Source organism: Sorex fumeus, unplaced genomic scaffold (assembly GCF_029834395.1).
Source record: "Sorex fumeus unplaced genomic scaffold, SorFum_2.1 ptg000122l, whole genome shotgun sequence".
NCBI classification, from domain to species: Eukaryota; Metazoa; Chordata; class Mammalia; order Eulipotyphla; family Soricidae; genus Sorex; species Sorex fumeus.
Genome location: NW_026606179.1, coordinates 55,223,196 through 55,284,143, shown reverse-complemented (window position 1 = coordinate 55,284,143; position 60,948 = coordinate 55,223,196). Strand labels below are relative to the sequence as shown.

Genomic DNA, 60,948 nt, shown 5'->3' with positions numbered 1-60,948 from the left:
AGTGGGGCCCCCGAAGAACAAACAAGTGTTATTGGGAAGACAGAGGATGAGGCTGGGGTTGACCCCCAGGGGGGCGTGTCCTCTAGCACTCACCCATCACAGGCAGGCCAGACCGACTATAAAAAGTTTTTTAAACGTTCCTTCTAAAAATGCATACTTGAACGCGTTTGCCAAGTGCAATAAGCCAGACACGAAAGCCCAGACATGGACGCTTGGTCTGATGGCGCTCACAAGGCACCCAGAGTCAGATCCTCAGAGGCAGAGGGCAGAGGGCCAGTGACCAGGCATGGGAGGAGAAAAGGGAATTCATATTTGACGAGGACACAGATTCTTTGGGGTGACAAGAAAACACCAGAAATGGACAATGGTGGCAGATGTACACGGCAGGGCTTCCCAGCCCCGAATGCTGCCCCCAGAGTAGTTTACATGGGGAGCGTCACGTGTGTGTTTCACCACAGTGAGGAAATGTTTTTGTTAAAAATCATGTGAGTGGGTTGAGTTTCCCTCCCCACCCCAAGCAGAGCCCTGGCAGCTGAAGACCTCCAGTTCTAGCCACAGCCATGCTTAAGACCACTCTGCACACATTCAGACAAACCTCACACATGAAGGAACCAGCAGAGGAACCCAGGTGTGCAGGACCCGGGGTGTAGATCTCCAAGCCTGCTTGGATTGGGACTGGGGCCTCCTCCACCCAGATCCCCCATCTTCCAGTACGTAGGTATTACACCCACCAACTGCCCATCGCCGTGTAATCCCATCAACGGCCAAGACCCAGGGACTATAAAACCCAGCTCCTGAAAGCGCGCGGCCGCATTTGTGGCCGCACAACATCTTATTATCTAGTTCTCACTCTGGAGAACTTGGCAGGCTACCAAAAGTATCCTACCCACACAACAGAGTCTGGCAAACTCCCCGTGGTGTATTCAATATGCCAAAAACCAGTAACAATGATGGGTCTCATTCTCCTGACCCTGAAAGAGCCTTGAATGTGGCACTTTCTAAAATTTCAGGGCTAGGACGAAGGAGACGTTACTGGTACCTGCTCAAGGAAATTGATGAACAACAGGATGACAGTGATACAGAAAAATTATGTAGAAATCAGGGGTTGGCTTAGTGGTTAGAGCTGATGCCTGCCATGTGCCCAGCCTGGGTTCAATTCCTGGCACTACCTGATCCCTCAAGCACCACTGGAGTGTCCCAGGTAATATTCAACACTGTAGGGGTCCAAGCAACTCCCAATCTGCAGACCTTCATGTTGAACAGTCAGCCCAATTGGCTGAATATTGCTGCTGGGGCCCCGAGCTTCTGAGCACATCTTAGGAACACACCCCACAATCAAAAAAATATATATTTTACTTAAAACTTTTAGAATGTTAGGGGCTGGAGTGATAGCACAGCAGGTAGGGCGTTTGCCTTGCACACGGCCGACCAGGGTTCGATTCCTAGCATCCCATATGGTCCCCTGAGCACCACCAGGTGTAACTCCTGAGTGCAGAGCCAGGAGTAACCCCTGAGCATCTCCAGATGTGACCCAAAAATTAAAAAAAAAAAAACTTCTAGAATGTTATAATGCAATGTTACTTCCGTTAGGGTTTGGGGGTGCTGCCTGTCATCAGGGATAGTCTCAGTGATACTTCATCAATTGGGCCTTGTGGCGCAATGCCAAGGTCCAAGGATACAGTGCTACTTAGGCCCGAAAGTGTTGGGGATCACTAGAGCCAAACCCTGTTGGGCAAAAGGAGCTTCTAGGTCTATACTTGCTGGAACTAGGGCAGGACATATGGTGTTGAGTTTTAGGGGGTATTTTGGGGGAGGGGCAAACCCAGCAGTGCTCAGGGGTCACTCCTGGCTCTATGCTCCCAGGTCATTTTTGGCAGTGCTCAGAGGACCATACAGGGTGCTGGGGATGAAACCTGGGTTAGCCGCGTGTAAGGCAAGCGCCCTCCCCACTGTGCCATTGCTCCTTGGTGCCAGGGTTAGAAGTGCATCCCAGCCCATGCAGAGCGTGCGCCTGGCCTGAGCCATCTCTCTGACTCTGTTACTTCACTATTTTTTTTTTTTAAAGACATCCGGGTAAAGGAGATGACTCTAAGGGTCAAATTCACGCTTGTCATGCAGGAGACCTGGGTTCCAGCCCTGGCACTCTGTGGTCCTCTAGACACCAGTGGGGATGACCCTGGAGCACAAAGCTGGGAATAGCCCTGACCCGCACTGGGTGTGGGCCCTCCCACCAAAAAGAGAGAGAGAGAGAGAGAGAGAGAGAGAGAGAGAGAGAGAGAGAGAGAGAAATAATGAAAAACAAGAAAGAAAAGAAAGAAAGAGAGAAATCATCGGATTAGGGAGGGAAAAATCACACAAGTAATGAGTAGCTGAGAAACATTAGAAAATAGAGAAAATAAATTGATTAAAACTCAAGTCGCTGGAGCAATAGTACAGCGGGTAGGGCGTTTGCCTTGCACACGGCTGACCCAGGTTCAATTCCCAGCATCCCATATGGTCCCCCAAGCACTGCCAGGGGTGATTCCTGAGTGCAGAGCCAGGAGTAAACCCAGAGCATAGGCTGGGTGTGACCCAAAAAGCCAACAAACAAACTAAAGTCCCTCTTCATTCCAAGCTCTAAACACAGAGATGCAGGAATGAGTCTCCTCAGAAGACTGAAGCCTGGAAAAGGAAAGATTCATTGCTGCAGAGCAATGCCCAGGAGCGGCCTCTAGTGCGGACGATGCCTCCGTCTGGGGCCCCAGAGCTGCTGGAGGCCATGTGCCTCGCCAGCCGCCTGGGTGCTAGGCAACGCCTCAAGCCCTGCGGAAAAGACCCCGCGGGCGGGACCCCTCAGCAGCGGGGAGGGCACTTTCCCACGGGGTCACGCCACTGGGGGCCCCCAGGGTGAATGTCCCACAGAGGCCTTTCACCCATGCCTGCTGTGAAATGGGTAGCCCGTTTTCCAGAGCCGTAGCAGAGCTGCAAAGAATGTCCTGACACAGATATCTTTAGCTGCTCCAGAGGACATTTTTAAGGAGAAATTCCCGGAATTGCTTGCTGGGTCAAGGTCCGTGGGCCTGTCAGGGGCTTTGCCTCATCTTGCCTGACAGCCCCTGGCGTGATTCCCACAGCCGGCTGGCAGGCTGGGGGGGAGGGGGTCAAGGGAGCTGCAGAGGGGGGTGGTCTCAGGCCCAGGCGTCCCAGGACGAAGCAGCCTGATGTCAGTGTCTCCCCGCACACACCAGAATCCTCGTCTGTGACCAGGCCACCTGGCAAGGCAAAAGGTGCTGGGCAGGTGTCCCTAAGTGAAGGCGCTTGAGGCGGATGTTGCTCTGAACCATCCGTGGGGTCCCCGATGAACGGGTCAGGCTGGAGGAGATGAGAGACTGTGGGAGGCGGGTGCTGCAGAAAGGCTGAAAGGCCAGCGACTGTTCTCTGAATCACCAGAGGAATGCAGCCCCAATAACATTCTGGCCTCTGGAATTGGAGAATTAAAAAAAAAAAAAACAAGCAGCTGATCCGGGTTCGATCCCCAACATCCTATATGGTCCCCTGAGCACCACCAGGAGTAATTCCTGAGTGCAGAGCCAGGAGTAACCCCTGTACATCGCCAGATGTGACCCATAATAATAATAATAATAATAATAATAATAATAATAAATGCATGGTGGGGGTGTCGAAATGATAGTTCAGTGAATAAGGCATTTGTTTTGCACCCAGGTTTGATCTCTGGCACCACCGATGATCCCTGAGCACAGAGCCAGGAGTTAACCCTGAGCACCGCAGGTGTGGCCCAAAACCTAACAAAAAAAACTCCACACAGGGGCTATGGTGCCGCCAGCAGGTCAACCTGTACCTGCGGAGCAAGTACATCAGCAGCCTGATGGTGCCTTCAGGTTTCCTGATACCCCAAAATTGCCGCTGTATCTATGGCCAGACCCCAAAAGCATGGGACCAAGTTCACCAAGAAATTAAACGGCCAAAAATTAGGTATGTGGGAGCCACACCCACAAACCACCTCCGACTCAGCTATACAAGCTCATTTACTGGCCTTGTTTCAGAGACCCACAGATAAATCTCGAAAGAGATCAAAAGCCAAAGTTAATCCCGGACCCGCACATGGCTGAACAGACTGGGGTAAATTGGAGGGGGCGGGTTGGCCTGGTGGTCTGCCCAAGCAGAGCCCCCAGCAGCTGCTTGCTTCCACAATCCAAAATCGCCACCGTATCCCTGGCCTGACTCCACTGTCTCAGGGCAGACCTCACCAAGATATAATCTGCTGAAAATTCGGGTATGCGGGTTTTGTGACTAAAATCTCAAGGCTTTCTCAGAGTTGAGATGGGCTACCTCCCCCCACTTCCCAATACATGTAGAAACACTGGCAGTCACCCCCATGAACCAATTCCAGAGCCACCCTTGTAAGCTCTACTGACGGCCTTGCTTCAGAGACCCCTAAATAAATCTCGAAAGAGATCAAAAGCCACAGAAAAGCTCGGACACATGCATGGCTGAACAGACCAGGGTAAATTGGAAGGGGGAGGGTTGGCCCGTGCCCACCCAAGCAGAGCCCCCAGCAGCCACTTGCTTCCACAATCCAAAATTGCCGCCACACCCCCAGCCTGACTCCACCATCTCAGGATGGAATTCACCAAGATATAATCTGCTGAAAATTCTGTAATGTAGACCTTAGCGCACCAACAGCCCTGACCTAGAGACACAGCAGCAAGTCCTGGAAGACACCACAGCACTGGAGATCTCTCTGGGTCCCATACTGATCCAATTTCACCAGAGCAGCCCAGATGGTGCAGGTGCAGTCTCCCCACCTACTCCAGATGGAATCCCGGTGACCAAGAGCTTCCACAAGCAAAGCCCAGGTATGCGGGTTTCAAGCCTGAATCTGCCACATGGAAGTAAAGGACCTGGGCTGTCCCTCCCTGGGTCCTGACTGCCCAGCAGACTGGCTGTCACACCCACAATTTACCTCCGGGTGCCATCTTAGCGCACCAAAATCCCTGGCCTAAAGACACAGCAACAAGTCCCACAAGACACCACAGCACCGGAGATCTCTCCGGGCCCCATACCGAGCCAATATCACTGGGACACCCCAGATGGAGCAGGTGCAGTCTCCCCACCTACTCCAGATGGAATCCCAGTGACCAAACAAGCTCCCCACCCCCAGTATGCATGTTCCAGGACTAAATCTCCAGGCCACATGGTGGCAGAGGACCTGGGCATCCCCTTCCAGTGTCCCCCCCACCCCAACCCAGCAGACTGGCTATCATGCCCACAACTTGCCTCTGGGCGCCATCTTAGCGCATCAACAGCCCTGGCCCAGAGACTCCCGATTTAATCCCAAAATAGATTAGTGCCATACAGAGATGTCTCTGGAACCCAACCATTTACAATCTAGAAATTTACATTTATAATCGCGGCTGTGCAAGCTCTCTTGATATTCAAAATGATCAATAGAAAATAAATTATCTTGCGTCTGCCCCTGGCAAGTAGACTTAAATGGTGGTGGGAAATTTTGAGCAAAACATAATGCCCAAAACGAGAGAGAGAGTATTGGGGAAATTGTCTGCCACAGAGGCAGGGTGAGGATGGGGATGTGGGTGGTGGAAGGTGTGCACTGGTGGGGGGATGGGTGTTTCATCATTGTATGGCTGAATCTCAAACATGAAAGCTTTGTAACTCTATCTCGCGGTGATACAATTAGAAAAAGAAAAAGTAAAAACAAAAACAAAAAACCCACACATGCAAAAAACAAAACCAAAAGAAAGTATGCTGGGGCCAGAGAGTACAGGGGTTAAGATTCTTGTCTTGTATGCGCCTTGCCCTGGTTCAATCCCCAACACCCCATAGTATCATCTGAACCCTGCCAGGAGTGATCCCTGAGCACAGAGCCAGAAGTAAGCCCTGAGCACTGCTTACTGTGGCCCCAAAACAAAAAACAACAACAAAACCCCACAAAGAGAGCCAGGCCTAGGGGGTGTGGCTCACAGCAGAACAGGGTTTACATGTGTGACAACCTGGGTTCAACCCCCAATACCACACATACACACACACATACACACACACACACAAACACATACAAACAAGCATGGTATCACTGTATCACTGTCATCCTGTTGTTCATCGATTTCCTCAAGCAGGCACCAGTAAAGTCTCCATTCGTCCTAGCCCTGAGATTTTAGCAAGAGCCACATTGGAGGCTCCTTCAGGGTGAGGAGAATGAGACCTATCATTATTACTGGGTTTTGGCATATCTAATATGCCACAGGGAGCTTGCTAGACTCTTCCATGTGGGCAGGATACATTTGGTAGCCTGTTGGATTCTCCAAGAGTGAGAACTAGACAATAAGAGGTCTACATTTGTGGCCGCATGCTTCCAGGAGCTGGGTTTTATAGTCCCTGGGTCTTGGCCATTGATGGGACAACACAGCACCGGGGGCAGTTGGTGGGTGTAACACCTAGCTACTGGAAGATGAAGGATCTGGGTGGAGGAGGCACAGTCCCGATCCGAGCAGGCTTGGAGATCTCAGCCCCGGGTTCTGCACACCTGGGTTCCTCTGCCGGTTCCTTCATGTATGAGGCTCGTCCAAACATGTGGTGAGTGGTCTAAAGCATGGCTGTGGCTGGTTTCGGAGGTCTTCAGCTGCCGGGGCTCTGCTCAGGGCGGAGAGAGAAATTCAACCCGCCCTCCTCCAAGGGGCCCTGGTGAGGACAGCCAGGTGCGGGGGCAGGAGACTCTGCTGTTCTCTTCCGGGAGCTGGGTTTTATAGTCCCTGAATCTTGACTGTTGATGGGAAAGCATGGCTCCAGGACAGTTGGTGGGTGTAATGCCTCCCCACTGGAAGATGGGGGATCTGGGTGGAGGAGGCCCCGTCCTGGTTCGAGCAGCCTTGGAGATTTCAGCCCCGAGTCCCGGGTCCTGGGAAATGGTTGTAGCCCAAATGGGTCCAAGGGACCCATGAGGATTAATGTATGGCCTCAGGGAGTGGCTCAAGGGGCCAAGTGCACCCTGTCCACCACAGGATCCCCAGCACTGCCTGCAGTGACCTCCAGGCACCTCGCCAGGAGTATCCCTGAGTGCCTCTGCATGTGATCCCCTCAAAAACCAAGAGAAGTGAAGTGAGATCCTGAATGGGGGCTGGGAACAGGAAGAGGACTGTAGGGAAAGAGTGAGGGTGGGGTGCTGGACCCTAAGTGGGAGCAACATGGCATCATCCACGGGACAGTGAGCCCCGGTCCTGGGGGAGGGGACAATGAAGGCCTATCCCCCAGGCCATTTCCCTAGATGTGGCTGGGTCCCAAGGACAGAGGTGGGTGTCCTGAGCTGGGGGAGAAAATCCATCTCTGTCCAGACTGAGTCTGGCTGACCTTCGGGTCAGGGACACTCCTGGCGGCTCCTGGTCAGCCCTCCAGGGGTGTCCTACCTGCCCATCAGTCCACTTCTGGTCGGAACTGCTGGGGTGTGGGACCGAGAGAGGAGAGGGGGTGGGGCAGAGTGATCGTAGGACAGGTGGGGTGTTGTTGGTCCTGCATGTACGTGAGCTGCTGGGGTTCGATCCCCGGCACCCCATAGGGTCCCCTGAGCACCACCAGGAACGATTCCCGAGTGCAGAGCCAGGAGTCACCCCTGAACATCGCTGGGTTTGCCCCCGCCCCCCCCCAAAAAAAAGGAAAAAAAGAGAGAGGGAAAGAGGACAATGGGAAAGAAAGAGGGGTTGGGGGGAGAGAGCAGGGGAGATACAGGGAGGAGGGTCCCACAGAAGATAGGGGTTACATCATGTCAGGGAGCACTTGGAGGGTTTCAAGACAAGACACCTGGTGGTGTGGAGCCGCGCGGTGCCCGTTGGGGTTCTCCGGCCGTGCCCAGTCCCTGCTGCCTTGCCAGCGGCTGAGTCACTGCTCCGTCTGCCCTGAGTCAGCAGCAGGTGGTCTTGGGGGACAGTGGGTCAGCACGGTTGGCAGCACCCCTCCCCTGGGCGCCCGCTTCCTTTCTTGGGGGTCTGCCCGGGCTCACCCAGGGCACCTGGAGGAGACGACGGGGGCAGAGGGGGAGTGGCGGACAGCGGCCGCGCAGGGCACGGGGGCAGCTGGGCCTGGCATGGGGACAGGCGGGTTGGCAGTGGGCGTGTGTGGCCCGGAGCCCGGGCACTGGGCAGAGCTGCTGCTCCCAGCCCCACGGCCCTGGTGCCAGCCGGCCGCGGGCGGGTGGGCACGGGCAGGGCAGGCGGCCAGGCGCACACAGAGCGGCCTTTGAGGAGGTGCAGCTGTTGGCGCAGTCCCCTCTCCTTGCTGTGGCCTGGCCTGCCCCCGCAGAGGGGCCCTGTGAGCACTGGGCTGTGACAGCCGAGGGCACGAGGGGGGACTCTGCTCAGGGACCCAGGGGTGACCAGGTGTGGGAGCCAAACTGGGATGCCTGTCAGTCTCCCTGCTCCTGCCATTGCAGGTGGTCACTGCTGGTCCGTCCTGGAGAATGGCCAAGGTGACCCCACAGGCTACCACCGCGACTTGAGGCAGGGGACTGGCTGGGGTTCTGGAGAAAGCGTCTGTCACCTGAGCTCTGGCTCCCAACTCCCCAACCCTGACAGAGGATCCCCTGAACCTGGGGGCTGGAATATTCTGTTTGTCCTGGGATCCCCCAAGATTCTCGGCTGCCGGCCAGCCTGTAACAGGCCGTTTCTGCCGTTGGCAGGGCTGACTCTGGAGAACTGGCCCCACCTCTGGGCCTGGCACCTGGTGGGCTGAGGCTGTCTCCACCTTTCCTGTCCTTTGCCCCAGAAGCGCCCAGCTGTTGGCGCAGTCCCCTCTCCTTGCTGTGGCCTAGGGGCGGGGATCAAGCCCGGGTTCTGCCTGGCACTGATGGGCCCCACTGGGACGGGGAACTCCAGTCCAGAAAGGACAGTGCTCGGTCACCATGTCAGCCGGACAGTCAGGCACCTGAGAAACTGGGGGTGCTCACGTTGGTATCTGAGCTGCCGCTGGCAGACACTCTGAGAAGGGCTTTGGGAGTCAGAATTCCGGCCCCCCACCCATGCTAGTCTGGTTCCAAGTGTCCCAGTCGGGTTCCCAGGCTGGTCGGTCGATGCCCTTCTGGGGTGGGCAGTGGGGGGCTGCAGAAGCAGGCTGCAGAGCCCTGGGCACGGGTGAGCGGCGCGGAGGGTGCTCTCTGAGCTTCCAGCGGGGGCCCGGGGAGTTCAGGACCCCCCTCCAAAAGCCTCTAATGGCCTTCAGCGGGGGTCGGGACCCCTGGGCAGGCCCCCCCTTCCCCCACTCCCGTCTCCCCTCCACCCAGCACGCAGGCGGGGCAATGCGGGGTGCGGCTCTGGCCTGCAGCACCGGGCTGGGGGTGGGGGGTGGGGGTGCGCCCGCAGCAGCGCACGCGGCCACCGGACGTGTGTCCACCACCCTCCCCGCCCCCCGCAGGGCGGCCCGGGAGCTCGGCCACCCGCCGCGTTGGGCCGACAGAAAACGGCGGGGTCCGGGGTCCTCGCCTTTAACGGGCCGCGGCGGGCGCGGGCGGGGCGGCGGCGGCGCATGCGCGGCGGCGCGGGCGGCCGGACAGTCCGGCGGCGGCGGCGGCGGCGGCGGCGGCGGCGGCGGCGGCGGCGCCGGGAGCAGGAGCCGCGGGAGCCCCGAGAAGCCCCCGCGCGCCCGGCCGGGGCGCCGCGGCCACCATGTCCGTGCCGGTGAGTCCGCGCCGGGGGCGGGCCGGGGCGCGCGGGGCCGGGGGCCGCGGGGGGCCGGGGGTCGCGGGCGTCCCCATCGCCGCCCCCCCGGCCCGGCTCTGTCCTCCCTGCTGCCCCCGAGGGCCGGGTCGGGCCGGACGCCGGGCCGGCTCCTTGGGGGACCCCCCGGATCCCCCGCAGACCCCCGCCGGGAGCTGGGGTTGGCGCGGGGACGGGGCTTTGTTGGCTCGGGACACTCCGGGGACAGCTGGGCCTGGGAGGAGTCGCCGCCGTCCCCCCCCCCGGCCCTCCTCCCCCACCAGGACGGCCAGGCCCGACGCTGGCCGGGGCAGCGGGGCGCCCTGGGATGCCCCCAAGACCCCCGGGTGGCCGGGCCTGGGGCGGGGGGCTGCGCCTCCCATCCGGCCCCCTCCCCCTGGACGCTGGCGGGCTGGGTGGGCATCCCGCGCCCGCCCCTCCAGGAGGGCTGATGGCCCGGGACGTTTGCCTGGGCCGCTGGACCCCGGGTGGCCGCTGCCCCGCGTCCCCCCCACCCCCCAGTGCCGGGGCGGGGTCCTCTGCGCTCGGGACCACCCCCCTGGACTCGGCCAGCACCCCGGGGCCGCACGCTGCCAGCAGCCGGCTCCTGCGTGCCCCCGAGGGCGGCTAGCGGCCGGCTGACCGCTCCGCAGCCCACTTCGCAGATGGACACACTGAGAGGGGGTGTCGGGGCCGCCCCCTGCAGGCGGCGGAGCCCAGGCCGTGGCCATTGTCCCTCCGCCGGAGCGAGGAGGCCCCCCCTGCCCGGTGACCGGAAGGGACGGCGGCGCCCGGCCTCGGCGGGGACCCCCCAGCCGCCCGCGCCCCCGCGGCCCCCTAAGGACGCGCCGGCCCCGAGACGCTGTGTCAGGGCTGAGCGTGGTGATTATGGAATTAGAGCTCGCGGCTCGCGCCCGCCCCCAGAAGCCCTAATGCCGAGTTACAGATGGAAAAATTAGGGCTTGCGGGCCCTGCTGGTGCGAGCCGCGCCCCCCGCCCGCCCGGGTTCCGCGCGTAATTGCCTCATCTTCAGAGGGAAGCCGGGGGATGCGTGCCAAGCCCTCCTCCTCCCCCTGCTCGCCCGGACACCCAGCGCCGGGGGTCCTGCGCCTGCCGCCAGGGTGGGGCGTGGCACGGAGCCCTGGGCCCTGAGTCGGGGCGGCTCGCGCCTCTTGCCTTCCAGGACCCTAGTAGGGGCCATCCACACCCTTGCCTTCCAGGACCTGAGTCGGGCTGCCTGCACCCCTTGCCTTCCAGGACCCTAGTAGGGGCCACCTGGGCCCCTTGCCTTCCAGGACCCGAGTAGGGGCCACCCACGCCCCTTGCCTTTCAGGACCCGAGTAGGGGCCACCCACGCCCCTTGCCTTTCAGGACCAGAGTAGGGGCCACCCACGCCCCTTGCCTTCCAGGGCCCGAGTCAGGACCACCTGCGCCCCTTGCCTTCCAGGACCTGATTCGGGGCCACCCATGCCCCTTACCTTCCAGGACCCAAGTAGGGGCCACCTGAGCATCTTGCCTTTCAGGACCCCAGTCAGGCCGCCCTCACCCCTTTCCTTCCAGGACCCCAGTCAGGCCGGCTGGGCCCCTGCCTTCGTGGACCAGGGGTTCCCTCTCTGGCGCCCTGAACTCGGTAGTGCAGGGGCTTCTGGAGGGCAGGACTACGACCCTGCTGTGGTGGCCTTCTCCGTGACCAGTTTGCATGGCCTCGGCCAGATTCTGCTGGGGGGTCTTCTTGCTGCCCCTGCTCCCGTGGGTTGGTTTGTGGAGGGAGGGGAAGGGTCGTTGGGGGCTGGGGGGGGAGACTTCGAGCCCTGCACCCCAGGCTGAGCTGCTGTGGGGGTGCTCGGGCACAGCTGCTGGCCTGGGAGCGGACGGGAGCAGAGGAGGAAGGAAGGGGTCCGGAGTGGCCAGGTTGAGAGGAAGTGGGGGGACCCTCGTGTGACCCCTGTAATGCCCAGGATCAAGAGAGACAGCACACTGGAGCCTCCCGAGCCCCTGGCCATGCCCTGACTTCTGTCTCCGCCTGGGCTGAGGGCTGTTGCACAGGGTGTGGGGAGGCTTGCACTGCCCCAGACTCCGAGCTCAGGAGTCACTGCTGCGGGGCTCAGGGGACCGTAGGGGGTGCCAGCAAGATAAGTGTCTTACCCCGTGATCTCTGGGCCCATGGGGTCTGTGCCTGGGAGCTGTAAGATGCTGGCTCCGCAGCGCTGCCCGGGGAGAGGCCATCCCGCAGTGCTGAAGTTCCCTGCGGTTTCCGCCTCTGACTTCCCGTCTGTGAAATGGGCATAGCCACTCTTGCAGGGCACGGGAGTTGGCACTCCTGTATGTATGGAGCACGCTCTGGGCCGGGCTCTTTGGGCAGGCAGAGGACCTTTGTCTTGCCGGCTGTGAGGGCCACTGAGCGAGAAGCCCAGTGGGCCAGGAAGGAGCTCGGCAGGCTGTGTGGCCTCTCCAGCGGGGGACTGCAGCCGTCCACAGGCTGTGGCTGCTGGGGGACCCACCCGCTGCTTCTGGCTTTCCAGGCATGAATTTGTAGGTCCCTGTGGGCACCTACAAGGCAGCTGGCACTCCCGGAGGCCAGGCAGCCTGCCCGGAGCTGGGCAGCAGGGTGGGTCTAGCCGTGAGCGCCCGCTCCTGCCACGGTGGGCGGGGATCGTGGCCCTGGTGTGGCCTCCACCTCCACGTCTGCCAGCCTCCCGGAGCGTGCTCTGTGCCAGCCTCCGGCTTGCCCACTCTGTGACGGGCGGCTGGTGCGGCTGCCAGGCCGTGGGCAGTTGGGCCTGGCAGAACAGGCTCACAGAGGAACAGTGGCCCCGTCCAAAGTCCTCAGTTCAGTCGCCAAGGAGCCTGCCCGGCCCTGCCACCCCCTCCCTGCCCAGCCTGTCCAGCTGCTGCTTTGCTCACTGGGTCACCCCGGCCCCTGAGGCAGGGCACACCGCCCCAAAGCCCTCGGCTCTCTGGAGGCCTCTCCCAGGCCCGGGGCTGAGGGGTGTCACCAGTGTCCCCGGACCCTCTTTCTCTATGCCAGCGGCTCACCCTGGCTGCCCCCTGCGCCACCCACCCGTAACAGTCAGGTGCCCCCAGCGGCGAAGGCCCAGGAGCGGTTGCAGGTGGCTGGAGCTGAGGGTGGGCAGGGCAGGGCAGAGAGCTGCTGGGGGCTGAGGGGGGCAGTGTGATACCGGGGTCTGCATCTGCTGGTCCCCAAGCCATGTGCCGGACTGGGGCTTATGTGCATGGTCACGGGGAATGTCCACGCAGGCAGGACGTGGCCACCGGCCATGTGCTGCAGTGCCAGCGCCCTCCTCTCCCCTGAGGGCCTCCTTGGTTATCACCGTTTGCTGTTTATTTTTGTTGCTTGGTTTGGGTTTGGGCTGTGCCCTCGGGACTCGGGTGCCGGGCTGGGAGCCTGGCCCGACCCGCCACACTCTCCCTTTCCGCCCACCAACTCTCACTGTGCCACGCCCCACGGAGGACGTGGGAGAGCGCAGAAGATGCAGGAAACATGGGACCGTCCGAGGCCAGCATGGGCCGGCCCGGGGGACGGAGGCGGGGAGGGCCGTTCCGGAGAGCGCGCAGGGCACCGAGGGCATCACGCCTCCTGTCGGTGCCACATAGCGATCTCAGGGCTGGGTTTCTCTGGGCCTGCGGCAGATTTCTGCCTGTAGTGAAACGGATGTCGGGGTGGTCATGACGAACCTAGACCCATATAATGGTCGCCTCAGAAAGCTCGTGCCCCCACCCGGTGAGCCCCGCATGCCCATGCCTGGCAGAGCAGCCAGCCTTTTCGTCCTCACGCTTTCTGCAGGGGAAGCCTCGAGGGGGCCTCCCCGGGGCCCTTTGTTCTGCGTGTGGTTGGTGTGGTGGTGGCCCTCGGGTGCGCTTGTCCCGTGTGTTTCACGGAGCGGTCAGGATTGGTGCTGAGGGTTCAGAGCTTGTCTGGCACCTGCGCTCGACCCTCTCACCCCAGAGGGTCCCCTGAGCCCCACCCGGAGTGATCCTGAGCACCACCAGGTGTGGCTGAAAAACCAAAAAAAAAAATGTTGGCGGTTTAGCTGTTGGCCTCCTGCCGGACATGACTCCGGCTTCTGGGCACTCTCCGTGTTTCTCTTCAACACTGTTGTACGAGTGATGGTGACACACGGGCTTGGTGGCAGTGACAGGGTGGGGGGGGTGTGGGGATAGAGGAGAGAGAAAGAGAGGGAGAGAGACAGGGAGAGAGAGGGGGAGGGGGAGGGGGGAACCAGGAGGAGAGAGAATACCTGGAGGTGTGGGGAGCAGTCTGTACCCCCCATCCTGGGTCCCCCGAGTTTGTGCCGGCTCGGGAGGGGCGCAGCAGGGTCCGCCGTGCTCTGCGGGCGTCTGAGTTCTTTCTGCTGCCTGTGAGGGGCTCACCCAGAACTGCATCCCCTGAGCTTCAGGGAGAAGCGGCCAGGGGAGAAGGGGTGAAGGGGCGAGAGCCGGTGCCTCCCCACACCCCACCCCCCTCAGTCCTCTCGGATTCCTGGGCTCCCTTCGGGGTCCCGTACCCGGCGCTGCTCTCCACCCCGGCTGGTCTCACCGTTCCTGACTTTCTTTCAAGTCTTTAAGGTAAAAGGTAAAGGCCCTCCCATTGATCATCGATTTGCTCGAGCGGGCCCAGTAACGTCTCCATTGGAGACTTTGTTGTTACTGTGTCTGGCATATCGAATACTCTCGGTAGCTTGCCGGGCTCTCCGAGAGGGGCGGAGGAATCGAACTCGGGTCGGCCATGTTGGCTGCGTGCAAGGCAAACGCCCTACCGCTGTGCTATCGCTCCAGTTCAGTCTTTACTGGGACTTTATTTATTTATTTATTTATTTATTTATTTATTGGTGGCATAATGACACTTAGTAGAAGACCCCTCCTTCCGGGGCCCCCCTCGGCACCTGCCCCCGGGGTTACTGCCTCCTCCAGGAAGCCCGTCCTCCTGGCAGGGTGAGACCCCAGCCTCCACTGGGGCCCCGCCTCTCTCCCTTGGCCCGCGTGTCGGGGCCACAGTGGACGGTGCAGCGATTCTGCCCCATCTCCCGAGGGGCTTCGCTTCTCCCGGGGCTCTGGGCTCAGGGCGGCCGGTGATCTCGCTGGTGCTGAAGCAAGAGTCGTGCTCAGGCCTGAGAGCTGCTGTCTTGCTGCCCGCCTCCCGCCACACGCCCCGTGTGCCCCTGGCAGGAGCAAGTGCGGGTGGCAGATGGCTGGTGAAACCCCCTCTGCCTGCCCTGGTACGCTGCCACTGGTTGCCATGGGAGAGGGGAGCAGATGGCCGCTGGGCGGCGTCTGGCCACACCCTGTCCCCGTCCCTGTCCCTGTGGGCACCAGACAGCAACACTTCCTCCGAGGTCAGGGATGCCTTGCTCACCTTCCCTTTCCACTCTGCCAGCTCCATGCAGCCCCTCGCGACCCACCCCTGCTCCATCCCCGCAGCCCTTCCTCCCGAAGTGTCAGGCCCGGCCTCTGTCAGACAGACACAGCCTCAGCCTCTGACTCGAGCTTTGGTCCAACCCCCCTTGCCACTGCCTCACAGCATCAGGAAGGTCTGGGGGACTTTGGGAGTTCTCGGGGAAGGAAGGGGTGCAAAGAGAGTGGGGCTCAGACAGTGGGGGCCCGTGCCATGGGGGTGCTGAGGGGTCTTCGGGAAGTTCTGCCTCCTCCAGCTAGGGCACTTCATGGAATTCTCGCTCCAGCCCCTGCACCCAGCCCCACGTCCTCCCTCCTGGTCCTGCCTCTGCCCTAGGCCTGGTGTGCGCTGCCCAGAGGGGCAGCCAGTGACCCCGGGCCCAGCCATCCCCCGCCCTGGAGTGACCTCAGCGCACCCAGGCTGGGGAAGCTCAGCTGCTGCTGGTGGCAGTATGGTCAGTGCTGTCTCGCCACTGGGCCTCTGCGGGGGCCACGGCGCTGGCCCCAGGGTACAGTGCGGCTCCTCTCCGGGGCAGGGCGGCTGGTTTGGGGCTGGCCAGCTCCAGTGGCCCCCCGGGAAGGGGAGGCGTCAGCTCTGGTGGCCCTCCACACGCATCACTTCTTCCTGTCCCTGGGCTGGCAACGCTCACCTCCGGCCTCAGGAAATCCTTTGCTGCTGCTGCTACTCCCAGAGCCGAGCTGGCCATCAGCTGACCTCTGCGGCTACTCTTGTGTGCGTGCATGTGTTTGCGTGTGCCCACGCCGCGGCTTAGAACCGTCCTCTGTGCGTGGTCTCGAGGGTCCTGGAGTCTGCGCGGTCGCGGCCGGCCTCACCTCCCTCCCCGCAGCTGGGAGCTTGGGTCTAAAGAGAGGGCAGGGCTCTGTGCTCAGGGCTCAGGTCTGATGGAAGGACCCACAGAAGGGAGGTCCAGGGCCCAGGTCCTTGTCCCCCAGGGGCAGAAGCCTGTGACCGAGCTGACGTCACTTTCCCTACTGGCCTTGGGGCTCCTGGGCTCAGCAGCTGCTGTCACCCAGTGGACACTGGACAGCTGAGAACCAGTGTCCCCACGTGTTCCCTCCGGCTTACTGGTCCCTAGAGAGGAGTGGTGACATCTGTGTTAGTCTCATGGAGGTGACAGGGGACCCTGAGTCACCATGGGGGAGGGGCATGTGCACACACACGCACACACAAACACACACACACACACACACACACACACACACGCGCCGCGTGCGCACACCACCACTCTTCCTGCCCCAGCAACATTCCCTTTTCCCTTGCCCCGTGTGTGGGTCCGATCTCTGCGGGCAGGTGCTGGGCCCTTGGGTGAACCTCGGTTGTGCCCACAGGCCCTTCCTACCCCATCATTGGCGGATCGAGTAGGCCTACAGCCGGGCCCAGGACTGGTCCCCACCCCCTGCGCGGCAGACCCTCACTCCCATTCCCCCGCCCCTCCCACATGCACACGCACTGCAGGGCGCGGATCGGCGGATCCCGGCCCTGGATCCCGGGCGGAAATGCCATTCTGGAAGGCACAGGCTGGGGGTGGGGGTGTGAGTGGAAAGGAGCACATTTTTGAAATGCCTGTGACCCAGCCGTCCCCTCCCCCGCCTGCCTACGCTGTGAATCTCCTTTCAGTCCCGGGTCGTGCCCCCGCCCCTCAGGGCCGTGGGTGGCCTGTCCTTGCAGAGACCGCCCAGTGGGAGCCTGGCCGCTGCCACTGGCCCACTGACTGGAGGGGAGGGCGGGATCCTCCTCCCGGGAGGACGCGCGGGGCCCCAGGGCTGCTCTCTGGGGCCAGAGCCTCCGGCCTGGCTTTGGGCACAGCTGTGGGGACAAGCCGGAGGTGATGTCCTGGTCACGTTTCCTGAGACCTGGCTCTTCTGTGGGGCACGGGCCAGGAGGGTGGACAGCTGGCCGCTCCTTACCGCTGCCTTGGCTGGCGGTCCTGTTGGGTGCTCCCAGAAGTTCTGGGGAGATCATACCGCTGTTCCCAGTTTCTCTGGAGGACTGGGATCCAGGACCAGCCGGCCTCGGGCTACCCTGGCCAGCGGCTGAGTCTGTGGTGCTGGGCAGGTGTCGGGAGTCTGTCAGGTGGACACAGCTGTGGGTTCTCCTGGGGCCCGTGTGCATTTCGCTGCCACGCCTGGGGGTTGCTGCCCCACTTTCCTTGGCGGTGTCCCACGTGCGTGTCTGGGATGTGACTGAGCTCTGGGCCGGCACAGACTGCCAGTCCTAGAGGGGTTCCGCTGCCCCAGGTCCCCCCAGACCTCCTTCAGCTCCCCAACCCCTCCCCCCCCCCCCCCGCTCTGCACCCCGCATTCTGCTGGGGGCTGGGGCACTGTGAGTCCCCCCACCTGCCTCCCCGGGAGGGGGGTTCAGGGGAACCAAGCACCCAACACTCAGTTCCCCACTGCGGGTCCTGCCTCTGTCCTGGCACGCTTCTCCGCCTTGGCGCTTGGAACTGGGCACAGGTGTTAGGTCTGGATTAGAGTGGCAGGGATGGGGCCCCGTTGCAGCTCCTGGAACTCGAGGGAGGATGCTTCGGGGAGGCCGGCGGCCCACAACACTGACACCCTTGACCTTCGGGCCTCAGCCTCAGAAGAGGTTGCGCGCTTACTGGGACCAGGAGCCCCCAAGCCCCCCTGCCTTAGTTTCCCCGAGTTTAGGAATCGATCAGAGGCGGGGCCGCGCCGTTTTCGTCCGGACTTGGGCCGGCTAGGGCCTGCCTGCCTTGGCCTCCAGATTCCACCCTGCATCTGCCTGCCCTGTGGGCAGGAACGCCACGCGCTCGGCCTCCTCCGGTAGGGCAGAAGTCCCAGGGCGGCGCGGCCAGTGGCCGGCACGAGGGGGCCGGGACGAGGGGGACCGGCGCGGCCGCCTCCCCAGGAGCGGGTCCGGGGCGGGGGGCGTGGCGGGCCGGGGGCGGGGCCCGGGGCGGGGGCGGGGCCCGGGGCGGGGCGTGGCCGCTGCCCGGCCGGGCGGCTCTGGCGCGGAGCGCGGCTGCGGCCAATGGGCGCGCGGGCCGGGCATGCCGGGAGCGGGGCTGGGCCGGCCGGGCGGCGGCGGCGGGCGGAGCCGCTGGGACCGGCGCGGCGGGCACCCGTGCGCGGGGACTCGGTGGTGGCCGCGGGCCGGCCGGACACCATGAATTACCTGGTGAGTGCGGCCGCCGGGGCGGGGTCTGCGGACCCACTGGGGCCACGGCCCTGCGGGCGGACCCGGGTCCCGGGAAGCCCCGGCATCGCGGCGCGCTCCTGCTGCCTCGTCCCCGGGTCCCCGCGCGCCCGGCCCGGCCCGGCCCCGGCGGCCGTAAAGTTCCTGGATCCGGGAAAGTTGCTGGCGGGAGGCCCTCGCCCCGCGCCGGCCACTGCCTTCTGGTGACCTTGGACCCGCGTGCGCGGCCTCCGAGCCTCAGTTTACCGGCCGGCTGGAGGGGTCCGAGGCCGGAAGCCGGCGGCGAGGCGGCGATTCACAGCCGGCTTTGCAGCCCGGCACGTCCGCGCCCCCGCCCTTCTTCCGCCGCAGCGCTTGGGGATGCGGCGCCCACCAGGGCAGGGTCCACCTTGCAGCTTAGATCCTGCACATTGGCCAGGGCGTGGGCTTGGGCAGCCTGGCAGAGGAGGGCGGCCGGCGGGGCAGCCCACGCGGGGGAGTGGGCGCTCCCGGGAGATGCCCCTTCCCGCTGTCAGAGCAAGGCCAGTGGCCCCCTTCTGGATTTGGGGGGCAGGAAGTTTCTTCCTCCACCGGACACCCAGGAAGCATCTAGGACCTGCTGTGGCTGCGGGTAGGAGATGTGTCGCTCCCCCACACACATACACACCTGGGAACCCCCCCTCCTGAGACCCCTTTCTTCTGGGGAGTTTAGGAGAGCTGGTGTGTGCGGGTGGGAGGGACGAGCTGGCTTGGCCGCCTCCCTGGAACCCATCACCTTCTCCCCGCGGCAGCAGGGAAGGCCCTGGGTATCTGTGGGGCAGGACAAGGCAGAGCTGTGGCTGTGCCATCTCCCTGGTGCCCCCCTGAGCCTGCTGCGTTTGGGGGCACAGAGGCAGATGCGGGGCCAGAACTTAGCTCCTGACTCTGCCCCACGGGTCAGCTCCAGCTCTTGGGCACCACCGTGCTCTACCAGGTTGGTGCCAGGCTGTGCCCTCTGTCTCCTGGCATTCATTGTCTCGTCGTTATTTCAGGGCCATAACCAGTGGCACTCAGGGGTGACGCTTGTTGGTGTTTGGGGGCTGTGCAGGGATGGGCCGCGGGCCGCTGAGCGATCTCCCCGCACTATTTCTGACAGATCGCCCCTCAGCTTTTTCTTCAGCTTCTTCTCTCCACCCCCCCCCAGGTGCCCCTAGTTGCTGGGGCAGCAGGACCAGCCCGCAGGAGGGGCACTTCTGGGGCACTCCGGGTTGTGGGGTGGGGTAGACCTCAGAGGGAAACGGGGGGCTAGGCAGAGATTCTGGGCCGTGCATGGGGGCCTTGAAGGTGGGGGTTCCTGGGGAGGAGCCTGAGTCCACCTCAGGAGGAAAGCAGGGGTCGGGGCATTGGCTGGAGGGGTGCCAGCCCCGGCTCCTTCTGCATGGCCTTCCCAGAAGTCAGGGTCCCCTTTCTGAGCTGGGGATGCCCCCATGAGTCCCTCATCTTCCCACTCCTGCTGAGACAGATGGAGGGTGGAAAGCAAATCTTGTAGAGGTGCAGTTCCTGCAGCCTTCCAGAACAGGGGAGCAGTGGGCTGTCACTGTCCCCCAGCTAGGGTGGCCTACACAGACTTGGTGGGGGTCTGAAATGGTGCCCCCACCCAGCCAGCCCATGTGGTGTGGTCAGGGCTCAAATGCCATCTCCTGAAGAGGGACCGCTGTCACTTTGCCCAGCCACCCAGGGACAGTGCCAGGGATAGATACCCTGTTAGTGGGTGGAGGTGGCAAGAATGTGCCCCCCCACACACACACATACACACACGCCTGTTTCTGCTGCTGTCCAGCCAGGCTGGGCTCCTGAGTCTGCCGAGCAGGTGCTGGGGCTGAGCACTTGTGCAGACCGTGGCCCTTAGGTGTCCCTGGGAACCTCCAGGGGGTTGTCCGAGCTCACCCCCGGCAAGGGTGTGGGGTCGGGAAAGGAGGTGGTCCCCCCAGCGTGGGACGCAGGCCACAGGGCGGCCTTCCCAGCGGAGTGCGTGGCCTGAGGCTGGGGGAGGCCGAGCATCTTGAGCTTCTTTTGGCCCGGCTGTTCCAGGGCTCGCTCGCTGGGACCCCAGGATTGCTTGGCCCATGTTGGAGATGGTGCTGGACCTCAGGGGAGCTGGGTAGTGTTTGCTGGAGACGCTGTATGAGGCGCTGCCTCTCAGGCCTGGGGGGAGGGGGTGTGCGTGCATGCACGCGTGTGTGCTTGTGTATGTGCATGCATATATGGTCCTGTACACGTGTTTGTGTGTTAGCGTGTGCATGCATGCGAGTGTGTGCATCTGTGTGTGTGTGTGTGCAAGAACATGCGTGTGCGTGTGTGTGCTTGGGGGGTGGCAAGAAGGGAAGAGCGCACGTGATGTTTTCGCTCGAGGCCCCCTGGCTGTGACACTAGGAGCCCCCCGCCCGCGGCTGCTGGGGCCTATTTCCCCCGCGAGACGGAGGGGACTACAGTCACTCAGGCTGCTTGGTTGTTTGCCACACCTGGTGGTGCTGGGCCTCCCGGGCCCACGAGGGGCTTTAGGGGGCTCAGAGGGGGCGCTGCACACGGAACTGTCCTTGAGGTCTTTGAGTTGTTGGGGCCCTGCGGCTTCTGTCGCTTCCCAGCCACCCGGACAGGCAGAGCCCCCAGAGTCCGGGGGTTTGGCCAGAGATTCCCCGGGATGTGATCTGTGACCCTGAGGCCCCGCTGGCCAGAGAGCCCCCGACACCACAGCGCCTAGCCAGGCAGACTCCTGCCTGCCCACCAGGCTGTTCTTTGGGGGGCTTGTTTTTGTTTGGCGGCCACACCCAGCAATGTTCAGGGCTTCCTCCTGGCTCTGTACTCAGGACTCTGTACTCCTGGCGGTACTTGGGTGTGCATGTGGGGTGCCCGGGGATCGATCCCGGGTCAGCCACGTGCAAGGCAAAAGCGCTACCCGCAGTGCTGTCTTCCCAGCCCCACCAGGCACTCAAATGACCTAGGGGTCTCAAAATGGGGGTCTCTGCCCACTCTGGGTTCACAAAGGCCTCCTGCTTCCCCAGCTGGGTGCTGGGGTCCAGGCCCCGCACAGCCTAGGGCAGGATCAGGACAGCGGTCAGCTCTTTGGGGGACAGGGGATGCCACGTCCTCTTCTGAGGGGGAGTAGGACCGTGGGCAGGGGTCCTTGGGGTGGCCAGACTCGAGCCTGGCAGCGGGTGGGCAGTGTGGCCCCTTGCCAGCTGGCCCTCTTCCCACGGGGGCAGGCCTAGTCTTGGGGAGCTCCGGTGTGTGGGTCTCGCCTTCCTGGGCTTATCCTGCCCTTTTGTGAGGGCAGGGATGGGGGTGGGAGTCACTGCAGCGGAGCTGGGGCTAGAGCCGGGGTCAGCTGCTGGGCAGCCTCAGCCCTGTACTCTCTCGGGCACGGCCCCAGGGATCTGCAGTGAGCCCAGCCAGTGTCCAGCACCCCCCAGGGCCCCACTCCTGACCAACTGTTCAGCCCCCCCGGGGGTCCTGAGGCCTCACTCCAGGGGACCGTCCCGCGTTATCTGCACACCCTGCTTCCCGTCCTCATGCAGAGCCGTGGCAGAGTCCGACCTCTGGAGCACGTGCCCCTTCCCGACAGGCCCGGCCGTGAGCCCGCCGCCAGGGACTCACCCAAGGTCAGGGGCAGGGAGGAAGCCGCGGCTGGTGCTGCTCGCCGAGGGCCCGGTGCCAGCAGTGCCCGGAGGCCGGCCTGGGGGCGGGCGCCCGCTGACGCAGGAGAGGAGCCCCGGTGCCAGGCGCCCGCTGCCACGTGCCCGGCCTGTGCGGTTCTTCCCAGCCGGCTCGCCCGGACGGGCTGGGGCGGCCCCAGGTACCCAGGGCCCGCCAGCCCACCCACCCCACCTCGCCCTCCGCGGTGCTCCCCGGGCCCTCCCGGGCTGTGTCCTCCCCCTCCTAGGTGAGGGGCCTCCGGGGGGCAGCCCGGCCCCCCCACCCCCCAGCCCTCAGCGGCTGCAGGGAATTTTCCTGTGACTCACTCTGCTGGCACTTCCTGTGGTCACCAGGGCCGGGACTGGGGGACCCAGCGGAGCGGCTCTGTGTTGCGGGGTCACTGGGGGAGGGTGGGCGTTGTCCCCGTGTCAGGCTGTGGCCGACCATATTTGGGAAACATGCTCTTCTCCCTGGCAGAAGGGGCTGGGGGCCGAGCCCTGGGGGGCAGCAGACCAGGGCAGCCTGGAGTCCTGCCTGGAGCCCAGAGGGGCCCGCAGCCTACAAACGCTCAGCTGAGCGGGGGAGGCCGCGGGAAGAGCTGGGGCCTCTGTCCCTGGGGGTGGGGTGGGGGGCCCGAGAGCGCCCCTTCATCTGTCCCGCGGTCCTGGTGCTACCTCGCCCCCAGGGCATCCCTCCCCCTTGGGCAGGGGTCCCTCGGTGGGGGGTGCTCAGACCCCCAGGCTGTGCTGAGGCAGTGTGGACCTCATGCCGCTTCCTTGGACCCCGAGTCTCGGAGGCAGCGGCAGAGCTGAGCCCAAGAAAGGGGGAGCCGGGGAACCCAGGCTGACCCCCGCGGGATCTCGAGACCTGAAACCACGGGCGCCCACTGAGGCTGGGCACCTGCACCCGCTGCCACCTCAGCCCCCCGCTTCCTGTGCCAGGACCCCTCTCAGACTGGCTCCTGCGAGGCAGGGGGTGGCTCTGGGGACTGTCTTGGTGTGGCCCTGGACGCGGCTGGGTGGGTGCCCGTCGCCCTCTTGTGCCCGTGGGCTGACGCAGGTCTTCCTTCCCCAGCAGCCGGGCTTGGTGCCTTCTCACCCCTTTGTGATTTAGTTTGGGGACCACGCCCGGCTGTGCTGGGGGACCGTGTGGCGGCAGGGTCCTGGGTCCGGCCTGGTGCGCACCTCCCACCTGATGCTTCTCGTCCCTTGCCTGGCCGGCTGGCTCTGCCTCCAGAGTCCCCCAGGTCCCCACGTGGGGCTCCTTGGAGTGAGCCCGAGCTGCGCACCACCGCCCGCGCTGCCTGCCCTGGTGTCCCTTCCAAGGTGACCTGTCCCTTCACGGGCCTGCACCTTTCACGGAGGCCGGGCATTCTCTTCCTTCAGGCCGACTTCCTGCCCTCGCCCCACGCCCCCCCCCCCCAGTGCTGCTGGCGTTTTGATTGTCATCATAACTTGATGAGTAATCTTGGACGACCTGGCTTTGTCCCAGCTCTGAGTCACCCTGCCCCAGACTTACCTGGGTCCCGTGATTTGGGCTCTCCAGCCCCCCACAGGGCGGGACATTCCCTCCAGGGGCGGCCGTGCTGCCCGCTGTGGCCGGGCTGGCATCTGTCGCATGGTTCCCTCGCTGTGCCCGCCCGTCACCGGGTGTCCCCTCCCCTCTTGTCTGGTCATGTAGGCCTGGCTGGCAGGGGTGCGCCAGCCCATAGAGCGTCGGTGCCCCTGCCCCCTGGGCCTCTGCTAGGGGACTGCACAAACCCTCCCCTCGTGCCCGCCTGAGCGTTTTCTCTCTCTCCCCTCAGAACGTGCTGGCCAAGGCCCTGTACGACAACGTGGCCGAGTCCCCGGACGAGCTCTCCTTCCGCAAGGGCGACATCATGACGGTGCTGGAGCGGGACACGCAGGGCCTGGACGGCTGGTGGCTGTGCTCGCTGCACGGGCGCCAGGGCATCGTGCCGGGCAACCGCCTCAAGATCCTGCTGGGCATGCAGGACAAGAAGCCCGCAGCACCCGCCGCCTACCCGCCGCCGCCCGACGGCGTGTACCTGGTGCCCACCCCCGGCAAGGCCCACTACCAGCCCCCGGGCGCCGGCCCCCAGTTCCAGTCGCCCCCCGCCAAGCACTCGGCCCCCTTCTCGAAGCCGCAGGCGCATCACCCCGCGCCGGACCTGTACCAGGTGCCCCCGGGGCCCGGCAGCCCCGCCCAGGACATCTACCAGGTGCCCCCCGCTGCCGGGATGGGCCACGACATCTACCAGGTGCCCCCGTCCATGGACGCGCGCGGCTGGGAAGGGACGAAGCCACCGGCCAAGGTGAGACTGCCCGCTGGCCTTGCCCGAGACGGCAGGGGAGGACCAGACCAGGGCCAGCTGGGGCCGTGTCTGGCACTGTGTACCCGTGTGCACACCTTCCCTGCACACCGACAGTCTCACACACCTGCACGCGTCCAGGACCCCCCAGTGCACACAGTTCCTCACGCTCAGCCACGTGGGCTCACTCCCACATCTCAGACCTGCGTGCACACGCATGCACTGTGCTTGTCGCCCATGGGCATGCTCTCCTCACTCATTCCCACTCCTCACACACTCCTCACACACTCACTCCTCTCCTCACGTATTCACTCCTCACTCATTCTCATTTCTCACTCCTCACACACTCGTCACTCCTCACACACACTCACTCCTCACACTCACTCCTCATACATTCCTCACACACTTCTCACACACGCAATCCTCACTTCTTGCTCCTCCCTCACTCTCCACACATTCGCCCCACTGAATCCTCACACGCTCACACACTCACACAGTCACCTCTCACTTCTCACACTCACACACACTCTTTTACTCGTACTCCTCACACGCTGCCTCATACTCCTCACTTCTCGCCCGCCTCACCCCCTTCTCGCTCCTCTCCTCACTCCCTCATTCCTCACTCACTCCTCAGACACTCCCACACATTCACTCTCACACACTCCCTCCTCACTCCTCATTCACTCACACTCGTCCAGCCCAGACTCTCACGGCCTGAGGAAGCCCCTGCCCCGTCCCCTCTGCAGGCCGCTTGTCCTGCGTGTGTGAGGGCGTCACGGGGAGCGTCGGGGCTTGATCACTCTGAGGCTTCGGGGCCCCTAGCACCCGTTCCCTGCTTGAACCAGCTGCTGGGCGCTGACCGGGCTGATGGCAGAAGGAGGGTGTGTGCTGGGCCCGGCCGCCCTCCCCGAGAGGCTCGTTGCCAGGCCTGTTTGCCCTGGGAATGTGCGACCAGGTGACGGGCGGCGGGGGGCGCCCCGGGCCCTCTCTGTCCGCCTTCCCCGCCTCTGCGTGTCCAGGAGTGGGGGTGGGGGCGTTGTCTGGGGTCACTCACTCTTCTCTCCTGTGAAGGCCACCTCGAGGCCGTGGCCTCCCTGCGGGGGCGTGTCCAGGTGCCCACAGTGCCCAGGGGCGCTGCCACGTCAAAGGGTGGGGATGGGGCCTCTCCCTCCGGACTATGGGGCGGCTGCTGCTGGCATCGCAGATGTGATGGGGGGGAGTGGCTCATGGTAGAGAAGTCAGGGTGGCCCTGAGGGAGGGGACAGAGAAGGGGCACTCGGGGACCTGGCACCATCAGGCGGCAGATGCCACAGCCGAGCTCAGTCCTGCTTCCGGACGTCCCCCCCCCTTCAGGCCCCTGGGAGTGGGGGGCACTTCTCCCACCCGGGGCTCCTGGAGGCCTCAGCCTCACTTTTGCAGGGGACCATTTTTGCGCCCAGGGGACTGTCTCCCCTGCCCTGCCCAGGCCCGGCTGGTCCCTGGGGGTCTGCCACAGGTCACCGCCTCAGGAGCGTGGGGCAGTGGCTAGCACTGAGCCTGTTCACAGGGTGCTGGTAGGGGTCTCCCTTCCAGGGGGGCCCCAGCTGCCCTGAGATGCACTCAGGGGCCTGGAGAAGCCTTGGGCCTCTCCTCCAGGCCAGCCAACCTGCCACGTCTGTCCCGCCCTGCTCTTGGCAGGGCCAGAGTCTAAAAATAGCTCTGGAAGAGACTCTGGTCTGGGCTGCGCCGGAGCACGCCTGCGAGGGCCCCACACGGGGTGGGGGTGGGCATGGGGGGGGTAGGCGAGGGGTGTGTGCTGTGGGCGGGGACCCCTGCCAGACCCTGCTGGGACCCTCCACTCCCGGGAGGCTGGCAGAGCCGGGGGAGGGAGCCTGTGAGTCAACCCTGCCCCAGATGTCCCCTTTGATTAGGGAACAAAAGACCTTTCTGTGGAGAGCTGCCGCCTGTGGGGGCAGGGCCCAGAGAGTCCCCAGCCTCCCCCATATGGGGTCCCCAGGGCCAGGGCTTGTGGCTACTCACTGCACGCGGGGTCCCCCACCCTCATGCAGGGGGCCTTGTCTCCACCCCCTTTTGAGATCGTGCCCCTGTGCTGTGCTCCTTCGCACCTCGCTGGGCTCAGGAGACTGCGGCCTGGTCGTGGGGGCCAAAGAGGTGGTCAGGGGGTTCCTGGCACTGGCCGTACTGTCACCCTGAGGGCGCTTTTCTGAGGAGCTTGTCGGGAGGGGGCCCTGCAGCTGCCACCGGGCAGGGGTGACGGCCCTGTGCCTGCAGGTGGTGGTGCCCACCCGCGTGGGTCAAGGCTACGTGTTTGAGACCCCCCAGCCGGAGCAGGACGAGTACGACGTCCCACGCCACCTGCTGGGCCCCGGGCCCCAGGACATCTACGACGTGCCCCCCGTCCGCGGGCTCCTTCCCAGCCAGTACGGCCAAGAGGTAGGTGTTGGGGGGCTCTCGAGCCCTGGCCTACGGTCTCGGGGGGCTTCCTTCTCTTTCCATGCCCCGGGCGGCCCTGCACCTGCCTCACTACCGCTTTCCCACCTGCAGGTTTATGACACGCCCCCTATGGCTGTCAAAGGACCCAATGGCCGGGACCCCTCCCTGGATGTGTACGACGTGCCCCCCAGCGTGGAGAAGGGTCTGCCCCTGTCTAGTCACCACGCGGTGAGCACAGGGCTGAGCGGGAGCGTGTCGGGTGGGTGCCCCCGCCCGCCCTCCACCAGGCCACCACGCTGTTATCCCAATTGGAATCCTTTTGAGGGCAGGAGGGGGCCAGTGAGATATGGAAAAGGGGCACAGGCCTGAGTAGGACCGTCCAGGAAGCAGGTGTTGGTACCCAAGAGCAAGTGGGTAGCCCTGCCAGGTCCTGCTGCAGAGCTGAGTGCATAGGGGGCTGGGGGTGGAGGCTGCCCTGCCCCCCAGAGTGGGCTGAGCGGGCCAGTCGCCAGTGGCCCAAGGAGCTCATTGGGGGCGGCGCAACCAGGACAGTGGCTGTGCTGTTGGGCTTGTCGGATCTCCAGCACCGCCAGGGGGCACTCCTGGGCACCAAGGCAGAAATAGCCCCAGAACTCTGCCTGGTGTGGCCCAAAAATCTCTTCTGCCCCTCCGCCCCCCCAAAATAACCAGGGGTTGGCTCTGAACCGTTGGATGGGAAAGCACGAGGAGGGCTGGGAGGGGGGCCCTGGGCAATGGCAGCAGTCCTGACCGCCCCCCCACACACACGCAGGTATACGACATCCCCCCGTCGGTGAGCAAGGACGTGCCCGACGGGCCGCTGGTGCGCGAGGAGACCTACGATGTGCCGCCCGCCTTCTCCAAGGCCAGGCCCTTCGACCCGGCCCGCCACCCACTGGTCCTCGCCGCGCCCCCTCCGGACTCGCCGCCCCCTGAGGACGTGTACGACGTGCCCCCGCCAGCGCCTGACCTCTATGACGTGCCCCCCGGCCTAAGGCGGCCGGGCCCCGGCGCCCTCTACGACACGCCTCGGGAGCGTGGGGCGGCCGAGGGCGTGTATGCGGTGCCACCACCGGCCGAGCGCGAGGCCCCGGCAGAGGGCAAGCGGCTGTCGGCATCCAGCACGGGCAGCACCCGCAGCAGCCAGTCAGCCACGTCCCTCGAGGGAGCGGCGCCGGGCCGGGAGCCCCTGGAGCTGGAGGTGGCCGTGGAGGCGCTGGCCCGGCTGCAGCAGGCTGTGAGTGCCGCCGTGGCCCACCTCCTGGACCTAGCGGGGAGCAGTGGGGGCTGGCGCGGCGCCCCCGAGCCGCAGGAGCCCCCAACGCAGGACTTGAGGGCCGCTGTGGCCACCGTCCAGGGCGCCGTCCATGAGCTGCTGGACTTTGCCCGTGGCGCAGTGGGCAACGCCGCACACACACCCGACCGCACGCTGCATGCCAAGCTGGGCCGGCAGCTGCAGAAGATGGAGGACGTGTACCAGACACTGGTGGCCCACGGCCAGGCCCTAGAGAGCAGCCGGGGCGACCCGGGTCCCACGCCGGAAGACCTGGACCGCCTGGTGGCCTGCTCGCGGGCCGTGCCCGAGGACGCCAAGCAGCTGGCCTCCTTCCTCCACGGCAACGCCTCGCTGCTCTTCAGACGGACCAAGGGCCCCGGGCCCACGCCTGAGGGGGGTGGCCCCCCGCACGCCAGCGGCCCCGACAAGGCCAGCAGCATCCAGTCCCGGCCCCTGCCCTCGCCCCCCAAGTTCACCTCCCAGGACTCACCAGACGGGCAGTATGAGAACAGTGAGGGGGGCTGGATGGAGGATTACGACTATGTCCACCTGCAGGTGGGTGCCCGCCGCCCACACGGACGCCCCTGTTCACACCTGCACTTGGCCCGTTCCCCACCTGGCGGCTCCGTTCTGGCTGGGGCGGTGGATTGAGGGAGTCGAGTGGGGTGCACGGGAGGTGGACTAGGAGTCCTGGCTTGTCGTGGGGGGAGACCAGGCCCCCGGCCACGAGCCACAAGCAGCAAGACCAGTGTCAGCCGTTGTGCTGTGCTCGGAGGTTCCTGGCATGCCAGGGAGTGTGCCCTGGGCCCTCCTTGCTCTCCCCGCTGGGCACGGCGGGCAGCGCCACCTGGTGGCCACGCCCCTGGGCCCTGGGTCTCAGTCCCGTCTCCTGTCTCCCATCCAGGGGAAGGAAGAATTCGAGAAAACCCAGAAGGAGCTGCTGGAAAAAGGCAACATCATGCGGCAGGGGAAGAACCAGCTGGAGCTGCAGCAGGTGGGTCCCGGCGAGGGCCCCAGGGTCGCGCCCTGCCCCAGGCCACAGAGGCACTGTTGGCTCTCCTCCCTCCCCGCGCTCCGCCCTGGAGACGCTGCTGCACCGTCCTTCACAGACGAGCCCTTGGCGTCATTTTCTGAGTTGGAGAAAGGGTGAACTTTTATGATCAGGAGGGCCTGAGAGGCAGGACCGGGAGGGAGGGCACCTGCCTTGTCTCTCGCTACCCCAGTCCTATCCCTGACACCACATATGGGTACGGTCCCCATAGCACCGCTGGGAGTGGCCCTCAAGCCCAGACAGAGCCAGGGGCGGCCCACATCCTCCCACCTCCCCCGCAAAAAAGCCTGAGGAAGTTTTTTGGATTGTGAAAGTACTAAAAAAAAAATGAAGGTACTTGAGGCCAGAGAGATAGTACAGTCGTAGGGCGAGTCCAGCCCGGCCCACCGAGCACTGCTGGGGCGGGGGAAAGAGGCCCCTCCCCAATACCATGGTGACAGTGGAAATGGACACACATACACTGACCCCTGTGCAAGACAGGGCCGGGGCGCACTCAGCTCAGCACGCAGGAGCCTGGGCAGACCCTCGGCCACCGCCAAGAGCAAACACCCACACTGGGTCGGGAGCAGCCCTGCCCAAACACAAGAGCAAACCCAGATGGAAAGGGCACCGCCCTTTCCTCCACTTCTGGGGTGTGACATCTCTGCAGGGCACCCCTGTCCCCTCAGGGTGGCCGCCGCCCACAGCAGCTCGTGAGGCTGAGTGGACTGTGCTAAGGGGCACCACGTGTGCAGTGGCCCCTGTAGTCAAAGGTTCCCCGGGCCCGCTTTCTAGAAGGATCCCTGACCTTTGCTCTGCTCTCCCGCTGCCCCAGCTGAAGCAGTTCGAGCGGCTGGAGCAGGAGGTGACACGGCCCATAGACCACGACCTGGCCAACTGGACGTCAGCCCAGCCCCTGGCCCCCGGGCGGACGGGCGGGCTGGGCCCCTCGGACCGGCAGCTGCTGCTCTTCTACCTGGAGCAGTGCGAGGCCAACCTGACCACGCTGACCAACGCGGTGGACGCCTTCTTCTCCGCCGTGGCCTCCAACCAGCCGCCCAAGATCTTCGTGGCACACAGCAAGTTTGTCATCCTGAGTGCCCACAAGCTGGTGTTCATCGGGGACACGCTGTCACGGCAGGCCAAGGCGGCCGACGTGCGCAGCCAGGTGACACACTACAGCAACCTGCTGTGTGATCTGCTGCGCGGCATCGTGGCCACCACCAAGGCCGCCGCCCTGCAGTACCCCTCAGCCACCGCCGCCCAGGACATGGTGGACAGGGTCAGGGAGCTGGGCCACAGCACCCAGCAGTTCCGCCGTGTCCTGGGCCAGCTGGCCGCCGCCTGAGCACGGAGTGACCCGAGACAGGGGAAGGGGCAGCGGGCCGTGGCGGCCTGAGCTGCGTGAACAGAGTCGCCGAGCGTGGGCTTGGGAATGGCCCGGCGCCCCGCCAGCTGTGGACCTGTACATATTTATGACGTGGCGGGATGGGGCGCAGCCCAGGAACCAGGTCTGGGGGGCAGCTGGCAGCTCCCTGGGGGCGCAGGGCACAGGGCTCTGACCCCCACACAGGCCTGCCTCTGCACAGGGGCAACCGAGTGCCCCTGACAGGTAGGTGCAGGCACCGCGCTGGCGTACCCTCCGCTACACCAGGAGAGACTGCTAAACACTATTTTTCATTATTGATTTTCCAATCATTTGACTAATAGTCTACATTTAAATAAAATAAAAAATGAAAAGCTGCTTCTCTGGCCTGTGAGAGACAGGAAGGGGTCCTGGGGGTACGCCAAGGAGTTGGAGGCTGCGGGCAGTGCCCAAGGGTGCAGGGAACAGGGTCCTTTGAGAACCCCCAGGCCCTGGGAAACAGCTGGGACAAGGGGAGCCGTGGGGGTTCTGGAGCCTGTGGTCAGCTTCATCAGCAGAGATGAAGTCTCGGGCCGTGGGGGGAGGGACTGTCCTTTCAGGCAGGCCGCCAGCCGCATGAATGAGAGCTCTGGGCCCTGCTGGCCTTGGGATGGAGATGGATGGAGTTGGGCCCTCAGTGCTGGGCCCTCCTGACCCGCCCAGAGGCCTCCACCCCAGCCCCCCTGGAGGGGCGCTGTCCAGCAGCAGCGGGGGAAGGGGGCGGAACAGGATTCTGTTCTGGGCCAGGTGGAGCTTTTCCAGTTACTTGTTTACCCCGCCCAGACAGAAACAGCGGGTGGGGGCTTGGGGCGACACCTGGCGATGCTCAGGGCCTGTTTCTGGCTCTGCACCTAGGAATCACCCCTGGTGGTGCTCACTTGCAAGGCAAGTACCTACCGCTGTATAATCACTCCAAATGTTTTATCACCCTCAAACAGTTATGTGTGGGGTTAGACCAAGCCCACAGCAGACCCCTGGCCCCAACACCAGTCCCCTGCTCCCAAACAGCAGGTGGGACGGCCTGAGGGGGTGAGGGGCTGCAGGCCACAGTGGGGCCCTCAGATAGAAGGAACATTGGGGCTGGACAGTGGAGACCCAGGGTCGGGGGAGTGTATGCGATCGGGCATTGAGAGTTCTGCAAAGGAACTCTCTTGCTTGGAAAGGAGATAAGCCCATGTTGAGGTGCTCTCTGCCCCTCCTGGCCTCTGGCACCAGGGTCAGTCTGCCCTGCTGCAGTCCCAGGAGGAAACCCCTTCAGCCGCCCCAGGTGGCAACCTGACCCTGGTGATGACCTGCCCTAGCACCGAACACCTGCCCTAGCACTGCCACATCCCCAGGGCAGCTCTTTCCTTTACTGATTAGAACTTGGTTCTTTTCTCCAGCCCACCATCAGCTGCCAGCTGCCCTCACACTGCGCATGTGGCAGCAACCCTGCAGGGGGAGGGGGCAGAACCTCACAGTCCTGGGGCTGTTGTCACCGGTTGCTGCCGCCCTCTGTGCTCACCCTTCATCAGCCTGTGGCCTTCCAGCCGCTTCCCCAAGCCACCACCCCGTGGGCCATCTGGAAGACTCCAGACCCAGCACCGCACACAACACCAGGGCTTGGGATTGAGTCCGTTTATTGAGATTTGAGGCGCAGAAGGGCGCTGGCGAGCAGGGGTAGCCCCGCCTTAGTTGTCGGCCAGGATCTGGCGCACCCAGGGCATGAGCTCGGTGACGCGGGCGTACACGCCGGGCGTGGAGGTGGAGCACACGCCGCTGCCCCAGGACACGATGCCCACCAGGGTCCAGGCGCCGTCCTTCTGGCAGACCAGGGGGCCGCCGGAGTCACCCTGCGGGAGGAGAGGGAGCTGGGTGCGGGAAGCAGACGGCCGGCGGGGCTGGGGGGCCCGGGGCCCCCGCTGCAGCCAGTCCTCCCGACGCGGGCAGGAGCACCGGGCGCGGCGCGGAGAAACGCCCGCGGCGGGTCCCCCCCACCCGGAGCCCGCGGGGGCGGCGCGGGGGGACGCACCATGCAGGAGGAGACGCCGCTGGCGCCGGCGCACACCATCACGTCGGTGATCTTGTTGCCCCAGAACTTCTTGCACTCGTCGTTGGACAGCAGGGGCAGGGAGGCCTGCTGCAGCTTGTCGGGGGTGTTGTCATCTGCGGGGACAGCGCGGGGTGAGGCCGCGTCCCCCGGCCCGCGGGGCCCGTCCGCCCCCTCGCCCGCGCCCGGCCGCACTCACTGTTGTGCTTGGTCAGGCCCCAGCCCGAGGTGGCGCACACGGAGCCGGCGGGGAAGCTGTCGGCCTCGCTGGGCAGGCACACGGCGGACACGGTCTCGGAGAAGCGGGCGGGGGTGGCCAGCTTCAGCAGGGTGATGTCGTTGTTGACGGTGAATATGTTGAACTTGGGGTTCTTGAAGACCTGGGGGCGGGGCACGCGGCGTGGTGAGCGCTGGGCAGGACCAGGACGCGGGGTGCTGCGGCACGACCCGCGCTCTGCTACCGGCCTCGTGCTGGCCCCAGCAGAGGGTCCCGAGGAGGGCGTGGGAGGGGGCCCAGCCTGGGCCTTTGCGAGATTTCGGGGTCACCAACCTGGGCGATCTTCAGCACCTGGATGTCCTCGGCATCGGAGCCCTGGTCAAACTCGCCAGCCACGACCAGGTGGGAGGTTCTGTAGAAAACGGGAAAAGTGGGGCTCAGGCACCGAGGGAGGAGCGGGCCGCGGGCGGGGGGCACAGAGGAGGGGAGTTCAGGGTCTCGGGGCGGGGCCTCGAAGGGGGCGTGGTCAGAAGGGAGGGGCTGCGCCGAACCGGGGGCGGTGGGCGTGGTCGTGCCTGCTGGGCGGGGCCTTAGAGGGGCGTGGCTAAAAGGTGGGCGGCACAGAAGAGTCGTCCAGGGCGTGGTCGCGACGGATAGGCGGGACTGGAAGGGGCGTGGTCAGAAGGGAGGGGCTGCGCTGAACGGGGGGGGTTCAAGGGCGTGGTCCAGGACGCGGGGCGGGGCGTCAAGGGGCGTGGCTACGGACAGAACTGCACCAAGTAGGGGGGTTGGAGGCGTGGTCGGCCCTGATGGGGAGGTGCTTAGGGCGGGGCTTCTTGACAGCAGTTTCCACGCAGCTCAGGACTGCCCTAAGCATCTACAAGCAACTATGGTACCCACAAAATATGTGGTCCCACTGAACATGTTTGCCACTCAAAGCCTCTTTTGCAGACCACAACACCCAAAAGGAGAGGGAGAACACAAGGGATTGCCCTGCCACAGAGGCAGGGTGGGATGGGAGGGATGGGGGTGGGAGGGATATTATCCATGGTGGTGGAAAATGGGCACTGGTGGAGGGATGGGTATTTGATCATTGTATAATCTAAACCCAAGCACAAAAAATTGTAAATCTACAACTGTACCTCATGGTGTTTAAAAAAAAATTTTTTTTCGGAATTTCAAAATCACGTGGCCCTACTGCAGCCACGCGACATCATGTTATTCATAACCAGAAATAGAACACAAATTGTCTACTGTTGCCTTTTCAGCAGATCTGAGTTTTGGGGTAAAATCTCAAATAATAATAGTGGGTTTGGTGTCAAAATATTGAATGTGATAAAAGTAGAGAGAGAGTAATATGGAAATCATCTGCCCCACAGGTAGGGGGAGGGTGTGGGATGGGGGTATACTGGGGTTTTTGGTAGTGGAGAATGGGTACTGGTGAAGGTATGGGTGTTTCTTTGTATGACCGAGACTTAGACCCGAAAGCTTTGTAACTGCTCTCACGGTGATTCAATAAATAAATAAAAAAAAAAAGAATAGGCAATGTAAAAAAAATGGGGTCCCAGACAGTGTCCCAAGAATATGCCCACGCCCAATCCCTTCCTAGCAACCCTGGGTGCCGTGCAGGACTGAGTTCTCTAAGTGTTCCTAGTAAGGGAACAGGTACAATGTTGATAGAGGATTAACCCACCACGGAAGGGCCCCTTAACCCCAGGCTATTTCCGGGGATTCCAATCTCACCTCACACCACAGTGGGCAGCGGTCACCACCCAGTTCTCACTGATGAGGGAACCACCGCAGAAGTGGAAGCCGGTTTTGTCCTGTGGGAGGAACGGAGGGAGGGTCAGCGCTGGGGTCTCCAGCGACACCCCCACCAGCAGCCACCCCCCCAGCATGGCCTAAATCCAAAATCCTTGAGCACAGACCCCCCTTACCTGCAGGGACACCTGCCAGGGCCAGGAGCCGGGGATGGCATCCTCACCATTGACGATCCTGGACAGACCGCTCAGGACGGGGTGGATGGCGGGGACTCCACAGCCTGGGGGACACGGGGTGGTGAAGGGCTGCTTGGGCCTCTGTACCCAGCTGCTGCCTCCGTCCCCACCCCCCAGGCTGCTCTGTGTCCCCTATCACCTTCCTCCAGAACAGCTCAACCCACAACCCTAGTGGAGGGTCCCCCCACACAGCTGTGTCCCTGTCCCCCTTCCTGGCCTGAGCTGCTCCTCCCTTTTCAGGCCCCTCCGAAAATACAATATTTGCATATTTTTACACTCAGTAAAAGAAAAAAGAAATTCCCCAAAAGCCAGTCCCTGGAACCAGGAGATAAAGGGCCCAGTGCTCGCCGTAAACACGCCCACCTGGCTTCTAGCCCTGCAGCCCTGGACTCCCCAGCAGCACTGGACAGCTCTGGATGCCTCTGAACATTGCGGAGTGCAACTCCAGAGTTCCAAGAACCATCAGGCTGGCCCCCTGGGCTGGAGAGAGCGTGGGGGGGGGGGGGGGTTGAGGCACATGTGGAAGGTGGAGCTCTGTCCCTGACACCCCAGAGGGCTTCCTAGGCCCCACCAGGTGAGACACAAAAAAGAAAACTAAGATAAAAACAACCCATGCACTTCCCAGAGACCTTGGGGAGTTCACACACAATCCTGTGCTCACAGGCCTCTGCTGTCCTCAGGGTCCTCCCTGTCCCCCAGCTCGAGCGGTGAGAGCTCACAGAGCCCCAGAGGACCGTCCCCTCATGCCCACCCAGCCTGTCAGCGCAGAGGCTCAGGGTGGGGAAGGGGCTTAGTGCTCCGGCTGGCACGGCCCAGCGTCCCAGACAGCGCTCAGGCCCTCGTGGTCACTACGCCGCCACTCACCGAAGGCAGAGCCCAGGAGGGCGAAGCAGGACACGAGCCACAGGAAGGCCATGGTGCTGCAGCAGGCGATGTGAACTGCCGGCCGCGGGCCCCTTTTATGCCCCGAAGCCCAGGCCACGCCCAGGGACCTTGGGTGAGAAGGCCAGCTGGGCACACCAGCGCTTGGGAAAAGGGCAGCTGTAGGTTGCGTCAGTCCACATTCTCGGGCCCAGGGCCGAGGCCGGCCAGGTCGCAGGTGGGCAGGGGGCCCGGAGGAAAGATGCCCCCGAGCACCCCCAGGCCCCTGGCCCTAGAGCCAGGGTAGCTGCAGCTTGCGTCAGTCCACGTTCTCGGGCTCAGGGGTGAGGCCGGCCAGGTCGCAGGTGGGCAGGGGGCCCTGAGGAAAGACGCCCCCAAGCAACCCCAGGCCCCCAACCCTAGAGCCCCTGCGGTTCCCCCATGGTCCGTTTTCACTGAAAAGTAGCCAGGCGCTGGGGTTGGTCAGTCAGGCCCACACCCAGCCAAAGACCAGCTCCCGCCTCTCTGTTTTCTGGAAAAGTCTCCCCTCACCCAGAACTGGAAGATACCAGGTGGGCACCCAGAGGGACCCAGGGAGAGTCAAAGCCTAGGAGTCAACCCAGGGGGGCTCCAAGCATTGGGACTGTCCCAGACCCCCGGGCGCCCTGTGTGTGACAGTCACATTGTCAGGATTAGGTGCAGCTTGAGACCCAGGTGCTCACCAAAGGGGACGCGGTGCCACCGACCCCAGAGGAGCAGAGGTGCAGCACGGCTGGGGTTGGCTGCACCCAGGGGGTCCGCATTTGCGACCAGGACCCCCCAACCCACAACAGGCCGTGGCCTTGAATGCACACCCCACCCGGGTGCTGGGACAGGTAGACAGACAGAAACTCTCTGAGCAACAAGGAACAGGGGGGCTTGGAGAAATCTCTAGGACTAGACACGGGACTTGCGCACAGGCACCCCGAGGTGACCCTCAGCACCACAGGGTCCCCAGTAAAAGCCAACCCCTAAAGGCTAGTTTGTCAAAAAGGTGCAGTGGGCCTGGCCAGGAGTTTGGGGACCAGCCCACAGGGAGCAGTGCCCCAAGTTCAGGCTGGGGGAGGGTCAGCACAGGACACACGTGGACAAGCCCCCACGGCACAGGCCTGCACACTGGCCCTTGTCAGCTGGCTCCTGGGGTAGAACGGCCTCGTCTGGGACTCGTTGGCTCGGCTGTGGCGCATCTTCCTCGGGACATCAGTGTCCCACCGCGGCCAGCCTGAGCTAATCAAGACCCGCAGGGGAGTTAGAGAGGTTATAGGTCATGGTCCCTGTCCTCCCGTTGTTCATCGATTTGCTCGAGTGGGCCCAGTAACGTCTCCATCATGAGAATTGTTGTTACTGTGTTTGGCATATCAAATACATCACAGGTAGCTTGCCAGGCTCTGCCGTGCGGGTGAGATACTCTCGGTAGCTTGCCGGGCTCTCCGAGATGAACGGAGGAATCGAACTCAGGTCGGCCATGTTGGCCGCTTGTAAGGCAAACGCCCTACCCCTGTGCTATCACTCCAGAGAGGGGAAAAGGGGAAAAGGGGCTCTATCGGTACTAGCTGCTGCCTGATTCTGAAGCTTCTGGGACTTCCCGGCTGGGTGGACCTGAAGTGTCAAGAGGTTTAAGGAACTGGAACTCTGTGAATCTGCCCAGCCCCCCACAGCCCCCAGTGGTTCTGAACTGGAGCTGCAGGAGGCTGAAGAGAGCCCCTGACCACACCCTGGCCTGCATCTGGCCATTTGAGAGGCCACAGGGTGGGACTCTACGGCTAGAGGAAGTCTAAGACTAGGACCCCAACCTGCAGGAACAGCCCCCACCACACAACCAGGACCACCAAGGCAGCTGGAACAGCCCCAAAGGCAGCCGCAACCGCTGTTGTCTGTAGCCACTGGTAGGACCCGGATGTGTTTGTGCCACGTGGGTGGGAGACCGCGGGGAGCGGTAACTCTTGTCTGTAGCTTTTTGTTCCGTTGTTTCTGTGGACACTGTGCGAGCCCCACCGACAGCGGCAATAGAGGATCCCGGGTTAGGAGATGCCCTCTCTCCCCTAAAGGAGAGCGCTGGGCTCTGGGGTGTGTCGCTGAGCCCTGCTTTGTGACTCTGAGTCCTGGTGTGTCCCTGACTCCTGCTGTGTGACCATGAGCACAGGTTGAGGCCTGGTATGTGTTCAAGGGTGTGACCCAGCGCCTCCGTGTGTGACCCTGGATGTGATCCTGAGTATTTGTTGGGTTCTGTACCACCTGGGAACTTGGGGAGCATATGTTGGCGACAGGCTGTGACTGTACCCCTCTGACCCACCCTGCAGGTGTCCCCAGCTCCTGCAGGGCCCCAAGCAAAGTGGTTTTCCAGTCCAGAGCCCAGTCAGCAGAGCAGAGGGAGCCGCAGGTGCCCTCAAGGTCAGGAGCGGCCACAACACATGCCCCAGGTGAAGGGCTTGGACTGGAGGAACAGCCGAACAGCCAGCGGCAGTGAGAAATATTGATTTATCGATTTTTCCTTTTTGTGTGTGTGTGGGAGATAGAGAGCTTGAACCACACTTGGCGGTGCTCAGGGCAGACTCAGGGCAGAGCAAGGGACCATGTGTGATGCCAGGGATGGAACCTGTGTGGACTGTGTGGAGGTTGGACTGTCACTCTGGCCCTGGTTTTGCTTTGAGCAAGGAAGTCAAGGGGTCAGTTCCCCATAGCTGTGACAACTTGGAGTCTGGCCTCTCCTCATGACTCCAAAAAACTGTTTCTGATGCACTAAGCATCACGTCATGTCTCTTGGTTGGGAGTGGTCACAGCTGGTGGTGCTCAGGGCTCCCTCCTGGCTCTGTGTTCAGGGATCACTCCCGGCAGGACTTGGGGGACCCTAATGACGCTCAAGCCCATCACCCAACCGGCTGGCCTCTCCCTCCGTCTCCATCTTACATCATACCTTGTAGTAGCAGCGAGATTCCCACAAAGGGCTGAGGCTCAGCCCTGCTGCCCTGGCTTGGGGGTTCCCTGAAGCCAGCCAAGAGAACCCCACGGACTAGCTCTGGTGTCAGCATGGAAATCATCAGCCCATGAGAAGCCCCTGGCCCTCCTGGTTAGCCTGGGCTGGGGACTTGATTTGGGGGCCTGGGACGGGGCTGCAGGAGGAGCAGCAGCCCCATGGGCCACAGGAGCTGGGGTGAGGGGGATGTACCCCCACATGATCACCTCTTGCTGTGCGAGGATATGGAGCTGCATTGGGTCACAAGGCCATGGGCTTGGTGGGGCGCAGCACCCCTGACGGTCTGAGAACCGGGGCCAGCGTCTCTGGGGAAGGACATCAGCATGGCCTGGAGCAGGGGAGCAGGGGAGCTGGCCAGGGTGCAGGGAACTGCTGCCAAGTCTACCTGCTGCTTCTAGTGGCCAAGATCTCCATGCTGCCCTGCCTCCTCCCTCTGACCCGAACCTGTGCATCTCCACATCAAGCACAACTGGTGTTGGTGTGTGTGGATGCTGGGAGAACTGTTGGCTGGTCCAGTCTTTTTAGGAAAACTCTATGGACATTCCTCAGAAACTAGGAATTGAGCTTCCATAGGACCTGGTCGTTCCACTCCTTGGAACATTCCCAGGGGCCCAAAATCACAATGCAGGGAAGACCTCTGCTCTCCTATGTTCCTTGCAGCATCACCCACAATAGCCAAACTCTGGAGACAACCCAAGCTCCCAAGAACAGATGACGGGGCAGAGAGGCTATGGTACATATATGCAGTGGAATACTACTGAGCCGTAGGAAAAGATGAAGTCAGGCAAGGCTGGATCTGGAGAGCGTGGTGCTGAGTGAGTGAGAGAGGGAGGGACAGACCAGTCTCCCTCTGGAGCCAGTTTCCCTCTCAGCCCACTTTAGACGAACTCTCAGTGGCCACACGCTTCCAGAAGAAAAACCCAGGTACGTGGGATCTGGGACTAAGATTCCAGGCCACATGGTGACAAGGGAGACAGGCCAGCCCTCCCTATTTCCCCTCCCTCTTGGGGTTCTCGGTGTCACACCCAGGAACTGCCTCCAGGTGCCATCTCTACATTAACAGCCTTGATTCAGAGACTAACATATGAATCTCAAATTGGATTATCTCCCTACCAAGATGTCTAAGGACCCCAATCATTTACAATTTTTGGATTCCAGAAGTGTGGAGCCGTTTCATGACAACATGACACTCCTAAAATACATAATAAGCAATAGAAAATAAACTGTCTAGCATCTGCCCTGTAGGCAGGCTTGAATGGTGGTGGGAAAATTCAAAATAATGGTGGTGGGAAGGCGTCATAGTGGTGGATTGGTGTTGAACTATTGAATGTAATCAGTTAATGTGAACAGCCTTATGGAAATAAATATTTTAAAACAAAATCTCCCTGAAATGAGAAATGGAGTAGGGGACTAACTTGTGCCCAGAAGCAGTAGAAACAATTGAAAAGGGTGGGAAAACTGGTCCTCACCAGGAACCTTGCCACTGAGGTGGAAGAGGGGTCAGTCAGATTAGGGACATTAGGGACACTATAACAATGTTGGAGGGAAGTGGTCACTCTGGTCAAGATCTGGGTGCATGAGGAGGTGGTGGAAGGGGCCTGCATCGAGGCAGCTGGGGAGCAGGAGGGAAACTGGGAACCTGGTGGCAGGCAGTGGACACTGGTGACAGGATTGGTGTTGTTGTAACACTGGACACCTGAAACCCATAATTACTTTTGTAATTTTGTAATTCACCATAATATAAGTTTGAGAAAAGAGTCTGAAATAAGGGGACTGGAGTGATAGCACAGCAGGTAGGGCATTTGCCTTGCAAGCGGGTGACCCGGGTTCGGTTCCCAGCATGGTCCCCTGAGCATAGCCAGGGATAATTCCTAAGCACAGAGCCAGGATTAACCCCTGAGTATCACTGGATGTGACCCAAAAAGAAAAAAAAAGGAATCGGAAATACACAAGAAGAAAAAGGCCGTACCTTTCACTACACATAAAGTCTATTTGTTCATCGAACTGGAGGGTGTTGGGGATCCTAAGCAGGAGCTCCCAGGGGCTATTCCTGCAAGTGCTCAGATGTGACCCTGATATACCTGGGGCACCCAGCGAGTTGCTGGTTCAGCTGGGCTGCGCCACTGAGAGGCAAGACCGGACCCATGGACTGTTTCTTCGGCCCCTGGATGCTGATTTCTGAGGAACATTGTGGGACCACACCTGGGCACTCTTTGGGGAGGCCAGAGCCTGATCTCCTGTCTCCATCGAAATGCCACACGCCCTCCCCCCCGGCCCCAACAATGCACTGCTTTGGGTGGTGCTTGAGGTCACACCAGCAGTGCCAGCGGTGGGTATGACTCCTAACTCTGCTGGGGTCACTCAAGAGTGACTGAGCCCACAGACAGCCTTGAGCTGTCCCTGCAACTTTCACTGGAAAGGAATGGAGGGGGGGGCGTCAGGGAGACAGTTCAGCAAGTAGAGTGCGGGACTTGCATGGGGTCAGCACAAATTTAACCTGGCACCATATACGGCCCCTGAGCCCACTCCAAATGGGCCTGAGAGCAGAGCCAGGAGCGACGACAATAGCAACAACAAAAGGAGATTTGGGGGTGCCAGGAGAGTCAGGGTGGTGGGTAGGTGTTGCAGTGGACTGGATGCTTGCCTGACCTGTGGCTGCACAGGTTTGATCCCCAGCACCCTTGAGTGACCCCAAGCACAGATCCCCCTGTGCCACCAGGAATACCCCCGGAGAACAGCCAAATGTGGTAAGGGAGAAAGAGAAGGGAAAATCGGGATCCAGCATCTGGCTCTCACACAAACCCTCAAAAAAGGGACAGAGACAAAGATGGGACAGAAAGGGGCGGGCAGAGAGGACAAGGTCGAACTGTGCCTGAACACCCTCTAGCCGCAAGGAACCGGTCAGGGCTCTGACGGGACCATCCAGAGGGGCAGAGGGGCACCAGCTCTACATGTTTGCCAGCTCAGCTGTGTATGGAGTGGCCCGAAGACAAAGCCCACACTAGAGATGAACCCTGACATCCAGAGGGTTCGTCGGCCAAGTCCATCTGGCGCTGACCCCTTCCAAGGGCCCAGAGAAGGGACGAGATGCGCAGCTTCAGCAGGAATGACCCGTCCACCCTGGGGGGCAGAGCTGAGCTGTCCAGAGAAGGCTGCCCAGGGTTGCCCAACACCGCCCCTGGTGGGCGGCTGGGAAACTGCAGCCCCGCCATCGGGGTAACAGACACTCAGGAGCCAGCGCTTGGGTGAAGAGGCTTTTATTGGAGGTATTGGAGGTTCGGGGACCGGGCACGGGGAATCCCCGCCTTAGTTGGCGGCCAGGATCTCCTGAACCCAGGGCATGAGCTCGGTGACGCGGGCGTACACGCCGGGCGTGGAGGTGGAGCAGAAGCCGCTGCCCCAGGACACGATGCCCACCAGGGTCCAGGCGCCGTCCTTCTGGCAGACCAGGGGGCCGCCGGAGTCACCCTGCGGGAGGAGAGGGAGCAGTGAGCACCCCTGGGCCCGGAGCCTCGGCCCGGAGGCGCGGGGAGCACGGGCCAGGGGCCCGCACTGCCCAGCTGGGCCCTGAAGCAGGACACGCCCTGGACGCCCGCGGGAGCGGCGCGGGGGGACGCACCATGCAGGAGGAGACGCCGCTGGCGCCGGCGCACACCATCACGTCGGTGATCTTGTTGCCCCAGAACTTCTTGCACTCGTCGTTGGACAGCAGGGGCAGGGAGGCCTGCTGCAGCCTGTCGGGGGTCTTGTTGGCTGCGGGACAGAGAGCGGTCAGGGCTTCTCAGGCGACCCAGGGCGTGGAGGAGGGCTCTGGGCCCGCTGGCCATCCTTGGGGACCGCGGAGAAGGGAGTGGCCGGAGGCCCTGCCCCACCCCGGGAGACCCCAGCTGCCCGCCCTCCAGCCAAGTTAGTACAGGGGCCAGGGCCACCACGCGGCCGCGGTGGCCGCTGTGGGGACCCAGTGTCTCCTGGCCCTGGGCCAGGGGGTGGTCGCGGACAGCTCTGGGAGCGCGCGGTGGGTTTTGCCTTCCCTCGGTTCCATCGAGAGGTGGGGATGGGGCCCAAGCCTAGCCCCCTCCCACCCGGGGAGCCTCCAGGGCCTGAGCCCGGCCCCACAGCGGCCTGACCACTCACCGTTGTACTTGGTCTTGCCCCAGCCGGTGGTGGCGCAGATGGAGCCAGCGGGGAAGTCATCATCGGCGCTGGGCAGGCACACGGAGGACACGGTCTCGGAGAAGCGGGCGGGGGTGGCCAGCTTCAGCAGGGTGATGTCGTTGCTGACGGTGAACATGTTGAACTTGGAGTTCTTGAAGACCTGCGAGGCGGAGAAGGACGCGGAGGTGAGAGCGGGCACAGCGGGACGCGGCTGTGTGGATGCCCGGCCGGCCCCCGAGTGAGTGGCGGGATGCCCGCCCCCAGCAGCCCCGCTTACCTGGGCGATCTCCAGGACCTGGACGTCCTCGGCATTGGAACCCTGGTCGAACTCGCCAGCGACCACAACGTGTGAGGTTCTGTAGAAAATGGGGAAAGATTCAGGACCGCAGGAGGAGCAGACCCATGCTGGGAGCAAGGAGGAAGGGAGTTCGGGGGCGTGGTCGGTCCGCGGGGCGGGGCCCTCGAGGGGCGTGGCTTTGGGTTGGGCGTGGTCGCACAGGGGCGGTAGTTCGGGGCGTGGTCGTGGCCTCGGAGGCGGGGTCTCGAGGGACGTGACCTTGGAGGCGTGGCCGCATTGAAAACGGCGATAGGGGCGGGGCTTAGGGGCCGGGCTTTTGTTTCCCTACAGCTATTTCCTTACAGCTCAGGACTGGCCCAAGCATCTAACAGCACCTGTGGTGCGGACAGAGATGGGGGCGCAGCCAGTGTCCCCGAAATGTGCCCACACCCAATTGAGTTCTCTGGGTGTTCCAAGGAAGGAAACAGGTACGATGTTGATATTGGCTCAACCCACCACCGAAGGGCCCCCGAACCCCAGGTCTTTCCCGTTCTCACTTCACACCACAGTGGGCAGCGGTCACCACCCAGTTCTCGCTGATGAGGGAACCACCGCAGAAGTGGAAGCCGGTTTTGTCCTGTGGGAGGGAGGGAAGGAGGGTCAGCGCTGGGGTCTCCAGCGACACCCCCACCAGCAGCCACACCCCCCCTGGTCTAAATCCAAAATCTTTGGGCGCAGACCCCCCTTACCTGCAGGGACACCTGCCAGGGCCAGGAGCCGGGGATGGCATCCTCACCATTGACGATCCTGGACAGACCGCTCAGGACGGGGTTGATGGCGGGGACTCCGCAGCCTGGGGGACAAAGGGTGGTGAAGGGCCTGTGTGCACAGCTGGTGCCTCTGTCCCCCCCCCAGGTCTCTCTGTGTCCTTCACCCACTTCCACAACAGAATAACCCACAACCCTAGTGGAGGGTCCCCCACACAGCTGTGTCCCTGTTCCCCTTCCTGGCCTGAGCTGCTCTTCCTTGTTTTTGCCCCTCTGGAAATACAAATATTTGTACATTTTTAAACTCATTAAACCAAAACCAAAATTCCCCAAGGAAAGACACAGTCTCCGGAACGAGGAGATTTAAGGGTTCAGTGCTCACCCTGCAAGCACCAACCTGACTTCTAGCCATGCAGCCCTGGACTTTTTGGCACCCCTGGACAGCTCGGACGCCTCTGAACACTGCGGGGAGTAACTCCGGAGTCCCAAGAGCTGTCAGGCTGGCCCTGCAGACTCAGGCCTCTATTCAGCTGCTGGGCCGGTTGGTTAGAGTGGCCAGGCATGAGCCCAGTGCCTCGGGCACCCCTTGTGAGGAACTCCGAGTGACCATGGGCTGGAGAGAGCTCGGGGGCCGAGGCATATGTGGAAGGCAGGGCTCTGTCCGAGACACCCCAGAGGGCTTCCTAGGCCCCACCAGGTGAGACACAAAAAAGAAAACTAAGATAAAAGCAACCCATGCACCTCCCAGAGAGACCTTGGGAGTCCACACACAGACCCTGTGCTCACAGGCCTCTGCTGTCCTCAGGGCCATCCCTGTCCCCCAGCTCGGGCGGTGAGAACTCACAGAGCCCCAGAGGACCGTCCCCTCTTGCCCACCCAGCCTGTCAGCGCAGAGGCTCAGGGTGGGGAAGGGGCTTAATGTTCTCGCTGGCACGGACCAGCGTCCCAGACCGCTGCGGCCGCCACTCACCGAAGGCAGAGCCCAGGAGGGCGAAGCAGGACACGAGCCACAGGAAGGCCATGGTGCTACAGCAGGCGATGTGGGCTGCCGGCCACGGGCCCCTCTTATGCCCTGAACCCCAGGCCATGCCCAGGGACCTTGGGCGAGAAGGCCAGCTGGGCACACCAGCGCCTGGGAAAAGGGCAGCTGCAGGCTTGCGTCAGTCCACGTTCTGGGGCTCAGGGGTGAGGCCGGCCAGGTCGCAGGTGGGCAGGGGGCCCTGAGGAAAGACGCCCCCGAGCATCCCCAGGCCCCCAGCCCTAGAGCCCCTGCGGTTCCCCCATGGTCCGTTTTCACTGAAAAGCAGCCAGGCGCTGGGGTTGGTCAGTCAGGCCCACACCCAGCCAAAGACCAGCTCCCGCCTCTCTGTTTTCTGGGAAAGTCTCCCCTCACCCAGAACTGGAGGATACCAGGTGGGCGCCCAGAGAGGCCCAGGGAGAGTCAAAGCCTAGGAGTCAACCCAGGGGGGCTCCAAGCATTGGGACTGTCCCAGATCCCCAGGCGCCCTGTGTGTGACAGTCACATTGTCAGGATTAGGTGCAGCTTGAGACCCAGGTGCTCACAAAAGGGGACATGGTGCCACTGACCCCAGAGGAGCAGAGGTGCAGCACGGCTGGGGTTGGCTGCAGACAGGAGGTCCGCATTTGCGGCCAGGACCTCCCAACCCACAACAGGCCGTGGCCTTGAATGCACACCCCACCTGGGTGCTGGGACAGGTAGACAGACAGACAGAAACTCTCTGAGCAACAAGGAACAGGGGGGCTTGGAGAAATCTCCAGGACTAGACACGGGACTTGCGCACAGGCACCCCGAGGTGACCCTCAGCACCACAGGGTCCCCAAGTAAAAGCCAACCCATAAAGGCTAGTTTGTCAAAAAGGTGCAGTGGGCCTGGCCAGGAGTTTGGGGACCAGCCCACAGGGAGCAGTGCCCCAAGTTCAGGCTGGGGGAGGGTCAGCACAGGACACACGTGGACAAGCCATCATGGCACAGGCCTGCACGCTGGCCTCAGAAAGTGGCTGCTGGGGTAGAACAGCCCCGTCTGGTTCTCGTCAGCTCGGCTGAGGCACATCTTGCCCGGGACATCAGTGTCCCACCGCGGCCAGCCTGAGCTAACCAGGACCCATGGGGGAGCTCGAGGGGGTATATCTAGGGCAAAGGGGCTCTGTCTATATTAGCTGCTGCCTGATTCTGAAGCTTCTGGGACTTCCCCGGCTGGGTGGGCCCAAGTGTCAGGAGGCTTAGGGCACTGGAACTTTGTGAATCCGCCCAGCCCCCCACAGCCCCCAGTGGTTCTGAACTGGAGCTGCAGGAGGCTGAAGAGAGCCCCTGACCACACCCTGCCCTGCATCTGGCCATTTGAGAGGCCACAGAGTGGGACTCTAAGGCTAGAGGAAGTCTAAGACTAGGACCCCAACCTGCAGGAACAGCCCCCACCACACAACTAGGACCCCCAAGGTAGCCAGAACCGCCATACTCTGCAGCCCCTGGCAGGACCCGATGTGTTTGTGCCACATGAGTGGGAGACCACAGGGAGTGATGACTCGTGTGCCTGTAGCTTTTCATTCTGTTGTCATTGTGGACACTGTGCCAGCCCCACTGACAGCGGCAATAGAGGATCCCGGGTTAGGAGACGCCTCCTCTCCCCCAAAGGTCAGCGCTGGGCCCTGTGGTGTGTCGCTGAGTGCTTTGTGACTCTGAGTCCTGGTGTATACCTGACTCCTTCTGTGTGACCTGAGCACATTACTGAGCCCTGGTATGTGTTCAAGGGTGTGACCCAGGGCGTCGTGTGTGACCTTGGACTCTGGGTGTGATCCTGAGAACTTGTTGGGTCCTGTACCACCCTGGGAACTTGGGGAGCATATGTTGGCGACAGGCTGTGACTGTACCCCTCTGACCCACCCTGCAGGTGCCTCCCAGCTCCTGCAGGGCCCCACGCAAAGGGGTTTCCCAGTCCAGAGCCCAGTCAGCAAAGCAGAGGGAGCCGCAGGTGCCCTCAAGGTCAGGAGCGGCCACAACACATGCCCCAGGTGAAGGGCTTGGACTAGAGGAACAGCCGAACAGCCAGCGGCAGTGAGAAATATTGATTTATCGATTTTTCCTTTTTGTGTGTGTGTGGGAGATGGAGGGCTTGAACCACACTTGGCGGTGCTCAGGGCTGACTCAGGGCAGAGCAAGGGACCATGTGTGATGCCAGGGATGGAACCTGTGTGGACTGTGTGGAGGCTGGACTGTCACTCTGGCCCTGGTTTTGCTTTGAGTGAGGAAGTCAAGGGGTCAGTTCCCCATAGCTGTGACAACTTGGAGTCTGACCTGTCCTCATGACTCCAAAAAACTCTTTCTGATGCACTAAGCATCATGTCATGTCTCTTTGTTGGGAGTGGCCACAGCTGGTGGTGATCAGGCTCCCTCCTGGCTCTGTGTTCAGGGATCACTCCCGGCAGGACTTGGGGGACCCTAATGACGCTCAAGCCCATCACCCAACTGGCTGGCCTCCCCCTCCGGCCCTATCTCACATCATACCTTGTAGCTGCAGCAGGTTTCCCACAAAGGGCTGAGGCTCAGCCCTGCTGCTCAGGCTTGGGATCCCCTGAAGACAGCCAAGAGCACCCCGCGGGCTAGTTCTGGTGTCAGCGTGGAAATCATGAGCCCATGAGGAGCCCCTGGCCCTCCTGGTTACCCCGGGCTGGGCACTGGGAGTCAGGGGCCTGGGAGGGGGCTGTAGGAGGAGCAGCAGCCCCATGGGCCACGGGAACTGGGGTGAGGGGGATGCACCCCCACATGAGACCTCGTGCCATGCGAGGATGTGGAGCTGCATAGGGTCACAAGGCCATGGGCTGGGTGGGGTGCAGAACCCCTGAAGGACTGTGAGCTGATGCCAGCATCTCACGGGAAAGACACCAGCATGGCCTGGAGCAGAGGAGCTGGCCAGGGTGCAGGGAACTGCTGCCAAGTTTACCTGCTGCCTCCCGTGACCGAGATCTCCATGCTGCCCTGCCTCCTCCCTCTGACCCGAACCTGTGCGTCTCCACATCAAGCACAACTGGTGTTGGTGTGTGTGGATGCTGGGAGAACTGTTGGCTGGTCCAGTCTTTTTAGGAAAACTCTATGAACATTCCTCAGAAAACTAGGAATTGAGCTTCCATAGGACCTGGTCGTTCCACTCCTTGGAACATTCCCAGGGGCCCAAAATCACGATGCAGGGAAGACCTCTGCTCTCCTGTGTTCCTTGCAGCATCACCCACAATAGTCAAACTCTGGAGACAACCCAAGCTCCCAAGAACATGACGGGGCAGAGAGGCTATGGTACATATATGCAGTGGAATACTACTGAGCCGTAGGAAAAGATGAAGTCAGGCAAGGCTGGATCTGGAGAGTGTGGTGCTGAGTGAGTGAGAGAGGGAGGGACAGACCAGTCTCCCTCTGGAGCCAGTTTCCCTCTCAGCCCACTTTAGACGAACTCTCAGTGGCCACACGCTTCCAGAAGAAAAACCCAGGTACGTGGGATCTGGGACTAAGATTCCAGGCCACATGGTGACAAGGGAGACAGGCCAGCCCTCCCTATTTCCCCTCCCTCTTGGGTTCTGGGTGTCACACCCAGGAACTGCCTCCAGGCGCCATCCCTACATTAACAGCCTTGATTCAGAGACTAACATATGAATCTCAAATTGGATTATCTCCCTACCAAGATGTCTAAGGATCCCAATCATTTACAATTTTTGGATTCCAGAAGTGTGGAGCCGTTTCATGACAACATGACACTCCTAAAATACATAATAAGCAATAGAAAATAAACTGTCTAGCATCTGCCCTGTAGGCAGGCTTGAATGGTGGTGGGAAAATTCAAAATAATGGTGGTGGGAAGGCGTCATAGTGGTGGATTGGTGTTGAACTATTGAATGTAATCAGTTAATGTGAACAGCCTTATGGAAATAAATATTTTAAAACAAAATCTCCCTGAAATGAGAAATGGAGTAGGGGACTAACTTGTGCCCAGAAGCAGTAGAAACAATTGAAAAGGGTGGGAAAACTGGTCCTCACTAGGAACCTTGCCACTGAGGTGGAAGAGGGGTCAGTCAGATTAGGGACATTAGGGACCATTATAAGAATGGTGAAGGGAAGTGGTCACTCCGGACAAGATCTGGGCGCAGAGAGGAGGTGGTGGAAGGGGCCTGCATAGAGGCAGCTGGGGAGCAGGAGGGAAACTGGGAACCTGGTGACAGGCAGTGGACACTGGTGACAGGATTGATGTTGTTGAAACGCTGGACACCTGAAACTCACAAATAGCTTTGTAATTTTGTAATTCACCATAATATAAGTTTGAGAAAAGAGTCTGAAATACGGGGACTGGAGTGATAGCACAGCGGGTAGGGCGTTTGCCTTGCATGCGGCCTACCCGGTTTCGATTCCCAGCATGGTCCCCTGAACACCGCCAGGGGTAATTCCTGAGCACAGAGCCAGGATTAACCCCTGAGCATCGCCGGATGTGACCCAAAAAGAAAAAAAAAAAGAATCTGAAATACACAAGAAAAAAATGCCGTGCCTTTCACTACACATAAAGTCTATTTGTTCATCGAACTGGGGAGTTTTGGGGGTCCTAGGCAAGAGCTCCTAGGGGCTATTCCTGCAAGTGCTCAGAGATGACCCTGATATACCTGGGGCACCCAGCGCGGTGCTGGCTCAGGCGGGCTGCGCCACACAGAGGCAAGACCCGACCATGTACCATCTCTTCAACACCCCTGGACACTGATTTCTGGGAGCATTGTGGGGCAACCTGCGAGCTCTGGGGTGAGGCCAGAGGCTGGCTCCTCTCCTGTCTCCATTGAAACGCCACTCGCCCTCCCTCACAGTGCCACCACAAGGTACTGCTATGGGGGGTGCTTGGGGTCACACCCAGCAGTGCAAGCGGTGGATGTGACTCCTGGCTCTGCAGTGGTCACTCAAGGGTGACCAAGCCCACACAGAACCTTGAGCTATTGCAGCATCTTTCACTGGAAAGGAATGGGGGGGGGGGTCAAGGAGACAGTTCAGCAGGCAGAACGCGGGACTTGCATGGGCCAGCACAAGTTGAACCCGGCACCGCATATGGCTCCTGAGCCGACTGCAAATGGGCCTGAGAGCAGAGCCAGGAGCAACGACAACAGCAACAACAAAAGGAGGTTTGGGGGTGCCGGGAGAGTCAGGGCAGTGGGTAGGTGGGGTACAGTGGGCCGGGTGCTTGTCTGACATGTGGCTGCACAGGTATGATCCCCAGCACCCTTGAGTGACCCCAAGCACCGATCCCCCTGTGCCACAGGAATACCCCTGGAGAACAGCCAAATGTGGTAAGGGAGAAAGAGAAAGAAAAAGATGAGTCCCGAGTCTGAACCAGCATTTAGCTCTCGCACAAACCCTCATAAAAGGGACAGCGACAAAGACGGAACAGACAGTGGCGGGCAAGAGATACAGTGGTCCAACTGTGCCTGAACATCCTCTAGGATGGAACCGGTCGCAAGGAACCGGTCACAAGGAACCGGTCACGGCCTGAGGGGAACCAGTGGGCAAAAGGGCCACCCGCTCTACATGTTTGCCAGCTCAGCTGTGTATGGAGTAGCCCAAAAGCAAAGCCCAGACTAGAGATGAACCTTGCCATCCAGAGGGTTCGTGGGCCAAGTCCATCTGGCGTTGACCCATCCCAAAGATCCAAGACGGCCGAGAAGCGCAGCTTCAGCAGGAATGACCCATCCACCAGGGAAGCAGAGCTGAGCTGTCCAGAGAACGCTGCCCAAGGTTGCGGCCCGAGAGCGCCATCCCCGCCCCTGGAGGGAGGTAGGGGAACGGCAGCCCCGCCCACCCTAACCGGGGGTAACAGACACTCAGGAGCCAGCGCTGGGGTTAAGAGACTTTTATTGGGGGTTCGGGGACCCGGAACGGGGGAGCCCCGCCTTAGTTGGCGGCCAGGATCTCCTGAACCCAGGGCATGAGCTCGGTGACGCGGGCGTACACGGCGGGAGTGGAGGTGGAGCAGAAGCCGCTGCCCCAGGACACGATGCCCACCAGGGTCCAGGCGCCGTCCTTCTGGCAGACCAGGGGGCCGCCGGAGTCACCCTGCAGGAGGAGAGGGAGCAGTGAGCACCCCTGGGCCCGGAGCCTCGGCCCGGAGGCGCGGGGAGCACGGGCCAGGGGCCCGCACTGCCCAGCTGGGCCCTGAAGCAGGACACGCCCTGGACGCCCCCGGGGGTGGCGTGGGGGCAACGCACCATGCAGGAGGAGACGCCGCTGGCGCCGGCGCACACCATCACGTCGGTGATCTTGTTGCCCCAGAACTTCTTGCACTCGTCGTTGGACAGCAGGGGCAGGGAGGCCTGCTGCAGCCTGTCGGGGGTCTTGTTGGCTGCGGGACAGAGAGCGGTCAGGGCTTCTCAGGCGACCCCGGGCGTGGAGGAGGGCTCTGGGCCCGCTGGCCAGCCTTGGGGCCCGCGAGCAGGGAGTGGCCGGCGGCCTTGCCCCACCCCGGGAGACCCCCGCTGCCTGCGCTCCAGCCCAGCCGGTACAGGGGCCAGGGCCACCGCGCGGCTGAGTTGGGCGTTGTGGGGACTCAGTTTCCTGGCCCTGGGCCAGGGGGTGGTGGGGGACAGCTCTGGGCACCCGCGTTGGGTTTTGCCTTCCCTTGCTTCCACTGAGAGGTGGGAAGTCGCCTTGGCCCGAATCCTGCTCGACCGCGGCCTGACCACTCACCGTTGTACTTGGTCTTGCCCCAGCCGGTGGTGGCGCAGATGGCGCCAGCGGGGAAGTCATCGTCAGCGCTGGGCAGGCACACGGAGGACACGGTCTCGGAGAAGCGGGCGGGGGTGGCCAGCTTCAGCAGGGTGATGTCGTTGCGGACGGTCAGCATGTTGAACTTGGGGTTCTTGAAGACCTGCGGGGCGGCGCAGGACCCGGAGGTGAGAGCCGGCACAGCGGGACGCGGCTGTGTGGATGCCCCGGCCGGCCCCCGAGTGAGTGGCGGGATGCCCGCCCCCAGCAGCCCCGCTTACCTGGGCGATCTCCAGGACCTGGACGTCCTCGGCATTGGAACCCTGGTCGAACTCGCCAGCGACCACAACGTGGGAGGTTCTGTAGAAAATGGGGAAAGATTCAGGACCGCAGGAGGAGCAGACCCATGCTGGGAGCAAGGAGGAAGGGAGTTCGGGGGCGTGGTCGGTACGCGGGGCGGGGCCCTCGAGGGGCGTGGCTTTGGGTGGGCGTGGTCGCACCGAGGCGGTAGTTCGGGGCGTGGTCGTGGCCTCGGAGGCGGGGTCTTGAGGGGCGTGGCCTTGGAGGCGTGGCCGCACTGAGCAAGGCGATAGGGGCGTGGCTTAGGGACCAGGCTTCTGTTCCCTACAGCTATTTTCTTATAGCTCTGGACTGGCCCAAGCATCTAACAGCACCTGTGGTGTGGACAGAGATGGGGGCGCAGCCAGTGTCCCCGAAATGTGCCCACACCCAATTGAGTTCTCTGGGTGTTCCAAGGAAGGAAACAGGTACGATGTTGATATTGGCTCAACCCACCACCGAAGGGCCCCCGAACCCCAGGTCTTTCCATTCTCACTTCACACCACAGTGGGCAGCGGTCACCACCCAGTTCTCGCTGATGAGGGAACCACCGCAGAAGTGGAAGCCGGTTTTGTCCTATGGGAGGTAGGAAAGGAGGGTCAGCGCTGGGGTCTCCAGGACACCCACACCAGCAGCCACACCCCCCCATGGTCTAAATCCAAAATCTCTGGGCGCAGACCCCCCTTACCTGCAGGGACACCTGCCAAGGCCAGGAGCCGGGGATGGCATCCTCACCATTGACGATCCTGGACAGACCGCTCAGGACGGGGTGGATGGCGGGGACTCCGCAGCCTGGGGGACACAGGGTGGTGAAGAGCTGCTTGGGCCTGTGTGCCCAGCTGGTGCCTCTGTCCCCGCCCCCCAGGCCGCTCTGCGTTCCCTATCACCTTCCTCCAGAACAGCTCAACCCAGAACCCTAGTGGTGGGTCCCCCACACACAGCTGTGTCCCTGTCCCCCTTCCTGGTCAGAGCTGCTCCTCCCGTCTTATGCCCCTCCAGAAATACAAATATTTGTATTTTTAAACTCATTAAAACAATATCAAAATTCTTCAAGACCCAGTCCCTGGAACCAGGAGATAAAGGGTCCAGTGCTTGCCCTGCACACGCCAACCTGACTTCTATCTGCGCAGCCCTGGACTTTTTGGCAGCGCTGGACAGCTCTGCACACCTCTGAACACTGCAGGGTGCAACCGCGGAGTCCCGAGAGCTGTTAAGCTGCCCTGCAGACTCAGGCCTCTCATCAGCTGCTGGGCCGGTTTGTTAGAGTGACCAGGCATGAGCCTGGGGCCTCGGCACCCCTTGAGAGAAACGCCAAGTGACCCTGGGCTGGAGAGAGTTCAGGGGGCTGCGGCACATGTGGAAGGCGGGGCTCTGTCCCTGACACCCCAGAAGGCTCCCTGAGCACCACCGGGTGAGAGACAGAAAAGGAGAATTAAGGTGAAAAGTAACCCATGCACTTCCGAAGAGACTTTGGGGGGGTCCACACCCACACCTTGTGCTCATGGGCCTCTACAGGGCTCAGGGGCCCCTGACTGCATCCCAGCTCAGGCAGTGAAAACTCACAGAGCCCTAGAAGACCGTCCACTCTTGCCCACCTGCCTGTCAGCACAGAGGCTCAGGGTGGGGAAGGGGCTTAGGGGTCCCGCTGGCACGGCCCTGCATCCCAGACAGCGCTCAGGCCCTCGTGGCCACTGTGGCCGCCACTCACCGAAGGCGGAGCCCAGGAGGGCGAAGCAGGACACGAGCCACAGGAAGGCCATGGTGCTAGAGCAGGCGATGTGGGCTGCCAGCCGCGGGCCCCTTTTATGGCCCCAAATCCCAGACCGCGCCCATGGACCTTGGGCAAAAAGGCCAACTGGGCACACCAGTGCCTGGGAAAAGGGCAGCTGCTGGCTTGTGTCAGCCCGTGCTCTCTGGCCCAGAGGTGAGGCTAGCCAGGTCACAGGTGGGCAGGGGGCCCTGAGGACAGACACCTCCAGCCCTCACTGAGCCCCAGCCTTAAAGCCCCCGTGGCTCCCCCATGGCTCCCCCATGGTTTTTTTTTCACTGAAAAGCAGCTGGGGTTGGCTGGAGTCATGCCCACAGAATGGGTCCCCACCTCTCTGTTCTACTCTCCCCCCAAATTTCCTGCCATGGAGGCAGAGTGAGGACGGGGATGTGGAGGATATACTGGGCTCACTGGAGGTGGAGTGTGTGCACTTGTGGGGGGATGGGTGTTCAATAGGTGAACGACTGAATCTAGAACATGAAAGCTTTGGAACTGTATCTCAGGGTGATTCAATACAAAAAAAAAACCACTTAATGTGGAGTTCATGCCCAATTCAATCAGCTTAATCAAATGGCTAAATAAATATCAGTACTCCTACATTTGATAAATAAAGAAATCACTGTATCACTGTCATCCTGTTGTTCATCAATTTCCTTGAGCAGGCAACCAGTAACATCTCCATTCGTCCTAGCCCTGAGATTTTAGCAAGTGCCACATTGGAGGCTCCTTCAGGTCAGGGGAATGAGACCCATCATTGTTACTGGGTTTTTGCATATCGAATATACCATGGGGAGCTTGCCAGACTCTGCCCAGCGGGCAGGATACACTCAGTAGCCTGTTGGGTACTCCAAGAATGAGAACTAGACAAAAAGAGGTCGCGTGGCCGCAAATGTGGCTGCGCACTCTCGGGAGCTGGGTTTTATAGTCCCTGGGTCTTGGCCGTTGATGGGATAACATGGCACCGGGGGTATTTGGTGAGTGTAATGCCTAGCTTCTGGAAATGGGGGATATGCGTGGAGGAGACCCAGGTCCAATCCGAGCAGGCTTGGAGATCTCAGCCCCTGGTCCCGCACACCTGGGTTCCTCTGCTGGTTCCTTCATGCGCGAGGCTCGAACATGTGGAGAGTGGTCTTAAGCATGGCTATGGCTGGTTACAGAAAAGACAGAACTGGAAATAAAAGAACCCACCGATGCTTGCCAGGGATATGGATGATGGGGTGTGTGTGGGAGAAGTGAACAGGCAGAGCAGAGGATTGATTATTGGGGCTAGTCTGTGCTACAATGCTGGATCTGTGTCTTGCATTTGAACTTATGGTATGTGCCACACCAAAAGCGAACCCAAATATAGACTGTTGACTCTGGCTGGTAACACTCTGACGCACACTCGGTGGTGGTAATGAATATGCATCATTCTGGTGGAGGTTGTTGATAGTCGGGCGGATTGTTGTTGGGTGATCAAGGAGCATAAAGCAACTTTTTTTTAAAATTTCTTTTTGGGTCACACCCAGTGATGCACAGGGGTTACTCCTCGCTCATGCACCCAGGAATAACTCCTGGCAGTGCTCTGGGGACCATATGGGATGCTGGAAATCAAACCCAGGTCGGCCACATGCAAGGCAAACACCTTACCAGCTGTGCTATTGCTCCAGCCCCCATAAAGCAACTTTTTTTTTTCTTTTTGGGTCATACCTGGCAACGCACAGGGATTACTCCTGGCTCATGCACTCAGGAACTACTCCTGGCAGTGCTTGGGGGACCATATGGGATGCTGGAAATCGAACCCGGGTCGGCCACGTGCAAGGCAAACACCCTCCCCGCTGTGCTATCGCTCCAGCCTCTAAAGCAACTTTTTGTTCAGCTTTTCTGTGACTTTAATATTGCCTTAACAAAAATAAATAAATAAATAAATAAAGTCCCCCCTACCGTGAACTGGAAAATACCAGGTGGGTCCTCTTGGGACTCCTGAGCAGACAGAACTCAGGAGAGGCCCCCGGCGGGGGGCTGCCTGACCCCCGAGAGTTCCCGATGCATGAATCACAATGTCAGGATTAGCTGTGGCCTGAGACCCAGGTGGTCAAAAAGGGGACTGCGGTGCCCCCGGGACCCCAGAGGGAGCAGAGGTGCAGGCACGGCTAGAGGCCAGCTGCAGTCCTTAAGCACAGGCTGGGGGAGGGTCAGCGCAGGACACACATGGACAAGCCCCCATGGCACAGGCCTGAGCTCTGGCCCCTGTCAGGGGGAAAGCAGCCACCTTGAGTAGAACAGGCTTGTCTGGGACTCGTCAACTTGGCTGAGGATCATCTTACTCCAGACGTCAGTGTCCCACCCCAGGCCAGCCTCAACTCAACCAGGGCCCGCAGGGGAACTAGAAAGGGCACATCTGGGGCAGAGGGGTCGTATCGGTGCTAGTTGCCACCTGACTCTGATGCTTCTGGGACTTCCCACGGCTGGGAGGGCCTGGAGTGTCAGGCGGCTTAGGGCACTGGAACCCTGTGAATCTGCCCAGCCCCCGCTGCTATTCTGAACTGTAGCTGCAGGAGACTGAAAAGAGCCCCCGGCCCCACCCTGCCCTGCATCTGGCCAGATGAGAGGCCACAGGCTAGAGGAAGTCTAAGACTAGGACCCCAACCAGCAGGAACAGCCCCCACCACACAACCAGGACCCCTAAGGCAGCCAGAACCACCCCTGAAGGCAGCCAGAACCCCTTTCTCTGCAGCCCCTGGCAGGACCCGGCTGTATTTGTGCCGCGTGGGTGGGAGACCCTGGGGAGCGCCGTGCCTGTAGCTTTTCGTACTGTTGTCACTGTGGACACTGTGCCAGCCCCACTGACAGTGGCAATAGAGGATCCCGGGTTAGAAGACGCCCCCTCTCCCCCAAAGGAGAGCGCTGGGCCCTGGTGTGTGTCTGTGAGCACTGTTTTGTGACTCTGATTCCTGGTGTCTCCCCAACTCCTGGTGTGTGACCCTGAGCGCTGCTTTGCAATCCTAGGCCTTGGTGTGTTTCCAAGTCCTGTTGTGTGACCCTGAGTCCTGGTGTGTGTCCTTGAGTGAGTCCTGTTGTTTGTCTATGAGTACTGGTGTGTGACCCCAGTCCTGGGGTGTGTTCCTGATTCCTGGGGTGTGTCCCTGAGGCCTGATCTGTGTGTCAGTGACAAGGTTCCTCTCCTCGATCCACTGGTCTTGCGGGATCTCGCCAGTCTCTGCTCTCCTGGCCTCACCCCCACACTGAGCCGGACCCCGCGCTGAGGGCAGGACTGAGGTCTGTGCTGAGAGTCCCCAGCCTGCCTGCACCTCTGCTCCCTCTGGGCTTGTCCCCAGGGCACCGCAGCTGCTTTTTTGACCACCTGACTCTCAGGCCACAGCTAATCCTGACATTGTGACTCATACACAGAGAACTCGAGGTCAGGCAGCCCCCCGCCTGGAGCCTCTCCTGGTTCTGTCCTCTCCGGGGTCCCAAGAGTGCCCACCTGGTATTTTGCAGTTAATGTGGGGGAGACTTTTTTTTTTTAATCTAAGAGTACTGCTATTTATTCAGCCATTGATTAAGCTGATTGAATTGGGCATGAACTCCACATTACTTTTTTTTCATTGAATCACCGTAAGATACAGTTACAAAGCTTTCATGTTCCATATTCAGCCGTTCACCGATTGAACACCCATCCCTCCACCACCAGTGAGCCCAGTATATTCTCCCCCACCCCTGTCCTCACTCTGCCTCCATGGCAGGTAATTTGTGGGGGAGACTCTTCCAGAGTAGAACAGAGAGGCAGGGGCCATTTCTGTGGACCTGCTGTGGGCGTGACTCCGGCCAATCCCAGCGCCTGGCTGCTTTTCAGTCAAAACAATCATGGGGGAGCCCTGAGGGCTCTAGGGCTAGGGCTCTGTGGGTGTTCGGGGGCGTCTTTCCTCAGGTCCCCCAGCCCACCTGCGTCCTGGCCGGCCCCGCTCCTGGGCCTGAGAACAAGAACTGATGCAAGCCTACAGCTGCCCTTTTCCCAGGTGCTGGTGTGCCCAGCTGGCCTTTTTGCCCAAGGTCCATGGGCGCGGTCAGAGATTTGGGGTCATAAAAGGGGCCCGCGGCTGGCAGCCCACATCGCCTGCTCTAGCACCATGGCCTTCCTGTGGCTCGTGTCCTGCTTCGCCCTCCTGGGCTCCACCTTCGGTGAGTGGCAGCTGCAGCGACCACGAGGGCCTGAGCGCTGTCTGGGACACTGGGCCGTGCCAGCTGGAGCACTAAGCCCCTTCCCCACCCTGAGCCTCTGCACTGACAGGCCGGGTGGGCAGGAGGGGACAGTCCTCTGGGACTCTGTGAGTTCTCACCGCCTGAGCTCTGGGGGACAGGGATGGCCCTGAGGACAGCAGAGGCCTGTGAGCACAGGGTCTGTGTGTGGACTCCCCAAGGTCTCTCTGGGAGGTGCATGGGTTGCTTTTATCTTAGTTCTCCTTTTCTGTGTCTCACCCGGTGGTGCTCAGGGGGCCTTCTGGGGTATCAGGGACAGAGTCCCGCTTTCCACATGTGCCTTGGCCCCCCCGAACTTGTTCCAGCCCAGGGTCATTTGGCGTTCCTCTCAGGGGGTGCTCAAGGCCACAGGCTCATGCCTGGTCCTTTAACCAATTGGCCCAGCAGCTGATGAGAGGCCTGAGTCTGTAGGGCAGCCTGACAGCTCTCAGGACTCCGCGGTTGCACCCCACGTGTTCAGAGGTGTGCAGAGCTGTCTAGCGCTGCCAGGGAGTTCAGGGCTGCGGGGCTAGAAGCCAGGTGGGTGCGTGCAGGGCGAGCACGGGACACTTTATCTCCTGATTCCTGAGAATGGGTCTTTCCTTGGGGAATTCTGGTTTTGTTTTAATGAGTTTTAAAATGTACAAATATTTGTATTTCTGGAGGGGCATAAGAAGGGAGGAGCAGCTCCAGCACAGAAGGGGGACAGGGACACAGCTGTGTGGGGGGACCCTCCACTAGGGTTGTGGGTTGAGCTGTCCTGGAAGAAGGTGATAGGGGACGCAGAGCAGCCAGGGGGGAGGGGACGGAGGCACCAGCTGGGCACACAGGCCCAAGCAGCCCTTCAGTACCCCGTGTCCCCCAGGATGCGGAGTCCCCGCCATCCACCCCGTCCTGAGCGGTCTGTCCAGGATTGTCAATGGTGAGGATGCCATCCCCGGTTCCTGGCCCTGGCAGGTGTCCCTGCAGGTAAGGGGGCTCTGCGCCCAAAGATTTTGGATTTAGACCATGGGGGGCGGTGTGTGTGGCTGCTGGTGGGGGTGTCGCTGGAGACCCCAGAGCTGACCCTCCTTCCCTCCCTCCCACAGGACAAAACTGGCTTCCACTTCTGCGGTGGTTCCCTCATCAGCGAGAACTGGGTGGTGACCGCTGCCCACTGTGGTGTGAAGTGAGAACGGGAAAGACCTGGGGTTCGGGGAACCTTCGGTGGTGGGTTGAGCCAATATCAACGTTGTATCTGTTTCCTTCCTTGGAACACCCAGATAATTCAATTGGGTGTGGGCACATTCGGGGACACTGGCTGCGCCCCCATCTCTGTCCGCATCACAGATGCTGGTAGATGCTTGGGCCAGTCCAGAGCTATAAGAAAATAGCTGAAGGGAACAGAAGCCCGGCCCCTAAGCCACGCCCCTACCGCCTTTCTCAGTGCGGCCACGCCTCCAAGGCCACGCCCCTCAAGACCCCGCCCCTGAGGCCACGACCACGCCCCGAACTACCGCCTCGGTGTGACCACGCCCACCTAAAGCCACGCCCCTCGAGGGCCCCGCCCCGCGTACCGACCACGCCCCGAACTCCCTTCCTCCTTGCTCCCCGCGTGGGTCTGCTCCTCCTGCGGTCCTGAATCTTTCCCCATTTTCTACAGAACCTCCCATGTTGTGGTTGCTGGCGAGTTCGACCAGGGTTCCAATGCCGAGGACGTCCAGGTCCTGGAGATCGCCCAGGTAAGCGGGGCTGCTGGGGGCGGGCATCCCGCCACTCACTCGGGGGCCGGCCGGGGCATCCACACAGCCGCGTCCCGCTGTGCCGGCTCTCACCTCTGGGTCCTGCGCCGCCCCGCAGGTCTTCAAGAACCCCAAGTTCAACATGCTGACCGTCCGCAACGACATCACCCTGCTGAAGCTGGCCACCCCCGCCCGCTTCTCCGAGACCGTGTCCTCCGTGTGCCTGCCCAGCGCCGATGATGACTTCCCCGCTGGCTCCATCTGCGCCACCACCGGCTGGGGCAAGACCAAGTACAACGGTGAGTGGTCAGGCCGCTGTCGGGCCGGGCTCAGGCCCTGGAGGCTCCCCGGGTGGGAGGGGGCTGGCCTGGGCCCCGCTCCCACCTCTCGATGGAAACGAGAGAAGGCAAAAGGCACCGCGGGCGCCCAGAGCTGTCCGCGACCACCCCCTGGCCCAGGGCCAGGAGACACTGGGTCCCCACAGCGGCCACCCCGGCCGCGCGGTGGTCCGGGCCCCTGTACTGGCTGGGCTGGAGCGCGGGCAGCGGGGGTCTCCCGGGGTGGGGCAGGGCCTCCGGCCACTCCCTTCTCCGCGGTCCCCAAGGCTGGCCAGCGGGCCCAGAGCCCTCCTCCACGCCCGGGGGTGCCTGAGAAGCCCTGACCGCTCTCTGTCCCGCAGCCAACAAGACCCCCGACAAGCTGCAGCAGGCCTCCCTGCCCCTGCTGTCCAACGACGAGTGCAAGAAGTTCTGGGGCAACAAGATCACCGACGTGATGGTGTGCGCCGGCGCCAGCGGCGTCTCCTCCTGCATGGTGCGTTGCCCCCACGCCACCTCCGGGGGCGTCCAGGGCGTGCCCTGCTTCAGGGCCCAGCTGGGCAGTGCGGGCCCCTGGCCCGTGCTCCCCGTGCCTCCGGGCCGAGGCTCCGGGCCCAGGGGTGCTCACTGCTCCCTCTCCTCCCGCAGGGTGACTCCGGCGGCCCCCTGGTCTGCCAGAAGGACGGCGCCTGGACCCTGGTGGGCATCGTGTCCTGGGGCAGCGGCTTCTGCTCCACCTCCACTCCCGCCGTGTACGCCCGCGTCACCGAGCTCATGCCCTGGGTTCAGGAGATCCTGGCCGCCAACTAAGGCGGGGCTCCTCCGTGCCCGACCCCCTACCCCCCAATAAAAGCCTCTTAACCCCAGCGCTGGCTCCTGAGTGTCTGTTACCCCGGGTGGGGTGGGCGGGGCTGCAGTTCCCCTGCCGCCCTCCAGGGGCGGTGTTGGCGCTCTCGGGCAGCAGCCTGGGCAGCCTTCTCTGGACAGCTCAGCTCTGCTACCCGAGTGGACGGGTCATTCCTGCTGAAGCTGCGCTTCTCGGCCTGTCTCTGAGTCCTTAGGATGGGTCAGGGCCAGATGGACTTGGCCGACGAACCCTCTGGATGGCAGGGTTCATCTCTAGTGT

At 61.9% G+C, this 60,948-nt stretch overlaps 5 protein-coding genes across 5 annotated transcripts; 2 read left to right on the top strand and 3 right to left on the bottom strand.

The window, feature by feature from the left end:
* The first annotated feature begins 9,538 nt into the window (after positions 1-9,538).
* On the top strand, positions 9,539-30,726 carry BCAR1 (BCAR1 scaffold protein, Cas family member). Its single transcript, XM_056136694.1, has 8 exons — positions 9,539-9,573; positions 9,604-9,677; positions 23,741-24,250; positions 26,519-26,680; positions 26,792-26,908; positions 27,471-28,529; positions 28,879-28,968; positions 29,840-30,726. Exons 2-8 carry the CDS (start codon positions 9,666-9,668, stop codon positions 30,350-30,352), a joined length of 2,463 nt encoding a protein of 820 aa, XP_055992669.1. The 5' UTR covers positions 9,539-9,573; positions 9,604-9,665; the 3' UTR covers positions 30,353-30,726.
* A 1,286-nt stretch (positions 30,727-32,012) lies between these two features.
* Positions 32,013-35,583, bottom strand: LOC130044109 (chymotrypsinogen 2). Its single transcript, XM_056136701.1, has 7 exons — positions 35,517-35,583; positions 34,593-34,696; positions 34,399-34,478; positions 32,989-33,067; positions 32,638-32,818; positions 32,421-32,554; positions 32,013-32,241 (listed from the first exon to the last, which is right to left on the bottom strand). The coding sequence occupies exons 1-7, from the start codon at positions 35,566-35,568 to the stop codon at positions 32,080-32,082; spliced, it is 792 nt and encodes a 263-aa protein (XP_055992676.1). The 5' UTR covers positions 35,569-35,583; the 3' UTR covers positions 32,013-32,079.
* A 6,241-nt stretch (positions 35,584-41,824) lies between these two features.
* LOC130044112 (chymotrypsinogen B-like) lies at positions 41,825-44,747 on the bottom strand. Its single transcript, XM_056136705.1, has 7 exons — positions 44,696-44,747; positions 43,708-43,811; positions 43,516-43,595; positions 42,959-43,037; positions 42,661-42,841; positions 42,146-42,279; positions 41,825-41,994 (listed from the first exon to the last, which is right to left on the bottom strand). Exons 1-7 carry the CDS (start codon positions 44,745-44,747, stop codon positions 41,833-41,835), a joined length of 792 nt encoding a protein of 263 aa, XP_055992680.1. The 3' UTR covers positions 41,825-41,832.
* A 5,865-nt stretch (positions 44,748-50,612) lies between these two features.
* Positions 50,613-53,558, bottom strand: LOC130044110 (chymotrypsinogen B). Its single transcript, XM_056136702.1, has 7 exons — positions 53,507-53,558; positions 52,487-52,590; positions 52,295-52,374; positions 51,741-51,819; positions 51,442-51,622; positions 50,964-51,097; positions 50,613-50,811 (listed from the first exon to the last, which is right to left on the bottom strand). The coding sequence occupies exons 1-7, from the start codon at positions 53,556-53,558 to the stop codon at positions 50,650-50,652; spliced, it is 792 nt and encodes a 263-aa protein (XP_055992677.1). The 3' UTR covers positions 50,613-50,649.
* A 4,117-nt stretch (positions 53,559-57,675) lies between these two features.
* LOC130044111 (chymotrypsinogen B2) lies at positions 57,676-60,686 on the top strand. The gene is made up of 7 exons (XM_056136704.1): positions 57,676-57,727; positions 58,650-58,753; positions 58,873-58,952; positions 59,427-59,505; positions 59,624-59,804; positions 60,185-60,318; positions 60,471-60,686. Exons 1-7 carry the CDS (start codon positions 57,676-57,678, stop codon positions 60,630-60,632), a joined length of 792 nt encoding a protein of 263 aa, XP_055992679.1. The 3' UTR covers positions 60,633-60,686.
* The last annotated feature ends 262 nt before the right edge of the window (positions 60,687-60,948 follow it).

What these genes read in the sequence shown, in the direction of transcription:
- BCAR1 (XM_056136694.1), top strand. An exon ending in GGACGAAGCCACCGGCCAAG is followed by an intron (nt 24,251 to 26,518) that starts GTGAGACTGCCC and finishes CTGTGCCTGCAG; the next exon opens with GTGGTGGTGCCCACCCGCGT. An exon ending in ACCAGCTGGAGCTGCAGCAG is followed by an intron (nt 28,969 to 29,839) that starts GTGGGTCCCGGC and finishes CCGCTGCCCCAG; the next exon opens with CTGAAGCAGTTCGAGCGGCT.
- LOC130044109 (XM_056136701.1), bottom strand. Translation starts at nt 35,568, where the DNA reads ATGGCCTTCCTGTGGCTCGTGTCCTGCTTCGCCCTCCTGGGCTCTGCC. An exon ending in CCTGGCAGGTGTCCCTGCAG is followed by an intron (nt 34,479 to 34,592) that starts GTAAGGGGGGTC and finishes TTCCTCCCACAG; the next exon opens with GACAAAACCGGCTTCCACTT. An exon ending in GCTGCCCACTGTGGTGTGAG is followed by an intron (nt 33,068 to 34,398) that starts GTGAGATTGGAA and finishes CGTTTTCTACAG; the next exon opens with AACCTCCCACCTGGTCGTGG.
- LOC130044112 (XM_056136705.1), bottom strand. Translation starts at nt 44,747, where the DNA reads ATGGCCTTCCTGTGGCTCGTGTCCTGCTTCGCCCTCCTGGGCTCTGCC. An exon ending in CCTGGCAGGTGTCCCTGCAG is followed by an intron (nt 43,596 to 43,707) that starts GTAAGGGGGGTC and finishes TCCCTCCCACAG; the next exon opens with GACAAAACCGGCTTCCACTT. An exon ending in AGGTCCTGGAGATCGCCCAG is followed by an intron (nt 42,842 to 42,958) that starts GTAAGCGGGGCT and finishes TCCGCCTCGCAG; the next exon opens with GTCTTCAAGAACTCCAAGTT.
- LOC130044110 (XM_056136702.1), bottom strand. Translation starts at nt 53,558, where the DNA reads ATGGCCTTCCTGTGGCTCGTGTCCTGCTTCGCCCTCCTGGGCTCCGCC. An exon ending in CCTCCTGGGCTCCGCCTTCG is followed by an intron (nt 52,591 to 53,506) that starts GTGAGTGGCGGC and finishes TGTGTCCCCCAG; the next exon opens with GCTGCGGAGTCCCCGCCATC. An exon ending in AGGTCCTGGAGATCGCCCAG is followed by an intron (nt 51,623 to 51,740) that starts GTAAGCGGGGCT and finishes GCCGCCCCGCAG; the next exon opens with GTCTTCAAGAACCCCAAGTT.
- LOC130044111 (XM_056136704.1), top strand. Translation starts at nt 57,676, where the DNA reads ATGGCCTTCCTGTGGCTCGTGTCCTGCTTCGCCCTCCTGGGCTCCACC. An exon ending in CCTGGCAGGTGTCCCTGCAG is followed by an intron (nt 58,754 to 58,872) that starts GTAAGGGGGCTC and finishes TCCCTCCCACAG; the next exon opens with GACAAAACTGGCTTCCACTT. An exon ending in GGGCAAGACCAAGTACAACG is followed by an intron (nt 59,805 to 60,184) that starts GTGAGTGGTCAG and finishes TCTGTCCCGCAG; the next exon opens with CCAACAAGACCCCCGACAAG.